The 53,816-nt window shown below is 40.9% G+C and overlaps 1 protein-coding gene across 1 annotated transcript; it reads right to left on the reverse strand.

The window, feature by feature from the left end:
- Nucleotides 1-36,984: 36,984 nt before the first annotated feature.
- On the reverse strand, nt 36,985-50,904 carry LOC147848839 (uncharacterized). The gene is made up of 26 exons (XM_087338047.1): nt 50,707-50,904; nt 50,538-50,614; nt 49,944-50,044; nt 48,998-49,109; nt 48,482-48,580; nt 46,908-47,086; nt 46,662-46,777; nt 45,993-46,105; nt 45,742-45,799; nt 45,495-45,566; nt 45,391-45,441; nt 44,190-44,294; nt 43,936-44,112; nt 43,687-43,812; nt 43,362-43,604; nt 42,049-42,252; nt 41,383-41,471; nt 41,121-41,298; nt 40,062-40,301; nt 39,845-39,976; nt 39,606-39,723; nt 39,315-39,523; nt 38,612-38,747; nt 38,354-38,426; nt 37,777-37,843; nt 36,985-37,450 (listed from the first exon to the last, which is right to left on the reverse strand). The coding sequence occupies exons 1-26, from the start codon at nt 50,788-50,790 to the stop codon at nt 37,196-37,198; spliced, it is 3,414 nt and encodes a 1,137-aa protein (XP_087194173.1). The 5' UTR covers nt 50,791-50,904; the 3' UTR covers nt 36,985-37,195.
- Between the last annotated feature and the right edge of the window lie 2,912 nt (nt 50,905-53,816).

Below are 53,816 nucleotides of genomic sequence, written 5' to 3' on the forward strand. Positions count from 1 at the left end.
CGATTCTTCGAGTGTTAACCGGCTCTTTGCCGGATGGGTTTGCATCTCATCAAACCGGTCCTTTCCGGTCGATTCAGAGTTCATTATCTTCTTCTCCGACTCCCAGTCGACAAGGGTCTTGTCCTCCATGAAGATAATATCTCAACTCCGGAATACTTTCTTGTTGACCCGGTCCCACACTCGGTAGCCGAACTCATCATCGCTGTATCCAAGGAATATGCATGGCCGTGTCTTTGGATCCAATATCCTCTCCAGTCCATAGCAACATGCACGTACGCGAGACACCCAAACACCTTCAGATACCAGTAGGATACTTCCTTACCGGTCCACACTCTCTGTGGTATGTCTCCATCCAAGGGCACTAAGGGTGATCTGTTGATCACATATGTCGTTGTCAACAATGCCTCAGCCCCAAACATCTTGGGTAGCTTTGCATGTGCCAACATGCTCCAGACCCTCTCCATTATGGTCCGGTTCATCCTCTTGGCCAGCCCGTTTAGTTCCAACGTCTTCGGCACAATAAATTCGAGCCGGATTCCCTTCGAGCGGTAGTACTCCTCGATTTGCCCCTGGTATTCACCTCCGTTATCTGCTTGAACCGCCTTCAGCTTCCAACCGGTTTCTCTTTCCACTCTAGCGTGGACCTCCTTGAAGACGGATAACACCTGATCCTTCGTCTTCAACGGTGTGGCCCACAGCTTCCAGCTGTGGTCGTCTATGAACGTCACGAAGTATTGCGATCCAGCATGTGACTTCGTGTCCACTTGACACACATCGGTATGCACCAGCTCCAGTGGTGCATTACATCTCATCGGCGGCCTTGAGCGGAAGGAGGTCCGGTTTTGCTTACATGCCAGGCAGTCGATGCACTTCTCAAGATGCACGTCTTCACCGGAATGAGGTTGTCATCGACAAGCCTCTTCATCCCCTTCTCGCTCATGTGACACAGTCTCTTGTGCCACAGCTCACCGGTAGTGTTTGATGCCACGTTCACTTATTCCGGACATATTTGGGCATTCATCAAGTACAGTGTGTTGACATTCCGGGCTAAAGCCAGTTTTAGGCTCCCTTTGTAGAACTTCATGACACTGTTCCAAATGCTACCTGTGTAGCCTTCATCACCTAGCCGACCGGGTGATATCAGGTTCAGTTGAACCTCCAGAACGTGTCAAACTTCCTTCAGCAGCCACACGTCTCCTATGCCGACAATTCGGCATGTACCTTCATTCCCCATCCGGACACAACCATGCTCACCGGTTGTGTAGGATGAGAAGCATTTCCGGTCCGGGGTAAGGTGGAATGACACTCCGGAATCAACAACCCACGTTGTTTCATCGCCTACAAGGTTCAACTCACGCTCCTCGGTGATGAGCATCAACTCTTCTTCAATTGCCACGATTGTCGTCATTCCCTTCCAGTCCGGTTCTCTTTGGTCTTTGTCGTTCCTATCTGGTGACCACTTCGAATCGGTACTGTCGGTTTCCTTGTCTTTCCGGAAAGGCCAACAATTCTTCTAAAAGTGCCCCGGCTTCCCACAGTAGAAGCAAGTGGGCCTTCCCCTTGACTTTGACCGTGTCCCCGACTTTTCCCTGTTCTGGAGACTCCGATTCCTTTGTCTTCCACAATCCGATTCAGTAAGGAGTGCTTTGGGGTTAGAGCTCTTATCCTTTTCTTTCCGACGTGTCTCCTCATCTAGCAAGCTCGACTTGACTCTTGCTAGGGACAACTGTTTTCCTTCTGGCCCGGCGTTGCCCAACGTGACAACTAACGTCTCCCAGCTATCTGGGAGGGAACCGAGTAGGAGTAGAGAAAGTACCTCATCAGCGAGAGGTACTTCCAACGAGGTTGCCGGGTGAATCAGACCCTGGAAGGCATTCATGTGCTCCGCCATACTGGAGCCATCTTAGTATCGGAGCCTCACTAGCTTCCGAAACCCGATTAACAGCATTTTTGTTCTAAAACATAATGTCGATCTTCGATGAAGCACCGTATGTACGTCGTTGTCTTCATGTGCATCACCTCCCATATCGTGGCATCGATCTTGTCCAGTCTCTTGTCCCCGAACTTAACCGGAAACCAAAGATCTTTAACCATGAGCATGTCCCTCATCTTTGACTTCCACACTGAGTAGTTGGAGCCGGTGAGCTTGAACATGCCTCCCAACGAATCTTCCATTTTTCTGTGTCATTTTGCTTTGGTACCAAATTGACAGGAACTATGCGGAATAATCTTCGTCCACTACCGAGACTTAGATCACTTCATGATAATCAAACACAATACAAATGGAGAAATGGAAGTAGGTACACAGACAGAAGAGAATGCACAGGATGTTAACGTGGAAAACCCTAAAACGGGAAAAACCACGGGAGTCCCCAAACTCCAACTATCACTATGTAGAGAGGAATACAACATATGAACATAGAGGCCACGACCTCTTGCTCTCAATCTTCGCCTAGCGGTGGTTACAACAGAGACACACACACACTCTCTCTCTCTCTCTTTTCTTCTGCTACGCTTTGTACAGTAGTTACATCAATAACTCTATACAAAATAATGACTACACAATGATCTTGTTTGCCCTAGGTCATATTTATACTAATATGACTTTTGGGCTATTTACAAATATGGCCCTTGTGGGCTCTTTGGAACATATTTACATATATGTCCCTTCATCTGGTGAGAGGTTCTCACCGGGTCTTCCGTTGTTGGGTACTCATATCCCATCTGGAGGGACCAAAATCCTAACACATGAAAGGGATCAAGTGTACAAACACAACTTATACATTAATCTCCCAAAGCAAAATCCGCTACATATGTAATTTTTGAGCGGCAAGCTCAACCGGATCCAAATCGGCTGAATAAGCCTGAGCCAGATCGGCATCCAGAAGGATGAGCTAGATCGGAGAGCCAGATTCGAGCGGGAACTGAAAGCCTAGTAGTAGCCTAGATTACTAGGTAGTTAATGTCTCGTAGTTAGTGATAGATGCTTGTGTGAGCATTGAAGTACATTGTACTTCTGTCAGTCCTCTTAGGACTTGTGTAAATAGTGTTGTTGAGCACGTTGTATGTACAGAGAATTTTACAAAGTTGTTGATAATAGATTTAAGTTGTTCTGCTCTTTCTCTGTCTCTCCTGCATACCTTCTGTGTGTTAATCTCTCTCTCTCTCTATTGTTATCCGGCTAAGCCGGTTGTCTAACGCTTCCGCACCTTCGTTTCTACATGGTGTCAGAGCGTGAGGGTTGAGAACATTTGCAGCCGACATCAGCATCTGAAGACAAACCCTAAAACCTGGTAAGAACAGAAAGAGAAGTGATGGACAGAGGAATGGCTAGCTCGCTCCTAGTGGAGAAGCTTGACAAATCCAACTACGCATCTTGGTCATACAAGATGCACCAGTACCTGCTTGGGCATGGCTATTGGCGCTATGTCGACGGAGCTAATGACACATCACGTGATGCAGCACACAAGGACTTCCTAGTGTGGGAACAAGTGGCAAGCAAAGTGATGTACTGCTTTGTGTCCAGTGTCAGAGACCAGCTACTGAGCCATGTCCGAGATGCCAAGACGCCAAAAGAAGCTTGAGGAAACCTGAAGAAGGTTTTCGCGGCAAGCACTATGGCCCGGAAGTTGCAACTCCGATAGGAGTTGAGCAATGTCCGACAAAAGGACATGTCGGTAGCCAATTACACGGCCCGAATCAAAGAGATCTGTGACTCACTTGCCTCTATCAACGTCATTGTAGAGGAAGATGAGATGGTGCAGATATGTCTTGGGGGCCTAGTGTCTAAGTTCAGAGCGTTCCGAATGGCGGTATGTACAAGGGAGAATACGCCGTCATTTTTCGACTTACAGTCGATGCTCCTTGTCGAGGAGAACCACATTGATGCATCAACAAGTGCACCCATCAACAGCCGGATGATGTACACGGAGGAGGATCGGCCTCGTGGGCATGGTGGACGAGGCGGGTCGACCCGCACTGGTAGAGGCAAGCAAGAGCAGGACTAAAGGCATAGAGAACGTGCCAACAGTAGTTCCGGACCCTCCACAAGCAAGGGGAGTGAAGGCGGCGCCGGAGGCCGGCAAGCAAAGGCCGACACGAAATGTTGGTACTGTGGTAAAAAGGGCCACAGAGAAAATGAGTGTTGGAAGAAGCGCGCCAATTCGGACAGATCCGGATCAGGCAAGCCCGACAGAGAGAACCGGCAATACTCGCACTATGCAGGAGGATCAAGAGGATCCAAAACCGGAAAAGTCAGTAAAGGGCCAACCTTGGTGATGAAACATGAGGCTAACTCGATGAAGAAGACCACTTCCAAATTGGAGGAAGTGTGGTACGTTGATTCCGGTGCGTCGAATCACATGATGAGTCACAAAGAGTGGTTCTCTTTCTTGTAGAAACCGGAACAACCGGAGACGACACTACTCACCCAATTGTGCATGTCAAAGAAGTCCCTTTGAGCCACGTCGGACAGAGGGGGAAGTTGATGAACGTATTACACGTTCCGACTATCACGAAGAACCTAGTGTTAGTCGATTAGATCATTGACCAGGGGATGCAAGTGTGGTTTACGCACCTTGGGTGCTTCATTGAGGAAGAGGGCCAGATTATTGCGCAAGGGCGCAGAGATGGGAGGATGTTCATCCTCGACACCAATGACGTCGGCACCGATTTGTTCGCCAAAGGACAGAATATTGAATTGGATATTGATCTCTAGCACAAGCGGATCGGCCACGTCAATTACCGGAGGCTTCAAGACCTGCAAACGAAACAAGTTGTTTTCGGTTTGCCGAAGTTCAGTGGCCGGAAGGCTGAAATTTGTGAAGCATGCCAACTCGAGAAGCAACACCAGCTTCCATTCCCCACTGATCAAAACCAAAGCCATAACAAGCTCGATGTATGGGGACCGACACAAAATGTTAGTCTTGGCAGGAGTCGGTATTTCGTCTCCTTCATCGACGACTACAGTCGGCACACATTGATCTACCTCATTGAGCAGAAGAGCGAAGTCTTCGAGTGTTTTCGGAACCTGTAAAGCTTGGTTGAACGGGAAATGGAGAGGAAGATCAAGTGTCTACGGTCGGATGGCGGAAAAGAATACTTTTCCGGCCAATTCAACAGTTATCTATAGCAAAAAGGAATTCGGAGAGAGTTTAGCTGCAGATACACACCGGAGCAAAATGGTGTGGCCAAGAGGAAGAACCGGTCGATTATCGACGCGGCAAGGGCAATGCTAGAGGAGAAGAGCATGCCCAAATTCTACTAGGCTGAGGCGGTCTGGATGGCCGTTTATATCCAAAACCGGATCGGTGACAAGGTGTCCGCGAATGAGCTGTATTTCGGGCGCAAGCCGAACTTGAGACACCTTTGGATATTCGGTAGCATTGCATATGTGCATGTGCCGGATGAGAAGCGGAGGAAGTTAGATGCAAAGTCGAAGAAATGCATCCTGGTCGAAGTTACTCGCATGAGCAAAAGGGGTATAAGTGTTATAACCCCCCGGACGAAGCAGGTCCGAGTTAGCCGAAATGTTCAGTTTGATGAAACAACATCATGGTATGCCTTACCGGCTCCGACTTCCGACCCCGTCCCAATACCGGAGGATGAGGCTAGTGAGCCTGAACCAGTCCAGTTAGAAGACGAAGGTTTCAAGACTCTAGATATGAGTCCAAAATTGTTTCGGTTGAGCGGGCCGAACGAGCGACTGGGTCAGATAGACTAGTCGGAAGATGAACTAGTGAGTACTGGAGACTCTGCCGTGTTCCCCCCGCGCAAGGAACCGAGGAGACGGTTCACGCACAAGGAAAAGGGGAAGAGGAAGATGCCAGAGCACGAGAACGGCAATGGTGAGTCGGATTGGAGCGGATCAGACTCTGAAAAAGAAGAAGACGGATTTTCGGCAACGAAGACCGAACAGGCCAAGAGGGGTGACTGTAGTACAAGTGTCATTTACTACAAGGAGTGGGGGGAACACGTGAGGAGATGTTCTTTCCATTTTGGGGGCTATTTTCCCCTCACGTCATTTTTGGCGGTTCCCCTCATACTCTTCTTCCTCTATCCCTCTGAGCTCTTCGTCTCACACATCCATGTCACGTTTTTGCTTTTCCTCCAATCTAAGAGTTTTGTTAGGGTTTAGGGAGCAAATCTCAGACATCCATGTAAGGTTGGAGCTTTTGAGTTGAGGATTTTTGGTTTTTTAGGGTTTCTGTTTTTGTTAGGGTTTAGGCTGAGGAATAGAGACTGTTCTGAGGCCTCTTATAACAGCCAATAGTGACTTCTTCGACAACAACTTTCTTACTTCCACCGATTGCAGTTTATGTCGTGGTGATTTGGGGCTTTTTCCATCGAGGCGAGGATCCTTCCACCGAATCCAAGCGGCATATCACAAAGATTCAAGGCGCCCTCCACCATTGGAGGTTCCTTCCACTAAATCAAGGCGGCATATCACAAAGATTCAAGGCACCCTCCACCATTGGAGGTTCCTTCCAGCAAATCGAGGTGGCATATCACACAGAATCAACGCTCCCGCCACCATTGGAGGTTCCTTCCATCTATTTTTTTATTTTCAGGACAAAATTTTTTCATTTCTTCATTTTTCAGTACTAAATTTTTAGATTTTACAATTTTCATATTTGATCCATAATTCTAATGTTCGAAACGAATTATTTCTCACTTTACAAGCCACATTTAAAAACATTTGACTGTGTTTTCTTAGTGTAGTCTATATAACATTAACTACTCTCGCCGGACACTTAATTTTTTTGGATAAATCTAGTGACCAAATGGGGGTCCCCAATGAGAGTGAGTTGTCAAGAAACTCATGTATATCTGAAAGGACCAAGAGACAAGTGGTTCTTCACATAGTCCGTTATTTGGTAGAAATAACGAAGAGATTTAGTGAAGAGGATCGTAGAGATATTATATGTAGAGTGTTACACCATCAACGTTTGAATGAAGACATGGAGAGAATAAAATTTAGGAACCAATGTGTTTCAGAAGAGATTGTAGAGTCTATGAAGTCATCCCTAGACTTAGTGAAAGGTGTAGAGAGCATAGACAAACTTGTTGCAAAGAGGGCAGCCCTACACATGGTTGTGAACAGTGCGAGACAAAAAAAATATAGTGATACTAAAGTTGCCTTATCCCTGGGTATTCAAAGAAGGAACTTGAGGAAACATTGCCGAAATATACACTCAAGCCAATTCAAGTGGTTGGGGTTGGGACGTAGACAACGATGCGATGCCTTATCTCAAGAGATTATTGAGAAAGTGGATTCATTTTGGACCAAAAATACATGTGTCTCACCAAATAAGAAGGACGTGTGTAGACAACAAATAAGTCAGGGTAAGTACCAGATTCACCCTAGAAACTTCTTGGAGATGACAGAGGTATTCCATATTTTTATATCAATTCATATTCCATAAATTTCTGTTTTGACCAACTATATATTAATGTTTGCTATATATATTGGTTGATGTAGGCTGAATTGTACATGAACTTTAAAGACCAACATCCAAGCTTGATTGTTGGATTCCGCAAGTTCCAAGGTTTGAAACCATTTTATGTTAGAAAATTAAATGAGAGGAATACATGTTATTGTGTGTACCAAAGGGAATGCAATGCGTATTGATTCTAAGGGTATACACGGGGATTTATGTGTCTGCACTTGTGAGGTTTGTAGACCAAATGGGGAGGATAATAGGTGTAATGCACGAAACATGATTTATGCATCCGTTTCTGAGCTATGGAGGTCTTGTGTTTGTGAAAAAGAACCATCATGTGAGTGGCATCGTCGTACATGTCTATTAAGAACATGTAAGGTTTGTCCGCTACCATTATTTTGTAGGCAGGAGCTTGATTTGGGAAACAGTCATATCGTGAAATGGAAATATTTAGAGTATGTGACTGAAAATATTGGCAAGGGACTTGTAACTAAGCGTATCAAGGAAGTATATAAGGAGACATGTACTGCTACCCTTGTCTCAGAATTTAAGAAACAACTTGGGGAGTTCATTCCACATAACTTCCGGAGTTATTGGCAAAATTCACAGTTCAAGGAATGTATTAATAACTTACCAACGGGTGTCATCATATCCATTATTGACTTTGCAGAACACTATACATTTAAAGTTCAAAATGAGGTTCAATTAATGCATTGGTACAATGATCAATGTACAATACTTGTACATATTTGCTATTGGAGGCAAGACGGTGAGTTACATAAGAAATCAATATTTTACATTTCAGATGATAAAAAGCATGATACACTATTTGTTCAACATTGTTTCAAGCTTCACCATGCAGATTTATTGTCTCTAGGGTTAACCTTTAACCGTCATTGGGTTTGGTCTGATGGTGCTGCCTTGCAGTTTAAGGCGGCACGATCGTTCTACTTTATCGCCAAGTAATTTTTAATCCATATGTTTAGTACTTATCATGCAATGTGTAAGGAAGTAATTCTTGTGTTAGTGCATGCATACTAATTATGTTTGTAACTATTCACACACAGTACTATTCACATGGATGCATACTAATTATGTTTGTAACTATTCGAACACAGCACTATTCACATGGATGCATGCATACTAATTTTGTTTGTAACTAAGTTAACTGTTCTTGATTGATCAAATAGTACTATCTTGTCACGTGAATCTGTGTTTATTATCTTTTAATCCATGTGAAGTGTTCTCCATAGACAAAGTGTACTATGTTGTGTGTTGTATCTTTACTAAATCAGTATTTACTGAAGGATGTAAAGTACTCGTATTGTACTCTATAGTATTGTCCGTGCTTAAGAGAATTGTACTAATTATCTTTAATCCATGTGAAGTGTTCTCCATAGACACATTGTACTGTGTTGTGTGTTGTATCTGTACTATGTTGTGTTTACAGAAGGATGTAAAGTACTCGTCTTGTACTCATAGTATTGTCCGTCCTTAAGAGAATTGTACTAATTATCTTTTAATCCATGTGAAGTGTTCTCCATAGACACATTGTATTATGTTGTGTGTTGTATCTGTACTATGTTATGTTTACAGAAGGATGTAAAGTACTCGTCTTGTACTCATAGTATTGTCCGTCCTTAAGAGAATTGTACTAATTATCTTTTAATCCATGTGAAGTGTTCTCCATAGACACATTGTACTATGTTGTATGTTGTATCTGTACTAAATCAGTATTTACTGAAGGATGTAAAGTACTCGTCTTGTACTCATAGTATTGTCCGTCCTTAAGAGAATTGTACTAATCATCTTTTAATCCATGTGAAGTGTTCTCCATCGACACATTGTACTATGTTGTGTGTTGTATATGTAGTAAATTAGTATTTACTCATCTTGTACTCATAGTATTGTCCGTCCTTAAGAGAATTGTACTAATTATCTTTTAATCCATGTTGAGGGTTTTCCATGGACACTGTATTGTATTGTGTGTTATATCTGTACTAAATCAGTAATTATCGAAGGATGTAAAGTACATGTCTTTTACTCATAGTATTGTCCTAGATTGAAGAGTTTGTACTAATTATCTATGAATCAATGTTGAGTGTTCTCCATGAACACACTGTATTGTACTTAGTGTTGTATCTATACTAAATTAGTAATTATCAAAAGATGTAAAGTACATGTCTTGTACTCATAGTACTGTCTTATATTGAAGAGTTCGTACTAATTATCTATTAATCCATGCTAAGTGTTCTCCATGAACACATTGTATTGTACTATGTGTTGTATCTATACTAAATCAGTGTTTATTGGGGGATGTAAAGTACATGTGTTGTAGTACTAATTATCTTCTAAGGAGGGTTGTGTTCTCCGTGGACACATTGTACTGTATTGTGTATTGTATATGTACTAAATCAGTATTAATGAATGTAAAGTACTCGTCGTCAGCAACATAGTACTATCTGATATTGAAGAGTTTGTACTATTTATCTGTTAATTCATGTAGAGTGCTTTCAATGAATTCATTGTACTATGCTTTGTGCTATATCCATACTAAATTAGTATTAATGGATGCCAAGTTCACATGGTTGACAACATAGTACTATTTATCTTTTAATAAGTGTAGAGTTTTCTCAATGGATACGTTGTGCTATGCTTTGTTTTGTATTTGTACTAAATCAGTATTAATGGATGTGTAGTACTCTCGATTGACAACATAGTACTAATTTTGTTGGAAACCTATGATACAAAAGCAGGTATTTCTCCTTATTCAACATTCGTATGCAATGGAACTAATTCGGGTCTGGACATGGAAAAGGAGAGCATGATGTTGTGCAGTGGCTCACATGGAAGATGTCAAATGATGGTAAGAACAGATTGTTTGTTGAAGTTCGCGCTGATGAGGTTGATAGAACTAAATCATATTGTTGTAAAACCGTGAAAGTCACACGCAACACCCATTGTGTATTAGGGTTTAGGCGCAAGGACACAACACAATTGTTACTCCGTACTTTATCATGCTTTTGTTCCATGTGTATAGATGAAGCTTGGGATAAATGCATCAACCTATCAATCGTCGAGCCCTGGAAGATGCAGAAGCTTGAGCCTGAACGACACAATGATATTGAAGAGGATGCGCATTCAAACGATATTGTATACTACAACCAACATCAAGACTTGGCAGTTTTATTGGATGTTGGAGATCATTTTGCAGTGCTCAAATCTCCTCAGAATGAAGATTTAGAAGACTACTACATTGTGGTATGCAAGCAAGGAAAGACATTATTGAAAGAAGTGGTGAGGGATGGTTGGGGCAACAATTTCAACCTTGGTGAGTCTGTCGTGTATGGAAACTATTATGCAAAGTTGCCGTAGTGCAAGAACACATATGCATTACTAAAAGAAGCACTGATCGCAATAATCTACGTTAATGCCATTCTTGCGATCAAATTCAATATGTCTCAAGCAAAGCACAAGGTTAAGGGATACAACACTATCTACAAGGTCCCCCAAGAGGTTCATGAGCACATATTAGGGGAGGTCTCTCTATTTAATGCTTGAAAGTCACCCTATCAATACATTGTACCAAAAAACTGAAAAACATCCACTTGTAGTTCACTATTTGATGTATTGATATATTAATTTTGATGATTGACAAATGAATCGATATATTTCGTCTTTCTTCTATTATGTATTATGAATCGATATATTTGATGTATTGAGACTATTTATTGAGCTTGTATTGTAAGTGTTTATGGTAATTATAGAGTTGCTTGTTTCCATGGTTTAAGGTGTGAAGTCTTCAATACTTTTGTATTGTCAATGTTTATGGTAGTTATAGAATTGCTTGTTTCTATGGTTTAAGGTGTGAAGTCTTGAATACTTAGTAGCCTAAATATGGCCCAAACTTATTCAACTATCAAGTCTCTATTGTGTGCACTCAAGTCATTATTCAACTCTAACCATGTGCAGTCAAGGAGAGCATACTTCGCAAGTATCAATATACATATTAGTACTAACGCAAGTATCAATATACATATTAGTTTAGTACTAATGTCAATTGCAAGTATTAAGTAATACATAGCAGTCTCCCAATGTCAATTGCAAGTATTAAGTAATACATAGTAGTCTCCCAAAGTATCTCAGTTAGACGGATACATACATCTGATGTAAAGTTTGGTTGCATGACAGTATAAACCAATCTTCTAAATCTTCATTTGGTATAACGAACTGTATATAACATCTCAGTTAACAATATAGAATTTTATTTGTAATCAACACAATCATGGCTGCATGGGAGTGTACCTGGGAGTGTGATAAATTCGTACCTCCCTCACCAAAGATCATTTCAGAATTAGCAATATAGAAATTCAGATTGCACTACAACACTAGATGAGTGATCTGATCTTCACAACATTTCAGAGTTAACAATAGAATACATTTTCATTCTCTGCAATTGGCAATATAGAATTTCACACTGGTATAACTATTGGATTTTGGTATACCAAATAGTTCAATTTCAGACATCACTAACAGTTCTAAAGTTCAAGTACAATCGTAAGACAATCGAAAGACACTGGTATAACTATTTCAGATAAATGAGACAGTATTTTGGTATACCAAATAGTTCAATTTCAGACATCACTAACAGTTCAGCTAAAGTTCAAGTACAATCGAAAGACAATTGAAAGACACTGGTATAACTATTTCAGATAAATGAGACAGTATTTTGGTATACCCAATAGTTCAATTTCAGAAATCACTAACAGTTCAGCTAAAGTTCAAGTACAATCGAAAGACAATCAGGCACTAGAGGGCAATTTGGCTGATCTTGTAATGCGCTTATTGTTGGTGCCAGTTTTTTCTGATTTTACATTCTTCTTTATCTTAAAGCCTTTAGGTATCAGTTGACTAAGTGGCACTTCATCATCAGATGCATCAGAGACAGGCGTGGATGCACCTTGTACTAGTGGCAAGCTTGAGAGAGCAACTATGTTTTCTGCAATTGCAATGCTTGTACACACATCCACAAAGGTACTGTCGATAGAAAAATTATCACTCATCTCCTGAATGTGGGTTGTTTTAGTACTCATGTTGTTGCTAGTATGCTCATTCTCAATACAATTAGGCTCCTGTATGTGGGCTACAGCAATACTCCTGGCGAACTCTTGGCTAGTGATAGTCAACTCATTCTTAAGACCATTGTGCTCTCCTTCTTGGGTCAACTCCTCTTGTACGGTGGTTGTCACCTCATTCTTAAGAGAACCGTGCTCCCCTTCTTGGGTGGTCTTTATTGCATGGTCCTCATGGGTGATGCTAGTAGGCTCCCCTTCATTAGTAACGATGTTCTTTCCACAATCCTCATGGGATTCTTTAGACACTACTAGCACATTCTCAATACAATTCGGCTCCTCTTCAGTACTAGCGATGTTCTTTCCACACTCCTCATGGGAATCTTTAGACACTACAATTACATTCTCAGTACAATCAGTCTTCTCTTTAGTACTTGCCATATTCTTTCCACACTCCTCATGGGCTTCTTTAGACAAATTGTTGTTTGTACATGCCAGCTGCTCTTCAAATATGAATGCTTCGTTTTTCTCACGGTCCTCATGTATGGAAGATGTGCTTCCAGAGCCTACCTCCGTGCAAAGGTTAATCCCAAAATCTGACTCTGCACTTGTGCTCCATATAGTTCCCAATTCATTTGATTGCAATTGGGAATCGGACTACTCTTGTAAACCTAAATAATGGGATTCCAAAGAATATTAGTATCAACTCACATACTCAAAAGTTTGCAAACATACCAACAACAATGAACATAGGGTTAAGATCCACATTTTTACCTATTGTTACATCGTCATACTGTACAGCCGTAGATACCCCATTGCAAGTGGTATGCTCGATCATCTTCTCCACAACATCTACGTGCTCAACAGGGTTGTTATGATCTATAGAATGCACCAAAAGCAATACTATCATAGGGTTGTTATGATCTAAATCATTGTTTTCAAAACTGGCTTTTGATGTGTACCTAGGAGTGTGATAAAATCGTCTTCACGATCAGGTTTTGGACTCATATCTCCCTCACCAAAGATCATTTCGTCATCAGCTAGTAACACAAGTACACTGTATTAGACAATGCATTAGGTTGACAACTCTCCGGATAGGTGAGAACATATATGACTCACCATTGCATTCAACTTTGCCTTTCTTGCCCTTTCCATACAACATTCTTACAACATTCCTCTTCTTAGTTGGCTCTATTTCTAAAGAAATTAGGCATTCAACACTTTCTCAAATGAGAATTAAGATATGTTGGCAAAATTTGTGTTGCCTGGATTGTTTTGAGGTTGACCGGAGCTTGGGGATTTTGTTTGTAGAAGCATATGTTCCACTCCTCCAATGGCCCTTCTCATACATTCATCTTCATCATAAAACTCATAGGTTATTGGTAATGATGGTCCCTGAACCTTGGAATGTTCAGCAGATACCGAGGGTTTAGGCACAGGGGCCGGTTGTTCCATTACCTTCCCTGGCGTGGAGTTGCTTGACACTACAACATTCATTGCAAGAAACCAAAAAGCCTTCAAGGTTAGTACCGTGATATAAAATATACAATGTAAGTCACAAGAGTTGCATTACTAATTCATTAAGCTACACCTAGTTCCCATATTACACAACTAGTATTAATCGTGAACAATGTACTACTCACTTAGTTCCCAATTTACACAAGTAGTACTAATCATGAACAATGTACTACTAACTTAGTCAAATTACACAAGGAGTACTAATCATGAACAATGTACCACTCACTTAGTTGCCAAATTACACAAATAGTACTAATCATGAACAATGTACTAATCCTGAACAATATATTACTCACTTAGTTCCTAAATTACTGAACTGGTACTAATAAGGAACGGAAGTAGTACTAATAATGAACAATGTACTACTCACTTAGTTCCCAATTTACACAAGTAGTACTAATCATGAACAATGTACTACTAACTTAGTCAAATTACACAAGGAGTACTAATCATGAACAATGTACCACTCACTTAGTTGCCAAATTACACAAATAGTACTAATCATGAACAATGTACTAATCCTGAACAATATATTACTCACTTAGTTCCTAAATTACTGAACTGGTACTAATAAGGAACGGAAGTAGTACTAATAATGAACAATGTACTGCTCACTTAGTTCCCAATTTACACAAGTAGTACTAATCATGCACAATGCACTACTCACTTAGTTCCTAAATTACACAAGGAGTACTAATCATGAGCAATGGACTAAGTTCCCAATTTACAAAACTAGTACTAATCATGAGCAATGTACTACTCACTTAGTTCCCAATTTACAGAACTAGTACTAATCATGAACAATGTACTACTCGCTAAGTACTAATCGTCAACAATGTACTACAAGTATAGTGTGTACTAACACTAGTACTAGGCACGTTGTAATATAGATTGGACTAACATTTAATCCAACAAATGTAGATTGGATTTTAGTACTAATGTGGTATTTTGCACACAAGTAATACTAAACATGATATGTGTTCTACACACCTAATTACATAACTTGTACTAATTACACCAACTATATTAATCTTGAACAGTATTAGTACTAAACGTGATATGTGTTTGACACACCTCATTTCCAAATTACACAAACTGTACTAATATTCAGCAATTTACTATACACCTTGTTCCCAAATTACATAACTAGTACTAATTCCCAAGTTACACAAACAATACTACAAGTATAGTGTCTACTAAACTAGTACTAGGCAAGTTGCAATATAGATTGGACGATGTTGTACCTGGTTCCCTTTTAGTACTAATTCTGGAAAATATCCCTTCAACTACACATACCAATTATATATTAAGAGTATTGCTAATACTAACCCACATAATTAGGGTTCCACATATTAGTTGTTAGAGATACATTAATATTACTCCATTGTTCTCCTAAATTTGAAGTATGAATTGTGGCGTACACTAGTTCTAATCCAAATGTAAATTGACATCATATAATACAAACAATAGAATAGTAGAGCCACATATCAAGGTCTCTCATTTGTGAACCTAATTGAGTGCCCATATTGTTTAGCTCTTTCTTCAACTCCTCTTTCAACACCTCACTTTCTGAATTTTGGATTGTCGATGCAATCTATTCATATGTAGTCTTTAATGAAGAGAATTTCTTTTTTCAGCAAGCAGTGCTTGTATTCTTGAGCTCATAGAAGCTATGCAACTAGCCATCATCTGTTCATGCTTTTCAGTCATTGTGGCCCGTACCTTTGCAGATTGAACTTGGTGGACAGGTGTTGTAGCCGAAATATCTACATGAGAGGTTCCTGATGACTTCAAGCCAGTGTTGGTACTGGAGGACCCTTTATAATGTTTTGACCGGTGCTGATTAAAATCTTCCCAATCTATGTCGATGCCACACTAAACTTCACATGCAAATGCACGTGCAAAAACAATACCCACCTCATTGTTACAGATTTGATTTGTATCATAAACATGTTCATATCTCGTCTTCAATAAGTTCACATATTCCCTCTTCAATCCACTTATGTGGAATCCTCGCCTTGTATCGGGATGTGCTGGCCCCCAGGTTTTTATCAACCACTCTCTCAGCTCAAGATAAACTTCAGGTCGTGCTCGAAGGAAATAACTCCATCCGAGAGGTGTGTCTCGAATGATGGAGTGGTACATCTTCTTTCTCTGTGTTGATGATTTCATCACCCTTTCTCTTGTGGGTGTCTTCTTGCTTTCTTTGATAGGTGTCCTTTTTCCTTCCTTCACTGGTGTCTTCACTTTCTCTTTCATCAATGTCTTCTTTATGGGTGTCCTTCTCGTCATTGTCCTAGTCATCACTATTCTCATCGAATGAATATGCATGTACTAGAATAAAACTCATCAAATTACCATCAACACATAGCAAATCATCACATTGCATGTACAAGCCATGTCAAACACACAAAAACCCTAAATAGTCGGAAGAAAACTCATCCATGTCTAACACATACAAATTAAAAACAGACAGACAGGAAACACAGAGAAAACGAAAACATAGCAACTCATCACAGCCAACTCCATCTAAGTTGCATGTACAAACCATGTCAAACACACAACCACCCTAAACAATCGAAAGAAAACTCATCCATGTCAAACACATACAAATTAAAAACAGACAGACAAGAAACACAGAGAAAATGAAAACATACCAGTTGAGCATGCAACACATAGACTATGAATAATGAAAACCTAAAAATGCCCATACACATACAAATTAAAAACAGATGGACAGGAAACATAGAGAAAACGAAAACATACCAGTTGGGCATGCAGCACAGAGAATACCTGGAGGTCGTACAAGTTGCACATGCATTGATGGGTCAAAGGCAGATGGAGCCATGGTCAAGGCAGAGGTACCACACCTTGGGAGCACACCAAGCCTTCAAAATCACCTATATGCAAGAGGTTGTTGATGAGGCTGCTGCAGAGGAGACAAAGGAGCATACACAAGGAAAGAAAATCAACGACACGAACATAAATCCGGGGAAATAGAAATCTCTGCATATACAGAGACAGAGATCGAACCTAGCATAGAGGGGAACACAACAACAACTACGCGGGGAAACAGAGAATCGAAGGTGGAGTGCGAGAGAGAAACAGAAAGAAAGAAAGAAACAGAGATTCGAAGGTGGAGTGAGAGAGAGAAAGAGAGAGATAGGTAATAGATATGTGTCGTCTTTCTAACTTTCTGCCACTGTCTATTTGACAACTTCGAGACAAAAGAGAGAGAGAGAGAGAGAGACTGACCAACTATGACATTCGAAACCTTCTCCAGGTGTGCTTTCGTACAACTCTACCTAGGAGAATGAAGTTACAATTAATGTATTAAATACGGCCTTGGGACATTTCGAGTGTGATGTATAATATCTTTGTACATTCGAGTGTCACGTAATGAATTTGTTATTTGAAATTGAACACCATTCAATAGATGATAATTGTTTTATTTTCAATTTTTAATGTTTATTTTTTTCCTTGATTTAGTAGTAAATTTCTGGCCAAAAGTCGGTACACCGTAGCATGCTTCGACCCATTATATATTTGACAATCACCCGACCCGACATCAGTTATCCGGTTGGCGTGATCAACCAATATATGCAGAAGCCAACCGTGGAACAACTTTTGTGCGCGCATCGAATTTTGCGATATGTGAGCGGTACGAAGGACTGGGGACTGTTATACCGGCATGGTATAACCGAAGAGCTAGTCGGCTACACCGATGCCGATTGAGCCAGCGATGCATCGGATCGCCGATGCACCTTCGGCTAGATGTTTTCCCTTGGTAGCGTGGTTGTTGCGTGGAGCAGCAAAAAGCAGCCAATAGTGGCCCTTTCGAGCACTGAGGCTGAATACCTGGGCGCTACCGTTGCCACCTATGAAGCCATTTGGCTTCGGCGACTGCTGGAAGACCAACGGATCGAGGTGCCGACCCTGATCCTGATCTACTACGACAACATAAGCAGCATGTAGCTCGCAAGGAACCCCGTATTCCATGCTCACACAAAGCACATAGAACTGCACTACCACTTCATGCGTGAGCGTGTCCTCAGCGATGAAGTCAAACTTCGGTATGTTCATACGGATCGACATCTTCACCAAACCGCTCGGATTGGACAAGTTGCAGCACTTCACAGAAATGCTTGGTGTTTAACATCTTGATGTGCCACACTTGAGGGGGAGAATGGGCAAACACTGGAACGGGCAAAGGCAAAGAAACTGCCGATTGCGCCAGTGAGGGAAGAACCGACAAAGGGAGAGACAAGAAGAAGAAAGGAGCCGATTCAACAAAGGAAGTTGACACATCCGAACAAGTCGAAACAAGCAACAGTGGCGGCAGAGTCAAGAAGGACAGATCCGACCGGAAGAAGAAGGCCAAGACTCGGACATGGTCCGATGTGGTGAAGGGCCTGGAACCGGAAGGTGAATCAGGAGTGACCGATTCGGACAAGAGCTGGAACGAATCGGAGACAGCCGATTCAGTTCAACAGACGGATTCGGAAGAACCGGATCAATTCAAGGCCAAGAGGACGAGAAGGCAGCGAAAGTCGACGCCAACACGAAGGAATCGGCGAATCGGCAAACGCCAAAGTCACAGCAGCGAGAGAGCTGAATTGGGCCTGTTGAGCAAACAAGTCGACCGAGGAGGTCGAGGTGCGCAGAAGCAGAAGAGTCGCGGAAAACAGGACTAGACCGGACGAGGAGCGTGAGTGAGGCGGAGTGACACCAGAAGGAGCCGGGTGGAAGGACCAGTTGCCCTAGAGACTGACACTACGATCCGACCTCAAATTGAGCTTGATGGGGAGTGTTGAGCGGCAAGCTCAACCGGATCCGGATCGGCATCCGAAAGGATGAGCCGGATCGGAGAGCCGGATTCGAGCAAGAACCGGAAGCCTAGTAGTAGCCTAGACTACTAGGTAGTTAATGACTCGTAGTTAGTGATAGACGCTCGTGTGAGCGTTGAAGTACACTGTATTTCTGTCAGCCCTCTTAGGACTTGTATAAATAGTGTTGTTGAGCACGTTGTATGTACAGAGAATTTTACAGAGTTGTTGATAATAGATTTAAGTTGTTCTGCTCTTTCTCTATCCCTCCTACGTACCTTATGTGTGTTAATCTCTCTCTCTCTCTCTCTCTCTCTCTCTCTCTCTCTATTGCTATCCTGCTAAGCCGGTTGTCTAACGATTACGCACCTTCATTTCTACAGTAATCCACTAAAATGAAAATCTAGCCCCTTGACCGAGTAACTAGTCTTTTCCCGGATGGACCCCCCTTCTTCTTCGTTTTGCTAGATGATTACCCATTTTGTTAGCCTCTTTCTGTTGAATACGGGTACATAACGAACGTACCCACATTGTCCCATTGGACAAACTATGTTTAGGCCATAATTCTAATTATTGGAAAACCTTAGGTCAGTTAGCATTTAAACTGATCTTTGTAACCTAGTTAGTTGTTGTTCATTGTTGTATTATTATCGTGTTGTTGTAACCTTGGAGAATAATACAGTTACATTGCTTGGTGCCTTTCTGTGTGTCAGTTTCTTTCTCTTACTCCATCCTTGATCTTGAATATGGTAAAGTTGTCTTTGTCATACAAGCTATTCTTCTAGTTTGTCCTCTTATCTACATCAACTGGGAGTTCTTCACTTGATAGGCCTTGATCTTGTTCTGCATTTGATGGCATGCTTCCAACATCTGGTATTAGAGCTTGAGGTTTTGATTCTACAGTCGGTCATCTTCTTGTCTTCATCAACACTTCTTTCCTGATACCCCCTGAAGATATTTCGGTTGACATCACTTGGAAAAACTAATTCTATGATTTCAGTAGACTAAAATGTTTTGGTCGGAAACTCTCTACAATATCACCCTTCCTGAGAAGAGACACTTGAAAAACCAACACTTCACTAAGCTAGGTCACTCTTGAAGTAGGCCAATCTATTGTACTTTGCCTTCGTGATTGTAGCCTCTTGGAATGAGATCTTTTCATCAAACCAACCTTGATTGTGCTTCATCATGTTAGACAACAACTAGACATGTCATCCGACGTTGCCTACTCGTTTGTCATAACCACTCGAAGCAAATTCAACCCCAAGAACAACCGCCATTCGTGCTTCATTTGGCTAGACGATATTGAAGAAGAATAGTCGAATCTATCCCTCTCATCATTATGGTCACCTGAAGCAGGATCGGTCTAGAAAAAAATGACACAAACAACACATAATCTGTGATCGCCCCTCCTAAAATCGGCACCTAGAATTGGATTGACAATTAATTATGCTCAATCCGTCTAGGCGATATTCGAGAAGACTAGTAGGCTATGTCCCTCCACCCATTGTAGCCACTTCGAGCAAGTTTAGCACCCAATTGTTATCTAGAACCTAATCAGAAATTTTGGGTTCAATTCGGCTCAGCTATTCGGTTGTAGTCGCTCTAGACAGAACCCATTGATAGTCGAAGCCAATCAGCTCGTGTCCAAATCCGGTTAGAATGAATTCAGGTGAGCTAGCTAGTTGCACCCAACCACTGTTTGTAGCTAACTTCGGACAGAGACTCCCAAAGCCAACACATATGGCATGAACATCTGGCTCATCCAAAATGAGCCTAATGAAGTTCGACGGGTCGAACTTTAACTTCTGGAAGGAACAAATGCAAGACTATTTGATCATCAAAGGTCAGATAGATCCAATCGACTTAAAAAATACTCGAGAAAAAGTACACGCCAAATGAGTGGAAAAAATTAGATTGAATTACTTGGGCCACCATTCAGATGCACTTGTCGGAGTCAGTGTACTTCACAATGTAATCGTTTCGACTGCCTACGAACTGTGTAAGACACTTTCAGACACTTATGAAAAGAAGGTCATCACAACAAAGATATATTTAATCTGGCGCCTTTACAACCTTCAGATGAAAGAATCCAATTCGGTCCAAGAACACATAATTGAGTATGAAAATTTGAGTTCCCAATTGTCGACTTAGGGAGTCACCATAGAAGACAAGCTGAAAGCTCTTGCACCAATGAGCAGTCTAAGTCCTAGAAAACTTATGTCACCATTGTGTGCAACACATCCAGAATGACTATAAGCTACTCTGAATTGAAGAGTTCAATTCTAACAGAAGATGCTTGGAGGAGGTCGTTTGTTCATGACATAGCCAAGCATGCATTTGTAGTACATGGTTTGATTGACTGACCAAACAGCCGAGGAAGAAGTTTTCCCAACCGTCCACAAATTCGCCAAGTCAAAGCAAGTCCAAGTATAGTCAGATATGCAACTATTGTAAGAAACTTGGACATGTTAAAACCAACTGGCGTGCACTCAAAGACAAGAACAATAAAGCTCAGTGAGCTGATAAAAAGGGTAGCCAACATGAGGTTAACTACATCGGCTCATCAACCGAAATACTGACGGATGATATGAACATCCTGTTTATAGAGAACTCAATCGAATCCAAAGGTTTGCTTACGACTAAGGAAATGTTCACATGCCTCTTGGATTTGGGTGCATCCTACCACGTGACCCCTCATCGATCCCAATTTTGGCAATGTTCGGCTCGGCATTCCGACTCAATTCGAGTCGAAAATTCGCAAAACTGTGCTATAGTCGGAATCGGCAATGTAGGGCTCAACCTTCCAGGTGGCTCTACACTAGTACTACATAATGTTTGACACATATTTGAGCTCTCAAGTCCACTTATCTCAGTCAAACAACTTGACGAAGATGACATCCATGCAGACGACATTAGTGTTGACTTCTCATCAGGAGGGTGGACACTCCACAGAGGGAACCTGCTACTTGTTCAAGGTCCAAAAGTGCATTTGTTGTACCCGTTATACTTCACACTCAGAGAGGGCAACTTATTTTTGGTTGATATTCCCATGTCATCACTATGGCATGGACAACTCAGACATCTCAGCAAGGTTAGCATAACGCATTTATCTAGAGCCGTATACACCCCCAAACTCTCCTTTCTGGACCACCAATTCTGCAAGCACTACAAATACGGCAAACAAGTCGTAGCCACACACCCGATGGTAACACCAAGAGAATCGATTCCACTCGATTTGGTCCATTCGGACGTCTATGGCCCAATGCCACATCAGTCTCTTGGCGACGCCTCCTACTTCGTCAACTTCATCGACAACTCGACTCGTAAGGTGTGGGCTTATCCGGCTAGAACAAAAAATCGGGTGTTCTCGATCTTCCTGGAATGGCTTACCATGGTGGAGAGAACCAGTCCAGCCGGAAGCTAAAATGCTTACGGTCAGACAATGGAGTAGAGTTGAAAAGTGAAGATTCCGTCAGATTTTGCCAACAACGCGGCATTCAACATGAATACAGGGCACCATATCTTTCGAAGCAAAATGGAATTGCTGAATGAATGAATCAGACAATTCAAGAACGAATCGTTGTTATGCTCCAACACTCCAGACTGGCATATGACTTTTGGGCAGAGGCCCTACTTACGGCAACACACATGTAATCAATATGTCGTCGAGTAGGCCTGTAGCATTTCAAATACCTAACGAATTATGGATTGGCAATCAGCCGAATTATAACAAGCTGAGGGTTTTCGGATGTGAGGCATACACCCTCATAACGAAAGAGTATTGCCAAAAGCTCGAACCAAGGTCCAGGAAATGCATTTTCCTTGGCTATGGACCATACAACAAAATCAGATCCCAACTCTAGGACCTAGAGAATATATAGATCGTCTGAAGTTTGAACGTTGTCTCCAACAAGTCAGTCATGCACAAGACGGCTGAAAGTGCTATTGAAGTCCTAAGGGTAACATTTTCAGAAATTTCGGCCCTTCATGAGCGCCCAACTCAAAACACAAGGTCGGCCTCACGAGTAGCTAAATTTGCTAGTACTAAATGGGCTCCAACAGTTTTGGCACAGCCAAACATTTCGCCTTCGGGCCATCTAACCCAAACAACCGATCTAGCTAGCCCAATCATACCAAGACAATCGGAAAGATTTTCATAGCCTTCGGAGAGGTACTCTCCTGGGATCTTCTTCATAAACTCTAGTGAGCCAACGTCATATGAAGAAGCATTGGCATCAACTGATTTGGCCAAATGGCATCTGGCAATGGAGTTCGAAATGAACTCCATCCGACAAAACAAGACTTGGGATTTGGTCAAACTACCGAAAAACCGACGTGCTCTTCCATGCTAGTGGGTCTATAGACTAAAAGAGATGTTCGAGTTGGCTGATCCGGTTTCTTGTTTCCGAACATTGCCGATTCGGACAAAAGTAGACTTGTCTGACAACCTTGTATAAATTTGTAATTTTGTTCATTCTACTTTTTATTACACAGTTTTGGTTGTATACACCCATTATGGGGGAGTGTCGAATACATGTACATAATGACAGGAACACACGCTCCTGATGAACAACAGTCGGCCACAACCGAGCATAAAATCATAAAACACAGGAAAAACGGGGAAGGAAGGCACGACACAATGAAGAGAAGAGTACACAGGATGTTTACGTTGAAAACCCAAATACAGGAAAAACCACGGCAACCCACAGACTGCAAACTATCACTGTGTCAGAATGTACAAAATGGTAAAGCACTGAAGCAACGACCTCGAGCTTTCTATCTTCGCCACAAGCGGCGGTTACAACAGAGGCAACGATCTCTTCCTCTCTCTCACTCTCTCTGTACACAGTTGCGCGCTCTAATCTTTTGCCAACAAGAATAACAACAACATACATATATAGTTCTCTGTTTTCCCTAAGTCATATTTATACTAATATGACTTTTCGGCTATTTACAAATATAGCCCCGATGGACTCTCAGAAACATATTTACAAATATGTCCCTTCATCCGGTGAGCACTTCTCACCGGGCTTGCATCATTCGGCGCTTGTCGGGTACTCCTCATCCGGTTCTCACCGGTTCTTCCGGAGCCGGGTACTCGTCATTCGGCGCTTGCCGGGTACACCACATCCGGTTCTCACCGGGTCTTCTGTAGTCGGGTACACCACATCCGGTTCCCACCGCGTCTTCCGTAGTCGGGTACTCCACATCCGGTTCTCACCGGGTCATCCCATCCGGAGGGACCTGTTTCCTAACAAGCTCCCCCTTCACTCCGGCATGGGATGTCTTAGTAGTCCGACCTGCTTCCGACATGCATTCGGCTTGTTAGGTATCAGTAAAGGGTCAGCATATCTGACCCGTTCTCGGCCGTGTGGATCTTCGTCAGCACGAACTCCTGGTCATCTACTCTTTCCCGGATCCAGTGATACCTTCGTTGGATATGCTTCGTCCGGGAATGGTAGGCCGCATTCTTAGCAAGGTGGATGGCACTTTGACTGTCGCAATAGAGCCGATATTCATCTTGCCGGATACAAAGCTCTCCGATGAAGTCCATCATCCATAATATTTCCTTGCTAGCTTCCACAACCGCCATGTACTCCGCCTCCGTGGTTGACAACGCAACCGTCTTCTGCAGCCTCAACTGCCACGAAACAGCTCCCCCTGCATATGTCATTATATACCCGGATGTAGACCGGCTGGTATCCACATCAGCCGACATGTTCGAATCGGTAAAACCGTCAAGTTGAGGTTTTCCGGAGCCGAATCGGAGACACATATTCGAAGTGCCCTTCAAGTACTGGAGTATCCATTTGACCGCGTTCCAGTGCTCCTTGCCAGGATTGCTCATGAACCGGCTCACCACTCCGACTGCGTATCCAATATCTGGTCGAGTACACACCATTCCATACATTAAGCTCCCAACAGCAGAGGCATATGGAACCATCATCATATCCGCCTTCTCTGCTTTCGTCTTCGGCCTTTTCTTACCGGATAACCTGCAGTTTACCGGAAGTGTCGATCCAACCGGTTTCGCATCTGACATATTGAACCGCTGAAGCACCTTTGTCACGTACTTCTCCTGTGACAGCCACAATTGCTTCATTGACTGGTCCCGGATAATATGCATCCCCAACATCTGTCTTGCCAGACCCAAGTCTTTCATTGAGAAGGTCCGGTTGAGAGCATTCTTCAACATCCGTATTTTGGCTTGGTCCCGTCCGACAATCAACATGTCGTCCATGTACAAAAGGAGTATCGGGGGGCCTCCTTCAACTCGTAGAGGCTCCTCTTCAACCGGAAAACTAGGTGCTCCTTCCCTTTCTCCACGAATCCTCCGGTTGCTGCATGTAGATCTCCTCTTCGAGGTCACCGTTAGGGAATGTCGTCTTCATGTCCAGCTGCTCTACCTCAAGTCCATGCTTGTCGCTATACTCAGCACCGTCCGGATGGAGGTCATCTTTACTACCAGGGCAAATATCTCGTCGAAGTCCACGCCCTTCTTCTGCTAGAACCCCTTCACCACAATCCTGGCTTTGTATCTTGGGGGGTTGTCGACATCTCCCAGTTTCAACTTGTACACCCACTTGTTTCGGAGTGCCCACTTTCCTTTCAGCAACTCCACCAATTCGTAAGTATGGTTCTCGTGCAGGGAATCCATCTCATCCTGCATGGCACTTAACCATTTGCGGCTATGGGTGTCATCCTTCGCTTCTTCAAAGCTTTCTGGCTCCCCCTCATTGGTTAGCAGCACATGCTTTGCATCCGGAAATCTCCGGGGGGCCCTTCTCTCTCTGAGAGGATACCTCCGTCTTTGGGCTTCGGTAACCAGTTCCTCCATTTGCTCTTCATCCGAATCCGATTCGGGGTCTTGGTCGGTTCTGGTTTCAGCTTCCTCTACTTCTTCTTCTGCCAGTTCGGTATCCTCACCGTAACCGGCCGGTTCCTCGAGTGCTAACCGGTCTCTTGCCGGTTGGGTCTACTCATCGTAGAATCGATCCTTACCGGTTGACTCAGAGTTCATTATCTTCTTCTCCGACTCCCGGTCGGCGAGTGTCTTGTCCTCCATGAAGATAATATTTCGATTCCGGAATACCTTCTTGTCGACTAGGTCCCACACTCGGTAGCCGAACTCATCATCGCCGTAACCGAGGAATATGCATGACCGGGTCTTTGGATCTAACTTTCCTCTCCGGTCCTTAGCAACATGCACGTACACGAGACACCCAAACACCTTCAGATGCCAGTAGGACACTTCCTTACCAGTCCAGACTCTCTATGGCGTGTCTCCGTCCAAGGGTACTGAGGGAGATCTGTTTATCACATATGTCGTCATCGACAGTGCCTCAGCCCAAAACTTCTAGGGTAGTTTTGCATGCGCCAGCATACTCCGGACCCTCTCCATTATGGTCCGGTTCATCCTCTCGGCCAGCCCGTTTAGTTCCGGTGTCTTCGGCACGGTAAATTCGAGCCGGATTCCCTTCGAGCGACAGTACTCCTCGAACTGCCCCCGGTATTCACCTACGTTATCTGCTCGAACCGCCTTCAGCTTCCGGTCGGTTTCTCTTTCCACTCTCGCGTGGAGCTCTTTGAAGACGGATAACACCTGATCCTTCGTCTTCAACGGTGTGGCCCACAGCTTCCGGATGTGGTCATCTATGAACGTCACGAAGTACTGTGATCCTGCATGTGACTTCGTGTCCACTTGACACACATCAGTATGCACCAACTCCAGTGGTGCATTACGTCTCATCGGTGGCCTCGATCGGAAGGAGGTCCGGTTTTTTGTTTACCGGCCAGACAATCAGTGCACTTCTCCAAGTGCATGTTCTTCACTGGAATGAGGTTGTCGTCTGCAAGCCTCTTCATCCCCTTCTCGCTCATGTAACATAGCCTCTTGTGCCACAGCTCACCGGCAGTGTCGGATGCCACGTTCACTTCCTCTGGACATAACCGGGCATTCATCAGGTACAGTGTGTTTACCTTCCAGGCCCAAGCCACAATCAGGCTCCCTTTGCTGAACTTCATAACACCGTTCCGGATGCTACCCGTGTAGCCTTCATCATCTAGCCGACCGGCTGATATCAGGTTCAGACGAACCTCCGAAACGTGTCAGACATCCTTCAGCAGCAACTTGCATCCGGTTGGTGTTGTCAACCACACGTCTCCTGTGCCGACAATTCAGCATCTACCTTCATTCCCCATCCGGACACAGTCGTGATCACCGGCTGAGTAGGGTGAGAAGCATTTCCGGTCTGGAGTAAGGTGGAACGACGCTCCGGAGTCGACCACCCAGGTCATCTCGTCGTCGGCAAGATTTATCTCACTCTCCTCGGTGATGAGCATCAACTCTTCTTCACTTGCCGCGATTGCCGCCGTTCCCTTCCGGTCCGGCCCCCTCCGTTCTTTACCATTCCGGTCCGGTGTCCGCTTCGAATCGGTACCGTCGGTTTCCTTGTCTTTTCAGAAATGCCGACAGTTCTTCTAGAAGTGTCCCGGCTTGCCGCAATAGAAGCAAGTAGGCCTCCTCCTTGACTTTGACCGTGTCCCCGACTTTTCCCGGTTCTAGGGGCTACGGTTCCTTTGTCTTCCGCGTTCCGATTCGGTAAGGAGCGCTTTGGAGTCGGAGCTCATATCCTTATCTTTCCGATGCGGCTCCTCATCTAGCAAGCTCGACTTCACTCTTGCTAGGGATAATTGTTTCCCTAACGGCCCGGCATTGCCCAAGGTGACAACCAACGTCTCCCAGCTATTTGGGAGGGAACCGAGCAGGAGTAGTGCTAGTACCTCATCGGCAAGAGGTATTTCCAATGATGTTGCCTGGTGGATCAGCCCCTGGAAGGCATTCATGTGCTCCGCCATGCTGGAGCCATCTTGGTACCGGAGTCTTACTAGCTTCCGAAATACCGAAACCTGACTGACAACATTTTTGTTCTGAAACATAATGCCGATCTTCTCCCAAAGCTCATGAGCCTTGCTTTCTTCATTGAAGTTGTTGTATAGGCTCATGTCGATGAAGCACCGTATGTAAGCCGTTGTCTTCATGTGCATCACCTCCCATATCGCGGCGTCGATTTTGTCTGATCTCTTGTCCCCGAACTGAACCAGCAGCCAAAGGTCTTTAACCATGAGCATGTCCCTCATCTTCGACTTCCACACCGAATAGTTGGAACCGGTGAGCTTGAACATGCCTCCCAACGAATCATCCATTTTTCTGTGTTGCCTCGCTCTGATACCACTTTGATAGGAACACACGCTCCCGATGAACAACGCTCGGCCACAACCGAGCTTAGAATCATAAAACACAAGAAAAACGGGGAATGAAGGCATGACACAATGAAGAGAAGAGTACACAGGATGTTTACATGGAAAACCCAAATACAGGAAAAACCACGGCAACCCACAGACTGCAAACTATCACTATGTCAGAATGTACAAAATGGTAAAGCACCGAAGCAACGACCTCGAGCTTTCTATCTTCGCCACAGGCGACGGTTACAACAGAGGCAACGACCTCTTCCTCTCTCACTCTCTCTGTACACAGTTGTGCACTCTAATCTTTTGCCAACAAGAATAACAACAACATACATATATAGTTCTCTGTTTTCCCTAAGTCATATTTATACTAATATGACTTTTCGGCTATTTACAAATATAGCCCCGATGGACTCTCAGAAACATATTTACAAATATGTCCCTTCATCCGGTGAGCACTTCTCACCGGGCCTGCACCATTCGGCGCTTGCCGGGTACCCCTCATCCAGTTCTCACCGGGTCTTCCGGAGCCGGGTACTCGTCATTCGGCACTTGCCGGGTACACCACATCCGGTTCTCACCGGGTCTTCCGTAGCCGGGCACACCACATCCGGTTCTCACCAAGTCTTCCGTAGCCGGGTACTCCACATCCGGTTCTCACCGGGTCATCCCATCCGGAGGGACCTGTTTCCTAACACACAATGGACATATTCACACTATCCCATTGGACAAACTAGGTTTAGGCCATAATTTCAAATTACAAGTTTCAGATTACAAATTTCAGATTACAAGTTTCTAGTTACAAATTTCTAATTACTTTCGCAATGTGTTGTAATTTTGCACCAATTCTCATGACAAATTCTGATTAGGGTTTCTGATTTTTTAAGTGGTTGAATTCTGATACATGTTGAAAATGACAAATTAAAAATTTTAGATTACTATCTCAAAGTGTTGTAATTTTGCTCCAAATTGACATTAAAAATTCTGCTTTTGCACCAATTCTTATTACTGAATTTCTATTTCAGGTGGCTTGTTCCTCCCTATCCTAGAGTGTTGAACTTCGCAAAATTTTGCGAGACAAAGGAGGACTTTCACAACATATATGGTCTGTCTCTCGAGGGTATTGACCCTGCTATTCTAACAGATAGATTGATTAGTGATGTAGACTGGATATCAGTATATAAAGTGCCTAGAGTGAAAGGCAAGGTCAAGCTCAAGCATGTATGACTGGACCTGTACGATGACTGCATGAGACTGCACCAAAAAGTACATCAAGAGATCCCGGTCAACAACGAGTTGTCCGTTTCATTTGCCAGAGCTTTTGCATACGAGTATTGCAAAACAACGAAGGAATCTCGTGACCCTAAAATGTATAGGGTAGCCTGGGCAATTTATGGTGAGGCATCGGTTATGTCGGAAGATGGGGAGCTTGCAACAAAAAATGGCAAGATTTTGGAGCATGGCAGTTGATGTTGCAACTGTCGACTCCCAACAAACCCGCAAGTATACGCCACACTGACACACAATGAAAGCCAATGTCAATGATACAGGTGAGACATTGATTAGCTATATGCTAAAAAATGTCCATGAAGCCTATGAGACAAACATTGGAGTTTTTTAAGACTGATTTAGAGAAAGCAACATTGGTTGCTGCGATGGTGAGCAAAGTCACTTTGGCAGTTACAACAATCAGAAATAAGATTAAGGTATCTATTGTTTTGCTAGTATGTAATATGTTATAAATAACTTGTACATGAAAATGTGCTACTAAGGCATTATCTAGAACAGGTTTCTCAACATGAGCTTGAAATTGAGGGGTCGTTGGATCCCCAGCAGAAAATTTAACTGCAGACAGAGATCTAGCTTCTTTCAATGAACCTGGACCTTCTAGGTGTAAATATTGTCACTCATTACAATTTGGACAAGCTACAAGTAAGTTAATGATTCTTGTTTCTTGTTGTTGTATCTTCCTCATTAAGGAATAATTAATCGGTAAAATTCTCGGTTGCATTGAAGGAAAAATACTCCCGTCAAGAACAGGTAGTTAGTTGCCTTAAGAAGCAGCTACATTTTGTGGAGGGGATGGTAAGGAGTAGACAAGAATTGGACATGAACATTCTTGTTCCCTAACAAAATGAAGGGGAACCATGAAATGATATATTGACGGTTCAAGCACGTCGCATCGCTTGTGGATTACATGTAGAGGACAAATCTACTACTCTGTTGGTTCACCTACAACCATGCCAGCACACATACCATATTGTTTGTTTTCAATATGCATGTCTCATTGCTGCATTTTGTTTGGGGGATTGCAGTACAGCTCTCCCAAATGAGTGGAGAAAACTAACAGGTAAAATTGTTGCTTGTGACCATAGTGTAGCTAATTAGTTACATCTTTGCTAATTAGGTAAGCCGTATAAAGTTTGGAAACTATTTAGCTGTTATGGTTGTATTGTAGTAGCTAACTAGCTAACATGTAGTTAATTTAATAAATTTGTATTTCTTGATCATTCCTTTTATTACAGATTTTTTGTTGTATATGCCCATCACTGTAAATAGTGGGAAGGGTAGTTGCCCTAAGTCGGTTAGTATTTAAACTGACTCTTGTAACCTAGTGACGTGTTGTTCATTTGATATATTTGTGCCATTATAACTTTCTGAGAATAATATATACAATTACTAAAAAAGAATACGTGTGCGATAGACACCGAGTACACAGTCAGTCTTGGAAACTCGACAGTTAGGTAAACACAGAGAATGGATGTATAGTGAGAGATAGTGAAGCCAATAGTAGCCAACTTTTCGTACAAGGCCCACATGGCCCATCACATGGTTACGTCATTACGAATGTCTTTTGTAATGATGATCGCATGGTGGCATTGTAACCATGTAACGAGTGACGAATGTTGGATGCGTGTGTCATAGGTACGACCTCATATGAAGTGGGTCAATGAGATCATCATTACGATGATGATCTCATGGTGGCATTGTAACCATGTAATGAGTGACGAATGTTGGATGCGTGTGTCATAGGTGCGACCTCGTATGAAGTGGGTCAAGCCCTACGCTCTCAACATCATGGTGGCTATGATCGTTTCGTGATAACGCATAGCGAAATCGAAACCTCATATGAAGTGGGTCAAGCCCTACGCGCTCAACATCATTGTGGTTATGATCGTTTCATGATAACGCATAGCAAAATCGAAGTGACCAAAGAGGATGACAACAAACAAAATTGTTGAAAATGGATGGTGACTACGCCATTCTCACAAAAATGTGAGGATGGCCACCAATATCCTTTCCCCGAAAAGGACAACGTTTGATATACAAAATCACGTAATATACACATATTTATCTTTATCACATGTATATGATTAAATACATATACACGTGATTACATATGCATATATTAAAAAAATTGTAACATCACATAGCCAAAGAATGATGTAATCAAGATACGTAATCGAGGCATATAGCCTCTACGCACACAAAACATCCAAAATAAGGGTGAATGTAATACGCAAATTGAGGTATTGACCTCTTATGTATACTACAGAAATTGCATATCGTTTACATAGAAATCGAGGTATTGACCCCATACGCATACACAACATATGTACGTGAACATAACACACAATTGAGGTATTAACCTCGTACGCATACAACACAAATCACATATCAAATATATGTCAAATGAAGTATTGATCTCATACACATATGTATACATTTTATTCAACCAATTATTACCACTGCAACATAATTGAATCAATGAAAAAATTTACATATTGATTGTACATTATTAGATTGGGAGAAGAAAGAATAGAAAAAAAAAAATCAAAAAAGAGTTACCGAAGTTCGCTTGTTAATGCCTTTTTGGATCAAGGTCAACCATACATCAATCGATCGCCATCCAACAAAAAACTTCAATCAACAAACGAAACATTAGAAGAAAAGCTCAGATACCAATTGCTAGAGCTACATCCTAATGTAAGCATGAGATAAGGATATAAAAGATAAATAGATAAGAAAGGAGAGAGAGAAAGAAGGGTGCCGACCACCCCCGAGCGAAGGGATCGAGACGGAATCGAGCCTCGATCGGCATCCCATACCACCGTCGTGGCATCGAGTTGTACCTGGTACTAGCACACTCGCTACAAGAGTTGATCCACCACAAAGACAGAGTCTCGACGTAGTCAAGATAGGATGAAATGAGGGTAGCTAGGCCTAATATTTATAGCCAGCCCTAAGACCCCAGGCAAGTTCACACTTGGCCTAATGGGTTGTCTCAATCCCAAGGATTAAAAGTAATCTTTCCCTTCTTTATAGTCTCGTTTAACCCTCACACTTTATCCACATGTATAGAATACTACCGTAAAACTTACCACAGGATATTATATGGTCATGCCCGTAACACAGACCATTCAACTCAGGTGTCTTCGTCATTTGATACCTTGAGTCCTACAATCAGCTCAAATTGGCCTCTCTACTTACCACCGTTATCAGTCCGAACAACTTTGAACTTCTGTCTATATTCCCTTTCATGGAACTCATTAAACACCAGCAACACCTGGTCTTTAGTCTTCATCACGAAAGCCCACAATTTTCTACTGTAATCATCAACGAACGTCACAAAGTATTGTCCACCATGGTATGATTGAGCATCCACATAGCATACATCTGTGTGGACTAGTTCTAGGGCATGTTCTCTTCTTATCGAAGTCCTGGATCGAACGACAGTCCTGACACTTTTTCCAAATGCATTCCTTTCACTTATGGGAGGAGATCCATTTCAGCAAGGATATGCATTCCCCTCTTATGCCACAACTCACTAGTTGTGTCCGCCTTTGCATTCACTTCACCTCGGCACAACCTTGCATGCATTACATACAATGTGTTCTACTTTTGTGCTCGAGCCACAATTGGGCTTCCTTTGCAAAACTTCCATGCACCATTATGAAAGCTACCATTGTACCCTTCATCATCCAGTCGTCCAGCCGATATCAGATTCAATCTGACATCCGGAACATGGCGGACATCCTTCAACAATAAACTGCAGCCAGTAGATGTTAAGAAACATATATTTCCAACACCAACTATCTTGCATGCAGCATCGTTTCCCATCTTTACATAGCCATAGTCACCGATTACGTAGGATGAGAATCATTCTCTTTTGGGAGTTAGGTGAAACGATGCACCGGAATCAACTACCCAAGAGCACTCATCATTTCCTAGATTTACAAATTCCTATCCACTAATGAACAAAAACTCTTCCTCGCTATCTACAATGGCCAAGGTGTTTTTATCTTCCGAACTTTTCTTCGGCACAACACTATCAAGACTTCTTTTGTCCCTCTTGAAGTGTCCACAGTTCTTTTGGAAGTGACCTAGTTTCCCACAATAGAAACATGTGAGTCTTCCTCTAGACTTCGACCTAACTTGGGACTTGTCTCTGTTCTAAGGACTCCTATTTTTACTTCTTCGTCTACCAAGGACTTGGGCCATATTTGCTTCCAATCGAGACAAGGCACTCATTTATTTTCTTCTCATCTCTTTGTTTAGACAGCTTGTCTTTACAACTTGTAAAGACAAATTTTCTTCTTGACAAGAGGCACTAAGTGACACTACTAGGGTTTCCCAACTGTCTGGTAGGGAAGAAAGTAGTAACATGGCCTATAGCTTATCATCTAAAGGGAACTTCATTGAGGCTAGTTGATTTACTATGCCCATGAAAGTACTAGTGTGCACCACAATGCTATCACCATATGTGTACTTCAACCTCACCAATTTTCTCTTCAGGGAAGCCTTATTTATTGCATTTGTCCTTTCATACATTTTGGCAAGCTTATGCCACAAGTCGTATGCATTTGTATCATTTGCCACATATTGAAGGACGCTCACGTCTACAAACTGTTTGATAGTTGCTACGGCCTTCCTATTAAGGATTCTCCACTTAGACTCTATTACCCCTATTGGTATTTCCTTCCTTTCGATCAACTCATATAAATCCCTAACTATCAGAAGATCTTCCATCTTGATCTTCCAATCTAAGTCGTTATGGGAGTCTAAAACTATCATTCCTAGAAAGCCACTCATTTTTCCCTCCATCTAGAAACCTATAACTCGGATACCATATTGATGGGATTAAGACTGGAAATATGCCAGCCACTTATACAACCACTGGCCACTCAAGAGTATGGTTCACCCAACAAAACAAACAAAACAGAAATGAAACTACAAAGACACAATTTTACATGGAAAACCCTAACACAAAGAAAAACAATGAGAGCCCTCTATGTAAGGATTGTATACATTCTGTCTCCCAAAATCACTAGGGTATTTCTGAATCTCAAAAGGCCACAACCTTTGTAAAATCCTTTGTCTTGCACAGCAAATGAAAACATAAAAAATATGGAACAAGGGCATCTGGTTCTACAAATAGAGAAAGCATGGCCCACGAACTACTTGTTAGTCTCGATTGCAAGTTTTGTAGGAACTTCAGTCACACCCTCACACTGATGCTCACGAGCATTACGTTCTCTTTCTCTTCTTCTTGTTTCGGATGTTCTCTGTCTGTTTTCTATCTTGTTATGCTCACACAAAATCTATTGTTCACTTCTCTATCTCTCTATATATTTATTTTGCCCTAACTTGTTTTCCTTATATATGCCTATTTTCGACCTTCTAGCAGTTTTTGATAAGATTTCACTCAAACAAAATTACGAAATCAAACTTAGACATAAACAGAAATAAAGAGTAGCACACGATTTACGTGGAAAACCCTGATTTCAAGGAAAAACCACGGAACAAAACTTTCCACTATAATAGAAGACATAATACAACCATGGAATGAAAGAACTTGATCTGGTCTTAATGTTCTCTGAAACCACAATTTCAGATGAGAACACCAAACCCTAGCACGTAGATGTCTTTCCCGTTCAAAACTTCCTTAGCTTAGCGGTTTTAATCTCTCTCTCTCTTCTTTTCTGCTTCCCTCAACTTTTCTTCGCACTCTCAACTTCTGAGATATGGCACTCACACAACCACTATTGTGTTCTCTCTAAGTCATTCTCTGTACCACTCTTCTCTTGCACTATGTTCTCATATATACTACTCACGCACTCACTATTTCACTTAAGCATACTTTCACACTTTTTCTCACTATTTTTACTCCTAGTGAGTTATCCCACATGCAGACGCACTACTACGCCTGTCTGTATATATATACTAAGTCATTTCATGCACATATACATGAAGACATACATGTATATATGTATATGTGTACGAATTGACTCTCGTTTTGGTGTTTCAGTTCTTCGGCCAACCGATTATTCTTTTAGCTCTTTGACCAATTCCGACTAGCCGACTCTCAAGTCGACTTTTCGGCCGACTCCCCCGCAAGGAAGGACGCCTTTACATAACAGTTCTCGGCCATCCAACCCTCAATCAACCAAAAGGCCAACCGACTTACAACCTTTCAACCGTCTTCTCCCATCAAGGACACACGCATAACAAAACATCCTATGAATATCCATCATATAGCTCAAGCAACAATAGTTGGTATTAAAGTATTTGATGTTACATTTCCTATCTAAGTTAATTATCTAACCCTGATTGATGCATTTGATACATCCTTATCAAGGCAATTGGTACATCCTTATCTATCAATACATTTCATTTTACATATCACATCCTTCTTTGTCAATGCATTTCTGTTATATATCACATCGTTGATATAAAGGGTTTTTTACTTCAAAATGATAGGAACTTATTTTTATTGGGTGCTTGATAGACAATATAAACAGTATGCAAAAAGGATCACAATCATCAGCTGCAGAGAACTCCACTAGCAACAGCTTAGAATTTTAATGGGGCCCAATACCTCTTCCACTCAACTTGAAAACATTTCACAAAATGGCATGAATACACGAAAACTCAAAAAGATATTTTACTAGCGCAAGTGGCATATTGAACAGAGGTTAAAGTTTGCATTCGAAGATAAATACAAAAGTGGTATGCACTCTCAAAGACGGGAAAGCTAATAAATTATTCATTTGTTTTGAATGAGATAAATATTTAAGGAAACATCGAAGTCTGTGCATAAGATTGTCATTATTTTTGTTTATGAGCATGAAAAGCAAATCAGATCATGAATCAACACATTATTTTTATGAAAAGCAAATCAGATCATGAATCATCCAATGAAAACTCAACAAAAAACTCCATACTTGTCATCCAAATTTCTCTTATTTTGATTTTAACGAAATGTTCTTGATGTCATGATGAAAGCACATGTGAAAAGGAATTACCATCAAACCAAGGGATTTTTTTTGTTTAAGGAAATATTTAAGGAAACATCGAAGTCTGTGCATAAGATTATCATTATTTTTGTTTATGAGCATGAAAAGCAAATCAGATCATGAATCAACACATTATTTTGAGAAACAGTCCAATTCACATCTTAAATACCAGAAGACAGAAGGGTTGATCAAGAGCCAAGATCCAGCGACAAGCTTCGACATATTGAACAAATATTAATCATCATATACACATACTAATGAGCGCTCCACTTACAGATGTAAAAGCCATATAGACTGCAAATAGATTTATCGATGAGAGAGACCTTTCTGGTTCATGCATTAGTTTAGATTTCTGCTCACTCCCAAGATTGTATGCATGCAAAAAGGCATGGATTACACACTTTTCATGCCTTGCAGTCTAGATGGTATTACAAATATAGAACTCACTCTCATCCACAGCACTTGTACTCTGCAAAAGAGAAGAACACGGTTGAAATGCACAAGAGAATACAAAATGTCGAATGGTGAAAGTGGGATATAAAATATTAAATCGCAAAAAGAAGCAGAGCAGTGATAAAACAAATCTAAAGGGAGATTTAGAATCATATCGATAAGCACATTATAAGGACTGGGCACTACTGGTTTGTCCTACTGGTTTTACATGATGAAGCAGGGAGTTTGACTCTCATTGACATATTAGGACAAAAATGAAGGTTTTGTTCAAATATTTGGCATGTCACCAAAACATGTGCACATTGCAAATACATCTACCTCAAATCATAACTTCAAATGTTTGGTAGAGATGGTTTGAGCTGTGCCTTTTGAAGTTTTATTGCTGCTTCAAGAATAGCCTCAAGCTCAAGTTTGAATCGTTCAATCTCAGAGTTTTTCACTTCCATTGCCAATTCCCACTTCCTCTCAGTCATGTCATGTTCAAGGCTTAACAAACGTTTGGTATCTATAAGGATCCGTTGCCATTCACATTCTCTCTGGTTTTGCCTTTCTTCCATTTCCGATACTTTCTGCTTCAATATTTGCAGCTGCTTATCCAAAAGATTGTCCATAATCACATGAGTCTAACTTCAAACTGTGTCCTTAATTTAATAAGAAACCTCCTTGATTTTCAACCAAGCACAAAGTGAATTGAAGATCCCCTCATACTACAATCACAAACGGAGAAAAGCAAGTTCCGTTCTATCTAGGTGTTTTCTTCCCAAGTTTCTCCATTATTTATTACACAAGACTATTTGATGATTGAGGTATTGTAAGTAATTTCATCTTTGCAATACATCCATCTTTCCTGGCGCTCTATCTTTCAACAAAAACCTGTATATTAGGACATGAAATGATATTCTCTATCGCATACCTGTTGACTTGGATGCGTTGGTTGCATTTCCATATCTAGTTTGGAATCACAAGTAACACCTTGTTGCCTAAACACATGGAAAGAAAATGTTAAACTGAGAGCCATACAAGCTAAGTGAATTGATATCTGCAAAAAAACGAAAAAAGATAGAAATAACTCTATAAAATAAGTCATACATGGCCAACAATTTTCATAACATTTGGCACCATTGTCAATAGATGATGGCACAAACGACACCATAAATTTTAAAATCCAGCCAGAATAGGTGGTTCCTGCCATCCTTGATAGTATTTCTCATTCTCCATGCTAGACTGTGACCTCGTTGTTATTGTGCTCTCTGTCTTGTGTGTCCCATATGCTATTCTCTCTCTACAACATTTCTTCCTATGCATTCAGCTAGATCCCGATAGATATACAATTGCACAAGAGCATCCATAACCCCATTACTATCATACATAAACGTTTCCTTAGATAATCATGAGAGTTCAGTGCAGTGCTTAAATACCATCATTAGAGGATAGCTAAAAGGTTTGAATTGAACATATTTTGGCAGAATGCATCTAGCAAAATCATGTACCTTGGGTAAAAGACTTTTTCATGTCCCATATGTTTGCTTCTGTTTGGTATATTAACTCCTGAATCACAAGGAGCTGCATATGTTTAACGTTTCAAAAAAGAATTTAAATCATGACTATAAATTTACATTTTTCGCTATCTATACGCTGCATGTTGTACACAAGGTGAGGGAATACATTGCAAAAGGATAAACTAAGGATATATGTGAGCATTTGAACAAGTAGGCATACATCACATCCTTGCATGCAGGTTAACATACCAGATGACATTGTCAGCTTCAAATGTTGCTCTTGATTTCCACCTGAGAAGCTAAATGTTTTAGCACAGTTTTCACACACTCTGCTTAAGGCTTGATAATGCTTTTTGATGGATAGTAATTCTTGAGCACCACCTTCCTGGTTCAAAAAATTCATTTAGGCACACCTTATCTGTCTGTAAATAAGCACACAAAATGCTGAATTCAAGCATAAGCATAAGCAATATCTTTTTCTTTAATGGGGGTAAGGATTAATTCTTATTCAGAAAACCATTCTAATAAATTGATGAATAGTAGTAAATTCAAACCTGGACAAACGTTTCATACAAGGTGACACAAATGGCTTCTTAATCATCAAATTTTGAAAAACTATAACTAGAAAAGTGACCTCACTTATTACCATTAGAACCCCTGATTTCCTCAATCATATGTTTATTCAAGAGAATGATAAGAATACATTATAGTATAACCCTAATCCTACTCCCTTCATTACAGTAAAAGAGTCAATGCCTCTTGCATCCTACCAACTTATGCTCTCTACTGACATGCTCAAAATGGCATAATTCTAGAGAAAGCATGTATGGGCTTCTAGAGACAACAATTGTAGGTTCCAAATATATCAATTATTTAAAATAAAAAAATCTTAATTACATGGTTTTCTTTGCAATATCAAATTCTACTTCATTTCTATACCTCATTCATGTACCTGTGAACATCCCATTTGTTTTAAATCTGATTTCCCATGTATGGTTGGTATTTGTACTTTTCCTTTTTCATACATAGCATGTAGATAATCTTCTAGGTCTTTTGATTCCTTTGAATTCTCTGTGACTGTTTCATTGCATGAGTTCTCTGTAATCTCTTCTTTTGTGTTAGCTGTAAGTTTCCCCTCTACATCAAGCTGACATATGTTATCTGCAGAAGTTTTTTGGACATGTAATCTTAAATAATGACAACCATTTTGTTTTAATTGAAAAGAGATAAGATGAAACCTTACCATCTCTCCCCTTTGTATTTAGATTTTTTTCCTCAAGATTCTTTATTGCTGCATCTTTTGCTGCAATGACGTTTTCTAGTAAAGCAATCTTTTCATGAAGGTCTTGTGACGATGGCCCCTATGTCAAAAAAAATAGCATTCATCATAATATGAACAACTTCAATATCTAACATGTATGCCAGTTATACATCCATCACTTCAGTCAAATCAAAAAATAACGTAAACATAACATGGAATACCACTACTCTTTTTGATGTAGGATCAGTTTTCAATCTTCCAGTTTTAATTTGCTCCAACAAACTCTGCTTTGCATTCAATTTTTCATTTAAGTCCTTGACCTTTTTCATGTAGAAGGAGCGTACCTGAGTAATCTGCAGAAAATATATAGAGCAATGTATGTTTGTATCCATGGATAAGTTTCCTTTAGAACTCTAAACTCTAGATCCTGAACAATACCTGTGCTTCCAGATCTTTCACTCGCCTTGAATTCCCATGTTCAACATTCTTAACAGACTTCTTCTGGATTTGGTTCTTCAGTTCTTGTATTCTCAATTCATACTCCCTTTTCATCTTTTCCATTCTCTTTTGTAGACTTTGAATTTTCTTTTGGCTTTCACCCATACTAGCATTGAGAATATTTTCATAATTGAGAAGGTTCTTGTTTTCATGGTTTTCCAATTTCCTCTCCCATGTGTCCTACAGTAATAATGGACAAACTGAAGTTTGAATAGACTTGTACCATCACTAGTATATATCAGGAAAAACATTTGATAGTGATACCAGAATGCAGAAAAGACTGGTGATATATTGTCTTGAACTTTGAAAGAGGGGCATGCATACTGAGGCGCAATGAAACTGAATGCACATGGTATGTGTGCAAGAACTTTGTGCATGTATTATAGCTTCTACACCAATGGTATTAAATGTATTCATACCAATGTAAACAATCAAACAATGGAATACATGCTGGTTGACTCTAATAAAATATCTGTACAATACATATTGCTTTTATTCACTTCTTCCTTCAACTGCTTGCTAGCTTTACATACTCATACAAAGAACAGAGAGTGAAGGGCTGAACGAAAACTTTGGACTAGTAAGTCAACAGGTCTTAAAGAAAAGCTCTCACAGTACATCGGACAAAATGAGTTGTAATAAAGGCGTGCAAAATCTACACTTGGATTTCCTGAAGCATGATATGGGGAAAACAACTATGCTGTTGCAAAGAGCCACCAATTGTGATTTACACTCGTTGTCTATCTGTAGACCAACGTTTTGTGAGTAATCTTCCCAAATCTTTCCACCTCAAGTGAAGCTTCTGGCAAACAACTTGCTTTGAAAGTTTCATTTGGAAGGTTTGGGTTTAAATGCCAAATCCTCCTTTAGAGTAGGTCCAGATTAGGATTGCCCATGTCTCTCTTGCCAGTGTGATGCAGACAAAGGTGATTTAATACTCTCTTCCATGACTGGTTCTCTATTCAGCCTTTAATAAAGCTAGAAATGTGGTTAAATCACCTTCATAGCTTCATTGACATAAAGCAAATCATTAGCGGGTTCTTGGCTCCATCTGTGTGAGGTTGTTGGGTTAAAGCCACACTGAGCATGATCAGCACCAATGATTCTGAAAAAATAAAAATCCAAATTGTGACTGATGAGCAGCCAGTAACTATCTACTAAATGGACTGCATTTCTTCTTCAGAAATTTAGTAACCCTTTTCCAAGTCAGAATCAACAAGCTACTTTCCCTCATTATGCTTAAGATAGTTTGATCACTTACATAGATACCTTCTTTAAAAAGTAAAAGAATTTTTTCTCCACATTAATCACCCATGTGGTTACCACACAGCTACAAAAGGTTTTAAGAGGCTACATCCACAAAAACCATGGTGAGGTTTAATAACTTTCTGAGATCTGTTGCTCATCAGGAGGTGAACCTTTTAGTAGTTGAGGGAGATGAAGAGGTTTCTTCTTAATCTTGAGAAGTCAACTGACAAAAAAATGACTTTTACAGGAAGTTACAAGCAGGTAAGATAAAGGTGAACCCTTCACTAATTGAGAGACATTGTCAGGTTTCATCACGTAAAATCAACCAACAAAAAATGGCTTTTACAAAACAGAACGGATGGAGAAGCCCAATTGAAATGTGGTTAGGAAGAAAAGGGATTGCCTAAGAGATCAGGAGGTATAAAGTTGCGAATGCAAACAAACCTTACCAAAATGGAGGATACACCAACAACTCAGAGGAAAAGCAGCAAAATGAAGATGGGGAAAATATGTCAGGGTCAGAGTAGCAGTCACATAATGATAAGGAGTTAGTTGTATCCACACATCACTATCTCAAACCTCTGCTAGGGAACTAATATTTATATTTCATATTAAAATATATAATGTCGAGTATCAAATTATATATCCTGAAAATAAAAAATGCATAATAGACACTTACATCAGGAACTATATTGGTTTCCAGATCCTCACTATGTCCAAACATGCCAGATCCATCATTGTTTGTGTAGTTTGTAATCAGTACACACTCGCACGATGCATCCAACATAGGAACACAATTCTGGACACCATTTTTTATCTGGAATTTCAATGTTTCCTCCAGATCCAGAATCTTCTTTTCTAGATATTTTTTCTCATCTTTTACCTGCAAAAGAAACATCTATTTGCAATGATTTCACATATATAACAAGTCTAGATGCACAAACATAAGAGTTTGAACTCTTCTAAATTCTGTTCCATGTTGATTTGAAAGAGATAAAATATATTAGATACATTTTATATAAGGAAAAAAAACCTTGTTTACTTTTAATACGAGATATTCTTCTAGAAATATGTCTGAACATTTTCTGCCCATCCTTGGGAGACAGATTCGCAACATTTGTAGGCTCCTCTAAGAACACTATATACATAGAAAGCATAAGATAGCCCACAAAATACAAGAGAACATATTTTCTTACTATAAGGTAAAATCAATGTGATGGTTGGACTTTTGGTTGTCTGAAGAAGAAAACAAGAGCGTATTATTGCAACTCTATGATACAAAATGGCACAGGCCCATAAAGGATGTAAGCAGGACATTTATCAAAGGCCAAGTCATAAGCACTCAGCATGTTCTACAGCATTACGAAATTCCATTCATCTTTGTAAGAAAAGAAGTTTTTGTTCTATTTAGACTACAGCATATTATTATATTTGGTAACAAAATCAGTGTTGATGGGAAGCTCATGTGCGGGATGTCAATTCTTCAGGAGTTCGAGTTCAACATATTTCATATGCCTGATGGAATATACCGAGTGGGGCAATTGATGGACAGATAGAAAAACACCTGATAAATGGATTCCACTTGAATCCATACTAGGGATTCCCGATAGCTAATCTGTTTGCCCAGGATGGAGATTCCATGAGGAAACAGTGGACAGCAGAGAAGCAGATATGGCTGTACCAGCTATGGAGATTATTGAAGACCTCGAATGTTCACAAACTTGGGGAGAGGGTAGAGGGGATATGCTTGTCCCTCCAGAAAAATGTGGATATATTATAACGGTATGCTTGTGGATTCACTAATCTACTGGGCAACAGCATTGACTATGAATAATCATATTTGGCCAGTAGAACTTTTAATCTAACTATGTTAAGCTATCTTTCAGCAGTAAAGTATAATGACAGGCCAACAATGTTGAAAAAGGAAATGTGTAAATAGATATTCTTTCAAATTTTGACAAAATGACCGTGTTTAAGAAAGAATATATATACCGTGTCTAATTCAGTTATGAGAGCTTCCTCTCGAGCTTGGGCATCTAGGATTTCCCTCCTAAGAGTAAGAGACTCTGATAAAGATGCATAAGCGTCTTGCTTGGATCGTTTTGATGTTGCAGAAGCTCGTAAACAAGCTAGCTGATCTGAAATGGCAACAATCTCCTCAGTCATTTTCTTCTCCTTTTCTTTTGCACCTAGTTGTACCTCCCTTAATTTTTCAAGAGCTTTTTCATTCTCCATCTATAAACAAAAAGAATATTATTGGGATGAGTCATAAAAAATCTGACAAATCAAATCCAAAATATACTAATAACAAACTAACCTGGTATCCTTTTATCAGAGACTCTTGTTCTTCTATTTCTTGGCGCAAACGTTTCAAGTCTTCCTTTGTAAGTGATACCTCTTCCCCTCTTGCTAAACGATGTCTAGGGTTTTCCATATTAAGCTTCTGAAAATGGTTTCAATGATTAATATTTTGGATAAAGGGAGCCGAATTTAACATGCAATTTCACAGAGATGCACAGAATTATATTCAGTTATCATATTATCTGCTGCATGTACAATTTAAAACCTGCAGTTGTGCAGACAGTGCATGTTTCTCTTTTTGGAGTTCCCGAAACTTGCTCTCCCAAATTTTTTGTTTCTGCTGCAACATCTTTGCACTTTCCTGACGGAAAGTACCGAGTTGTTGTGCCACAGCATGCTTTAAACTCCTCTCTTTTGTAACCTGAACTTTAAGATCTGAGATCTGTGAAAAAACATCAATAGATATTATGAACGAGAACCAAACACATACTCCACAACATAAGAATGAGAGATAAATACCCTCTTTTGTAACTCAGAAATTGTACTAGTAGTTCTGTTGCCATTAACGGGTATAACAGCAGAGTTTGACATATTCATGGATTGATTCGAATGCAACGAAGTAACCTGTAATTTCCGGGAATGAAACAGATAAAATGGCCTCCAAAAGAAATAGCATAAGCTGCAAAGGTTCATGTATCTGCAGAGTATTCATAGCAATAATATTTTCTAACTCCAATCCCATTTTAGAGCGGATATTTTGCAATTATGCTAAAAGGTCTTTCTTCTAAGCATATCAAGCAAATCAGTTCTGTTAAATCAAGAGAAATAGACAACATTTTTTATGTATCTTTCAAGAATGAAGCAAATAGTTGAATCTTACAAATCTTGGAAGAAGAAGAAAGAAAGATATATTAACGTCTTTTAAGAGGCCAAAATGGCCTATAAGACCAAATAAGAGATTACATCTTAAGTGTTGTGTCTCGTCTTTGAGAACAAATCAAAATAAAATAAATATTACACAGTAAATATAAAAGTAAATAAGATGAAAAGAAAAGAAACGAGGGAATCTGGTTTTTGGCACATGCGAGATTCTCACGTTGGGTATATTGTAGCTTTTGTCTTCGAAGAGAAAACGGAGTCTAATAGAAAACACCAAAAGACAAATAAATTGAAGTCTCTATAGAAGAAATCAAACTTAAGACAAGGATGCTATGCAATGGTATATTTGCATTCATGGATATACTGATTGGCACAATATTATAAGAAGCCTGATATTTGAGCTTCCAATTCAAGTGGAGACATCTTTTCCAGATTAATTTGGAACAGAAATGAGACATGCAAAAAACCATGGAAAATTTAAACAGAATCAGAAAGCTTTGTTCTATCAATGGAACTACTTTCTATAATCTTCATCCTATCCTTTCAACAATTCTTCTGATGTAGAACCAAGTACGCCTCTTTATCCAAATAAGCCTTTTGATACCAGCTCTATTCCTGGCTTATCTTTGACCAAGATGTCAAAGTTCTAAGCAATGTAAACGCATCTTTGAACTATGAAAATGAGTTCAATGGGAAACCTACGAAGGATGTTTGGGATGACCTTATGAATGCCAACAGTTGCTAGTGACAGATGGAGGATATTTTAAACAGCACAGATGAGGAAACAGCCTTTGTTGAAGAAATCAACCTATGGAGCTCATTGAGGATGAGGAAAAAGCACCTGGCGTGGAGGTTGTTGGTGAATTTTCTTCGACCTTCTGCACAAAGGAGATTATCATTGGACTACTGCTACATGGGAGAGCGGACAGCTACATTTTGGCCCACCTCAAGCTTAGTCAAGGAAAATGTTCTGAGGGAATATCCACCAGGAATGACATACATGTTGGAAATCCTCAACTACCAAATAGAGAAACAAGTAATCCTGCTCATCTGAAAACACAATGAGGTCCACCTCTATTTCTCTCTCCATCTCTTTGTTGCACCACACTTAATCTATTGAGCACTACAGGTTCAATGACCACTCCAGAACAGAAAAGAAACTGCTATGAAGACCAATTCTCATGATACATACCCTATACAGAAAACAAAAGAAGTGACTTGATATAGAAATGGGGCAGCAACATTCAGCACTACAGGTCCAATGACCAATCCAGAACAGAAAAGAAACTGCTATGAAGACCAATTCTCATGATACATACCATTTACAGAAAACAAAAGAAATGACTTGATATAGAAATGGGGCAGCAACATTCAGCAGATATGGCAATGATTGGTACCTTTCTTTTATTTCTTAGGTTGGATCTTTAATCTAAATGTTAGTACTTTGAATCTCTTATCGTAGGTGCACGGTTAGATATTGTATTATCATGTCCTAAAAGCTTTGGATTATACTGAACTTCTTGTTGCAGTACTCCTAAGGCTGCTGAGGATGCAAACTAATGCTCATCAAAATTTAAACAGGATTGACTTATTTATTTTCTGTGTCTTGTGGGGTTGTTTATATCATCATTTTGAATTAAGACCTCTCAAATGCTTTCCTTTTACTACACTGAAAATAAATGTGGGTACTGTCAGAAGTGTTTGGTAATGAAAAGTTGGGTTCACAATCAAAGGTGCCTAGGGAGTCCACCTTTATATTTTACCCATAGTTAGCCGGTTGAATTAGTGGCAACTCATTTATAATGGCAACCTTTCACTATTATTAGTTTACTTTTGCAACTTTTTGTTTTGCCCCAACTATAGTGAAGATCTATGTGCTTCAACATTTCTTGACTCGATTGCTCACACAATATTTTTCTACTTTACTTCACCAGGAATTGGTTCCTCAAAATACCAAACGTGTTTATTGAGCTTAATCGATTTCATCAAGAACCAGAAAGAAAGAAAGAAAGATATATCAACGTCTTTTACGAGGCCAAAATGGCCTATACGACGAAAGAAGAGATTACAACAAATCAAAATAAAATAAATATTACTCTAAATATAAAAGAGAAAATGGCATGCACTAGCCTTTTTAACAAGGTCAAGAAACTTGGCATCTGTTTTGGCGGGAATTTCTTCTTTCTGTAAACAATGCAGCAATGCATCATTAGAGACTGAAGACTGACCTGAATATGAAAAGAAAAGGAAATTATTACATTCCAAACAAAATGAAATATGCTCAAACAACAGTTTTATGGTACAATCTACACCTTAAAATAGTCCCTTTTATTCTTCAAACATATGTCTTTGTCTTACATTTATGAACATGTCTCTGGGACAAACTTTCTACATGTTGCAATCTAGATGTTTCAATGGCATCTACATCCAAATGACCATCATTTTGGGCAATTGGCATTTTTCCATAATTTTCTGACCCGATATTTATTTCCATGTCTGCTCTGCCAAAACTTACCGGCTCATTAGCGTTTTCAACTCTGTTCACACCATAAAACGTTTAACTAATATGAGGAAATACAAAAAAATGGCCACTCCAGTAGTCTTTAAACTGATGTTCAAACTCTAAAGTTAAATTCAATTAAAGCCCAAGGTAGTTATCAAACATCCTGCTTTGGTGTGACTAATTTAAGGCCATTATTACCATCTAAAAATATCCTGATTTGAATTCTCTGATTCAAGAAATTTTGGCATTCAATAATCCAATCAGTTTCAGTGCAAGTGTACGAATTATTCATATTCATTAAACTTGGTGTTTTTAACATCATGACAAGGAATAAAAAGTCACGCACGATACTAGCACATTTCGAAACTCTTGCTAGCAAATGGCACATCACACAATGCAACCCCTTGCTGTTACTAGGCATCCAGAAACTCATCATCTCTGAACTCCTATTTTAGAGACTCTTGCTAATATGGCATATTACACAACGAACCCCCTTGCATTCAGAAACTTGTCATCTTTGACCTCCTAATTTAGAAACTCTTGCTCGCACATGACACATCACACAGCAGACCCCTTAGTGTTACGAGGCATCCAGAAACTCATCATCTCTGATCTCCTACTTGGAGATTCCACAGACCGTATCTCATGAAACCTTACACCAATTATCAAGTGCCTCTTGTCCATCTATCCACTCCATGCATCAGATTCCTAATACCACTTTGTACGTTCTGTGAACAAAGGTATTATGTTATAGCATAAATGAACACATATATTAATGAAGATAATGGTTTATCCCTAGCCTAATTGACTGCATTAATGTATGATTAACTGTGTCTGTAACATATACACCATAGCTATCCACTCTCGCTGACTGAATAGCATCCATGAGTTAATGACCTATATCCGACCTAACTGACTCCATTAACATACAAGTACATGTATGTTCATAACATACCACCATATGATAACCCTAACTTACAATGCCTACTGGATACTCCCTCTGCAAGTTACCACCAAGAAACCCTTCCTCATAGTCCTGCCCACATCAAGGCACGTTTGTTGGACTATTGCCTCAAATAATGTATGAACTATCAGTGCCAAAAGATTAACATCCTCCCAAGACGATAGCCACAAAGATGGAGGCATGCCCTCTTTTAAATTTTCTGACACATTTAACATCATATGTCACGCAAGGAGGCTTGGATAATGTTAAGATTCTACAACTGTTTGAAAGTGAAGGAAATACAAAGCACACATGTATATATAGATGTATGTGTATGCATGTACATGTTTGTGTGTCTGTATATATGCACGTATATGTATGTCGATGTATATAACACATATCTATGTGTGTGTGTGTGTGTGTGTGTGTGCGCGTATGAACGAATACTTGTATGCAAAATTTCAAATCAAGGAAAGCTGATTTAACCTGAAGTCCTGTAAAATGTCATTAAGATACAATTGAGAGGATTCAAAGTGCAAATCCTTATCTCCACAGATATGGTTGCTTCCATCCTTTTTTAAATCTCTGTACATGAATGATCAGATGTGAACACATGTCAGGAAAAGATACTGATTTTAAATTGCAGAAGGAGTATTTAACCTTGGTTCCTATTATGTTTAGCATGTTGGTTTGACACTGATCACTGAGAACCAAAAAGTCTTCCATCAGGATATCCCATTTATTGTACTTATGTATTTATATGCACCAGTAATACAAAGAAAATGGAAGACACTGATCACTCTTTTTATCTGTAAGACTATAAAACTTCATACATCAAAACACGTGCACCATTGCAAGGATTAAATATCGATGTTCATGTAAAGAAAGAATACAAAGTCTTTTCTTGTATCTTGACAAATTTGATTTCCTGATTCAAAAAGTATGGCAAAAATCAATTTTCTGTTAACAAGATCTATCATGCTATTTAAACTCCATGTATACCCTTCGAAGTTTGAACCACTTAAGCAGATGTCACCCAAGTTCGTTACTTTACTTTCCAAATCTGACATTGAGCAAGCATAATCATGAAAACCAATCTGCATCAGTTTTTTACCTGTCAAATTAACAGCTCAAAATTAATAAATAACATGACACAGTGACCACATAAATCTTATTGTAAATGGAAACAATCAGTTGAAAACACCTTACTTCATAGACTTACAACATCAAAAGAAAAACTCTTGCATTGAAAGCCACGAATTTCATCACTAATTTGTAATCAAAATGTTACTCTAGCATTTGCTCAAGTAATCACAGTAAAGTTCTTGTATAAATCCATGGGGTCTCAGGTCTTGGGTCGTGGCACATGGGTTATGATCCTCAATGTCCAAAATTTATCATGCAATAATAGTCACTTGCCAGTGTCTAGTGGCCACAGCCAGTCTGTATGGATTAAAAACTTGGTTATTCTCATTAGTATCAAGAAATATTTAAGAGTAGAAAAAAATCTGAAATCTCATCCTGAGATGTAGGAAAGAAGAGGTCAGCGGGATGCCAATACCAGTACGAAAGTGACATCTCATCTTCAAATATAGGAGTGACGAGGTAGGAGAGATAACATTAGGTTCCTTAGTATAAAAAAGGATACAACACTACAAATTCAAAAAGCAGTCGTGGTTCTGAATCAGAATTTGCCAATTAGATCTACAATAATCAACTAGATCCATTTGTTAATTACTAGATAAAACCTAAACCAGAATAGAACATATCTAAAGTGGCAGGTTCTAGCCATAACCATGCTATGATATACCGAGTTCAACCTAAAAGGGATGCATTATAGCAGCCTCAGAAGAACTGTACATTAAGAGCAAGACGACTTCATCATATCAACCAACTAAAAACAACAGTTATATAAAGGTTTGCAACTGAAAAATGAGCTCTTGCTTACCATCGATTGAACGAACCATGGATTTCCCCGTATTATCCATACGTTTGGAATCTGAATCACCAGAAATGCTACTGTAGCCATATCCAAAAGACAGTGTTCCTCTACATACAAATGTCAATATTCAAATGAACGTTTGGACTTTGTCCATATTTAAAAAGAACTTCTTGCTCAATTTTTTCAACCATCTCAAAGGTCAAGCATCAATGTTCTTCTTTTGAAAACAAAGCTTATCAATAAAAAAATTTAGCATCCAGTTCAATCTTTTTATAGCTTTCAATGCATCTCATAGGGAAACCATAAATGTTTGTTTCTTGCAAATATCTTATAATACCCATGTGAGAACAAGGTTAGAACACCAACAAGAAAGTAAAGTAAGAATAACCTTTAAGTATTTAATAAACATCATTTTATTTTCTTTCAAACAATACACAACTACCTGAAAACACACTTAGATCCAGGAAGCAATTATGGTTGGAATAAATGGCCATAACTATGTAATAAATAACCATACAAAGATAATATATACTTTCTTCAAAGAAACCTCATGAGAAATCTGATAATGAATACAGATTGAATTGAAATGAACAAACAAACCTGTGTGATGAAACTCTTCGCATATCTGGTGTTCCTGAAGGCTCTGGAGAATGAAGCCTATTTGAAGGACTAGAAATCTGCACAGATCATAGAAAAAAAAATTGAAGATAACCTTTCTAGTGAAAAAATCTATGTTAATAACTATAAAGGAGAAACTTCTCCAAAATACCTCGAATTTTTGTTTAGCTCCCCACATGCCCCCTAAATTTTCACTATTCCACCCAATTCCCTTGGTTAACCCAAAAGACCGCATGTTTTCATCATTTCTTCATATGCCCTTGTTTGTTCCTATCTACAGCAATTACACGTGCTATTTGAGCAAATACTGCTGTCAATACATCTCATTTTCCCTCCTTTCTTTCTTTTTCTTTTTTGAGGTTGACACGGGGAAATAATGAAAACTCGGGATTAAAGAAAAACCGTGGGCATTTCATAGCTTTTCCAGAGTCAGAAATGTTTTTGCATTCAATCGGCACATAAACAATGTAATATGGTAATACGTAAGTTAAATCAGCACACAGAGAGAGAGAATGACAATGGGTTGAAATCGTAGAAGCATACATGGAGCTCGACAGGAGGAGGCAGGACATCCATGGTTTCCTTCCTTCCTTCCTTCCTCTGCAAGAATTAACTCCTCCACACTCTCTGTTCATTCACTCCCTGTCTTGTTGTTTCTTGGTTTGAACCAGATTCCTTCTGATTCCAACCTCTCCCTTTGCTTAGATTCCAATTTCTTGGTTTGAACCCAGATTCCTTGTGATTGCAAAACAAACAATTTGCTTGAACATTTCTAGTCCGCATTGGCTTTAGAGCTAATCCCAAAGGCAAACACCTCTAATTGTTGAGAGACAAGTTCAACATCGGCCGGATCGGCTGAAGAAGCCGAGGACCCGATCGGTTAGGCCGAGTACATAAACCGGGAGGCCGTTAGGAAAGATATTCCGTGAGGAATATATTTGGGAGTTAGTGTAGGAGCTCTTGATGAGCATTGAAGTACTGTCAGTACTTCGGCCAGTCCTTCTAGGACTTGTATAAAAGTGCTCACTGAGCACGTCTTATGTACAGATTGAGTATTATTGTTGAATATAGTTTTTTGTGTTTCTCTCTCTGTCTCTCCTGTGTATACCGTGTAAGCTCAAGCTCTCCATTAAACCTGAGTTTCCTCTCTTCTGTTCGGTCTTCATACTTGCTTCCGCACATTTCTTTCTACATGGTATCAGAGCGCGAGGGTTGAGAACCTCTCTGCAGCCGACACAGCTTGATGAAGAAGAACAAGAAGAACGATGGATAGAGGCATGGCAAGCTCGCTTCCAACAGAGAAGCTCGACAGAACCAACTACGCGTCTTGGTCCTACAAGATGCACCAGTACCTGCTCGGGCACGGCTACTGGAGTTATGTCGAAGGAGCTAATGACGCGGCACCCGAATCGACACACAGAGACTTCCCGTCGTGGGAGCAATCGGCGAGCAGGGTACTATACTGCTTCGCGTCGTGTGTGGGCGAACAGCTACTGAGCTATGTTCGGGATGCAAAGACGCCGAAGGGTGCGTGGGAAAATCTGAAGAAGATTTTCGCCGCGAGCACCACAGCCAGGAAGCTTCAGCTCCAACAGGAGTTGAGCAACCTACGACAACACGACTTGTCGGTGGTGGACTATACCTCGAAGATCAAGGATATCTGCGACTCCCTCGCCTCCATAGAGGTGAACATCGAGGAGAGCGAGATGGTCCAGATCTGTCTCAGAGGTTTGGCGTCGAAGTTCGGAGCGTTCCGAACGGCTGTGTGTACCCGGGAGAATACGTCGTCCTTTTTCGACTTACAGTCGATGCTCTTGGTAGAGGAGAACCACGCGGGTGCGTCGACAAGCACGCACACCGACAGCAAGATGTTGTACAAGGAGGGAGAAAGGCCCCGTGGTCGTGGCGGATGAGGCGAGTCGGTACGCAATGGAAGCGGCCGACGAGATCAAGGAAGATGGCACCGAAGTATTGCCGACAGCAACTCCGGACCCTCCGGAAACAGGGGGAGTCGAAGCGATGAGAACCGGCAAGGGAAGTCCATCGCGGAGTGTTGGTACTGTGGCAAGAAAGGCCACAAGGAAAGTGAGTGCTGGAAGAAGCGCGCCGATTCGGAGAGAAATGGCTCCAAAAATACCGACAAGGGAAATCGGCAACAATCGCACTACGCCGAAGACTCCGGGAGAGCCGGAGAAGGATCTGCCTTCGTGTCGAGACACGAAGCAAACTCAATGAAATAGAGCACCCTGAGATCGGACGAGGTGTGGTACGTAGACTCCGGCGCGTCAAACCACATGACGAGCCATAAGGAGTGGTTCTCGTACCTTGAAAAACCGATATAACCGGGAGTAGTCGCAACAGGAGACGACACTCCGCATCCGATCGCGAATGTCGAAGAAGTTCCCCTTAGCCATGTCGAGCAGAAAGGGAAACTCATGAACGTGTTGCACGTTCCGACAATCACGAAGAACTTGGTCTCGGTCGGACAGATCGTCAACCAAGGGATGGAGGTTTGGTTTACACACCTCGGGTGCTTCATTGAGGAAGAAGGCCGTGTGATTGCGCAAGGGCGCAGAGACGAGAGGATGTTCATCCTCGATTCCACTGACGGCGGCACCGCAATGTTCGCAAAGGGACAAAAGACCAAGTCGGACATTGACTTGTGGCACAAGCGGGTAGGCCACGTCAACTACCAGCAGCTTCAAGATCTGCAAATGAAACAGGTAGTGTTCGGATTGCCCAAATTTAGTGGCCGACAGGCACAAATTTGTGAAGCCTGCCAGCTCGGGAAGCAACACCGACTTCCCTTCCCCAACGAGCGAAACCGGAATCGGAACAAGCTCGACCTTATACACTCCGATGTATGGCGGCCGGCACAAAACGTTAGTCTTTGCGGGAGCCGATATTTCGTCTCCTTCATCGACGACCACACGCGGCACACGTGGATCTACCTCATTGAGAGGAAGAGCGAAGTCTTCGACTGTTTCCGGGACCTCAAAGGGTTCGTGGAAGCCGAAACGGGACGAAAGATCAAGTGCCTGCGGTCGGATGGCGGAAAAGAATACTTTTCCGGTCAATTCAACGGTTACCTACAACAAATGGGAATTCGCCGTGAATTCAATTGTAGATACACGCCAGAGCAGAACGGCGTGGCCGAGAGAAAGAATCGGTCGATTGTGGAAGCGGCACGGGCAATGCTGGAGGAGAAGAGCTTGCCCAAGTTCTACTGGGCCGAGGCGGTAAGGACCGCAGTATACATCC

This window comes from Azolla caroliniana, unplaced genomic scaffold, assembly GCF_043228905.1.
Source record: "Azolla caroliniana isolate FFs.n. ecotype wild unplaced genomic scaffold, voAzoCaro1.0.p SCAF_202, whole genome shotgun sequence".
Taxonomy (NCBI): Eukaryota; Viridiplantae; Streptophyta; class Polypodiopsida; order Salviniales; family Salviniaceae; genus Azolla; species Azolla caroliniana.

Bases quoted from the DNA above. Each gene is read 5' to 3' on its own strand.
- LOC147848839 (XM_087338047.1), bottom strand. From the start codon at position 50,790: ATGCGGTCTTTTGGGTTAACCAAGGGAATTGGGTGGAATAGTGAAAAT. The intron at 46,778-46,907 runs GTAAGACAAAGA...TTTCATATTCAG, and splicing joins CCAGAGACATGTTCATAAAT to GTCAGTCTTCAGTCTCTAAT. The intron at 46,106-46,661 runs CTCTTTTATATT...GATGAGCATTAG, and splicing joins AGGCTAGTGCATGCCATTTT to TTTGCATCCTCAGCAGCCTT.